Source organism: Pteropus medius, unplaced genomic scaffold (assembly GCF_902729225.1).
Source record: "Pteropus medius unplaced genomic scaffold, Ma_sr-lr_union100, whole genome shotgun sequence".
In the NCBI taxonomy this organism is placed as follows: domain Eukaryota; kingdom Metazoa; phylum Chordata; class Mammalia; order Chiroptera; family Pteropodidae; genus Pteropus; species Pteropus medius.
Genome location: NW_024349800.1, coordinates 21752734 through 21824822, shown reverse-complemented (window position 1 = coordinate 21824822; position 72089 = coordinate 21752734). Strand labels below are relative to the sequence as shown.

At 40.1% G+C, this 72089-nt stretch overlaps 1 pseudogene; it reads right to left on the bottom strand.

Annotated features, from left to right (window-relative positions):
• Nucleotides 1-21702: 21702 nt before the first annotated feature.
• Nucleotides 21703-67410, bottom strand: LOC120622144 (40S ribosomal protein S3a-like; annotated as a pseudogene).
• Between the last annotated feature and the right edge of the window lie 4679 nt (nt 67411-72089).

Sequence of the window (72089 nt, the reverse complement as noted above, 5' to 3'; positions counted from 1 at the left end):
TCAGACTTCTCCTCATGATGGTTTATCACCTGTGGAACTAATGGGGTTTATCAGAGTTCCACTCAAGGCATGACACAGAATGCTAAAGCATTCCCAGAATGTGATATGATTGTCAGAGAGTGCAGGGGACAGATTCATCCAAGTAGCTTTATTAGCTCACTCAGGATTACTCTCCTCTTAACAGCCACACAGCACTGTTTACTTACCTTAAACATGCAGGAATGAAAACTGCCAGGTCTTTTTTCATGTCAGTGGCGGGGAATAACTTTTCTGTCTTTCTATACAACTTGATGTTTTAGACCCCAGTAAGAGCATAATCCTTAATAAGTCTTAATCATTTCTTTTCTTTTTGAATCCTGATTGTTTCCACCATAAATATGATAAGAATCTATAATTGTAAAACAGACAAAATTTTCAGATTGCAACATTCTTCAAAATGAAAATGTAAAACAGTTGTATAATATTCCATCTTATGGTTATGCCATAATATACTACATATTATTCTGTTGGACAATCAGATTGTTTTCTGTATTTAACCATTTTGAAAATGCTGCAACAATGATATTTTTGCATATTTTAATTTTTCTTTTTGTATTATTTTCCATGATAAATTCCTAGTATAAATTATAGGAGTCAAATTACTAGGTCAGAGATAAGCAATGTTTTTATGGTTGTCGAAATGCAGTTCTTTCTGAAACCCAATGCTATTTCTATCAGAAATGTGACAAACTGTCTAGGTCTTCAACTTCATTAATGATGGCAGAGCTAAGGGTAGTTATTATTTATTGAATCAGCCATTGCATATTCAACTCAGTGTAATGCCATTCTGCCTTCATTTCTCCATTTGGTGCTACATATAGGAGAGCATTCGCGGGCTATGTGAAGGTAGGGGTCTTGCCCACTGCCATCGTCCCAGCTTCCAATGCACAGTGTAAAGGCTCAATAAATATGTGTTGAATAAATAAAATGCCTTGTGAATTCTGTAACATTTTTCTGAGATACATTCATTAACCTCATTAAAAAAATAAAGGATTAATGTGGAATGATTTGTCGTTGGTGAATACTTTGGACCCTCAGTGCTCACCAGTTTCTTTCTTAAGGATTTCTTACTACTGTTTAGTAATGTATTTTATTTTAAAATCACAATGCATTGTAAATGAAATGGTCTATTTACAGACCAACACATTTGCCTAAATTGGAAACAAAAAAGCGATTTCTAATATTGTGTACTGTAGATTTCCACATACTTTTATTTTAAGAACATGGCTGAAGATTTGTATATTTTTAGCAGTTTTGCATAATATTTTTCTGTAGGCATTATTCTCTCATCCATTTATTCCACAAATATTTATTGAGGTTCTACTATATGTACCAGATACTTGAGATATAATTTAGAGCAAGACAAACACATTCTTTATGGAATAGATAGTGTAGTGGGGAAGACAGACATCAAAAAGTAATTAAAGAATGCTAAGTTTAAGTACAGAGTGCTAGAGGAGACTACTATAGGCTGACATAGCTAGTCATTTAAGAGTTTCTGAAGGAAATGAAATAGACTGAGTCCAGAGTATCAGAACGAGTTTCCTAGTGGTAAGTGGAATGGTAGGGAAAAGGAGCAGTAAGGGGATAGCATGTGCAGAGTGCTGTGCCCTGACGCCAGGGAGAGCATATCGAGGAGGAGAACTCAGAGAGGAACTGAAAAACCAGAAGTCAGATGTGGGTAGGTCATAAAGAGTGATACAAGTTGAGGCAACATGAAGGATTTGGGTTTCTACTGGAAGGACAGTGGAAAGCCACTGAGACTTTTAAGCAGGAGAGTTTGACCTGATCAGATGGGCCACAAAAAGGGAGCATAATCATATGTTTTGATTTATACTTAACATGATTCCTTTTGTGTTGCAAAATGGGTAAATGAGTTGAATTGGTTCCGAGTTTATTCTTGCCTTCTTGATATGCATTTCCTTAAACTTATTCAAATTTGTCACCAATATAAGTATGCTCTAATCTGGGCTTTGCTCTTGGAAGTCCTGAGCTGGTGATTTCCACTTTCCTAATTCCAGAGATGGAAAACCAGTTTTGAAGTGGGCAGCTGTCCCTCTCTGTAAAGTCAGCCTCTGGACAGCATCTGTAAAACCAGCTAATCCTGGCTGTCCATTTTTTGGAAACAAACAGCTCTGTTTTAGGGCCTGGGTCCCTTGTTCTAAAAATTTAGGTAAATTTTGTTTGTTTGTAAATATATAAATTTCATTTATAATGCATCACGATTAAAGATAATAAAATTGTTACTAAATGACGGTAAGGTAATCATTCTACTATTGGGCCCTAGAAGGAGATTGCAGCTACAGAATACAGTAGCAGAGAGGTGTGTGCGAGATGCAAGGTATGGGAGCATCTCCATTTTCTAATTCTCCAGAGACTTCTTCCAGTTGTACAGGATGAAATCATATTTACTATCATGCTGGCTGGCCTGTCTACAGAGGTTACTCTAGAAGTTAAAATATTTTTCTTGAAATCCTCCTCCCTTTTTGGGGGATATATTCGTTCATATAATTGCTTTGAATGACATGGCCGGCTGAGAGTTCCTTGGTACTACCAGAAGCCAGGTGCTTAATTGTGAATTGAGTTATGCCTTGTTATGAATTAGAGGATCTACTTGGACCTTAGTATGTAGTTTTATGCTAACAGTGACTAAAACAATTGTTATTCCTCCCTACCCTACTATTAGTTGAGTGCCTGTAATGTGCCAGATGCTCTGCTAGATGCCTTGCATACATTTTTTCTAATCTTTACAATGACCCTACAAGGTAGGTATTCATATTGCTAGCATCTACTGTATCAGTAGGCTCCCAACAGGAAACAGATGGCTCACACAAATTAGGATAATTTGGAAAGAGTTTAATAATGAAACTATTTTCAAGTGTGGTTAGGGTGAGGGAAGTCCCAAGCATAATATGCCTGGGGCTAGTCACAGTAAAACTCCTGTGTTATAAGTCTAAGATAGAAGGGGGAGGGGAGGGAGTGGGTAGGGAGGATAGGGAATGATGTTTGAGGATGCTGTCAACAGGAATTGAGTCTATTTAAGGGATGAGGTTGGTCCACAGCAATCCTGCAGGAATGGAGCAAAGGGGATAAATATTTCAAGGTCATACTTTTCTCCAGTCTCCTATTTGGAAGTCAGAGGGCAAGGTAGCTTGTTCACATTTCCATATAGTACAGGGTGGAGAAAGGTAATGTTTGGGGTGCAAATGGAAAATATCTAGTATATCTACCAGAATCCTAGCTGCATTTAGTATTTAGCTCCCTGCTGTTCTTTCCTCCTTTAGTCCTCTCTTCATTGTTGGAGATGGTGACTTTAATATTCAGGTATTTGATTTATTAACATTGTGGCCTCTTAGTTGTTTTACCTCTTCATCTCCAAAATCTTTTCCTCCTCTCAGCTCCTTTGTCCAGACTCATAGTCATGTTCAAGACTTTATCATTGCCATTGTCCTTCTTTGAGACCTCCAGGCCAGGAGTACTTCCCCCAGTTCACTCTTCCTTCTTGTCCTCATGTCCACACTTCCTGCCTCTCCTAGTTAGGGTTCCCTGGTTCATGGTTAGGATCACTCCTGACTCCTTTGCCTCTCTCTGACTCTGGGGTCCTTTTGATAAGACATGGCTGTGGTTAATACAATCTAACTGTTTCCTACATGTCTGCACTCAAGTAGCCAGAACTTCTTGGAGAAAACATACAATTGGGCCAGCTGACATCATATTCAAATCAGGACCACAAATCTCAAATGAACTCTATCCACCTGTCATTCCTACTGCGTTTCCTAGTAGGGTAATTCTTTCTTACCAAGTTACTTAACACCTTCCTTCCTCAGATCATTTATAGTTTGTCCTCTTGGTTCGCTTACAGTTGAAAAGTTTTCCTTGTACTTTACTAGGAAAACAAAATCAATCTGCTAAGAACTCCCCACCACTTGCCACCACCCAAATCTTTCCCCCATCTGTATCTATACTTACACTCTGCAGCTTTCCTTTTGTTACAGTGAAGTATTCTGTCTTATTTAAATCCAGCCCATCCACTTGCATTTTAGATCCTATCTCCACCCTTTCTCATTTGTGCTGTAATTTTCTCCTTTGTCTCCTGTATCACCATTCCTCAAAACAGATTGTTTCCATGACCATCTAGCCATGCTCTTTTTTAACATTTCCTGTCTTAAAGCACACATGAGCTCACTTGTACCACATTCATTTCTTGCTTCTCCTCATAACAAATGTCTTGATATTATTGTCTGTAGTTTCTGTCTGTACTTCCTCACCTGACATTCTCTCCCAATCTACTCCCAATTCAGCTTTTCCACTGAAACCGCTTTTATCAAGGCCACCAGTGACCTCTGTATTTTGAAATCTCTTGGTCAGCATTTTGTCAGCAGCTTTCGATACAACCGACTACCTCCTTCTTGAAATGATTTTTCTCATCTTTTCCATGACATCTGCTTTCTGGTTTTGCTCCTACCTTCCTGGCAGCTCAGTCTTAGCCTCCTTTGCTGGCTATGCTGAAATTTTTATCTCTAGTTCAGATCACTCCCCTGAACTAGTATTCAACTGCTACCTAACCTCTCTATTAGATGACTGGTAGGCATCTGTAGAGACATTGCTGGGAGGTCTCTCAATCATTTCCTTTTCTTAAACATACACCTATACTGTACATTCCAGGCTCCCTTACCAGTAGGTGTGGCTGTGTGACAGATTTCTAGCTATGGCATGTGAGCGAAAGTGATGTACATCACTTCTAGGTTTGGCCCATTAAAACCTCCCACATGTGATTGTCTATACTCTTTATCTTTCAAATGGATACAGATGAGCACAGTGACTTTTAAAGCCAAATGTCGAAGATGGATGGGCCATAACATGGAAGGAACATGGGCCTCTGAATCACCACTTAGAGGAGAGCTGCCTACCAGTCAAGAATAACTGATTTGGATTTTAACTGAGCAAGAAATAAAATCTTATTGTATTAAGTCACTGGATTTTGGTGTTTGTAAGAGCAGCTAGAATTAAGATGAATATAACATCTTAACCTTAACCTACTCCAAACAGAAGTTTTGATTCCCTTGATCTCAAATCTGCTCCTACTTCATTCTTGCTCATCTCAGTAAATGGGGACACCGTCCATCAGCTGCTATGTACTAGATGAGTGCTTAGCAGGTATTAGGTGCTCATTGATATTTTTTGAATAAATGCAAATTATCCTTGATTTATTTCTTTTTCTCTGTGCCATTTAATTCAGTGGTAAGCCCTATAAGTTCTATTTCACAATACCCACCTACTTTTTCCCATCTCTTTTATAACCTTCTCAATTCAAACTTCTGTCATCTATCACTGGCATTATTGTAGAAGCCTCCTCACTAGACTCTGCTATATTTTTTCATCCTCCTATCCAGTCCTCTCATAGCAGCTAGATCTTTTAAAAATGTAAATCAGATCATGTTCTTCTCATTAAAGACCCACAGTGGTTTCCTATTATACATAGAATAAAATTCTAATCCTAACGCTGGTGTACAGGGCCACCTATGATCTGGGTGTGGCTTCCCTTTCTGAGTTCATATTCCACTCACTTCCTTGCTTATGAAGCTCTGGCCATACTGGCTGCCTTCCTGTCCATGAAGCATAGGCTGGTTTCCACTGTAAGGCTTTTTCCCTGGCTGTTCTCTCGGCCTGAAATGTTCTTCCCTCCTTTTCTTATGGCCAGCTCCTTCTTCTTGTTCAGGTCTCAGCTTAAATGTTCCCTCCTCCGAGAGGCCTTCTCTGGTCATCCAAGATAAAGAAGCCTCTAGTCACTTCCAGTCACAGCACCCTGTTTTGTTTTTGTTATTGCACTTAAAGCTACTCGATGTTTAGAATGTGTATTTTATTGTCTTCAGTTCTCCCCCACCAGGAACTTTGCTTACTTGTTCAACACTGTATTCCCATCACTAGAAACAGTGTCTGCCATTTAGTACATGCCTAATATGTAGCTCAAAATAATTAAGAAATTTACCTAAGCTTACACAAGTTCAAACACAATCTTGCCTCTTTGATTTATTCAAGGCTGGTACATGACTTGGTTAGCTTGTTGCCAAGATGAATGCTGTTGATTATTATTATTAATAAAAACTTTTAAATTTTACATAAGCAATGTTTTCATTCAGAAAATCTAGAAAATACAAATAAGCAAAAAAATAAATAATTAAAACATAACCGTAACACAGCATCCCCGAACTAATCATCATTGCTTATTTGGTGTGTGTTTTCTAATTATTTATACACATATCGAGCAAAAGTGGCATCATTTTCCCACAGTGGAATATTGAGCATGTCTTTCCATGTCATATTAGTTTTGTGCAACAAGCATCTTCTCAGGGGGAACTTTAGCCCAGCTTCAAGTTTAGTGACTGGTATTTCTTTGGAAAGTTTCTTTGGGTCTGCCAAGTGGACAAAGCCTCTGGTCATGGCATCACACCTTTTCAGGCACTGAGTGATGTCAATTTATCACTGCCATTGTCCTGGGGGTGGTGTTGAAAGTCGGTTAATGCTCCACTCTCTTTTGTTCTTAAAGCTAAAAAGTGAGATCTATTGCAGAATTCTGTGACCCAGCTGGTTCAGTGGTGACAGGCTAATGTCTCCCAGAGTGACTGTAGCAGCTTGCAGATTGGCAGTAATGAAACTGACCTCCATTATATGTAATAAAAATAGGAATCTTAATAAAAAGCTAAACAAGAGAGGAGCGTAGTAAGGGCTGCATCCTTTTTGCCTTAGGTCCCAGCAAATTGTCATGTGGTCACTGGAGTCTCAAAAGACAAGACATTCAGTTATGACTCAGTTACAGTTTAATTTTCAAATTCTATATATTAAAGGAACAATTATAATTAATACAGAAGATAAGACCGGAAGACTACATACAAAAAGGGAAGATAAAACTTGATACCCTGGAGGTAAAAAAAATATATTTTGGTTTTTAATGCTATATATTAGTAGACTGCAGAGGTGATTGGTTCAAAGATGTTTTTGACTCCGAATTTGGTCAAAGGATCATTAATGAATTTGGTTCATTAATAATTAGAGATTTAGGTGAGTCAGCTTCTTAGTTCATGTTGCTATGTATTCATACCCCACCAATAAATCTTACCAGCACATCTCTTCTGTAGTTCTGCAAGGGAATTTTCTACAAGACATGGTGTGGTAGGCTGAGTAATGGTCCTTCCAGAGATGTCCACATCCTAATTCTTGGAATTTATGAATATGTTACGTTATGTGGCAAAAGGGACTTTGCAGGTGTGATTAAATTAAGGATCTTGAGATGGGAAGATTAGGCTGAATTTTCAGGATGGGTCCAGTGTAATCACAAAGGTCCTTACGAGAGGGAGGCAGTCAGAGAGAGATTATATATGGATGGAGCAGAGGTCAGAGAGGAGAGAAGATGGTATGCTGTAGGCTTCTGGTTTTGAAGAGGAGGAAGGGGCACAGGCCAAGAAATATAGGTGGCCTTTAGAAGCTGGAACAGGCAAGGAAACATTCTTTTTTAATGCCTGGAGAAAGAATGCGGCCATGGGACACACTTTAGACCTCTAGAATGTAACCTAAATTTGTATTGTTTAAGCCACTAAATTCATGGTAGATTTTTATAGGAGTCATAGGAAACTAATACATGTGGTCCATTTATAATCAGAAGAAACTCTGGGCTAGGATGACATGATCAATTAGTAGGTGGTGCCTAGGGTTCTGGATTGAGAATGGTTCTGAGACTGAGTCTGGGTAGGCTCAGTGAAAAAATATTACCATGACCAATTGGCAATACTGCTTTAGGTTTAAGATGTGCATCTGTGCCTCAGACCTAAATCTTTTTGTGGTGACTGGGAATATAGCCTGCATAGCCTAACAACCAAATATTCCATACAGCTCTGAAAGATGAGCTTCACACTAAACACTAACTCAAATGGAGATGGCTAGGGTATGTGAGTTTTGATGAACAATACAGCCAAGTTTCTTGAAAGGGTAAAGTTATTGGATTTACTCAAATTTTCCAATATTTTAGAGTCTTTGGTTCTATCTATGTTTAGTGAGCCCCCTAACTTAAAACTTTGGGTTATTTGATGCCCTGTTATTCCATTTACTGTCAATGGAAAAGCAAACTAAGTAAAAGCTGTTTTGGGAGAAAGTATGAGAAATTTCCATTTTTTTTAAAAACATGGAAATTAGGAAATTTCACTTGTAAAAACAGCTGAATAACACCAAGTAAGTATATTCTCTCTCTAATCCTTCTATCATTTATTCTTCACTTTGACCCCCTTTCCCCTGCCTTTTATCTCCTTGGTTCAGGGACACGGATGCATAGCACCCATATTAAGGGGACCAGAATCTCCTGGGGACAGTCGTAGGAACCTGAGGATGAATCATGACTTTAGTGTAAGTATTGAGGACTGTCTTGGTTAGTTAGAACCAAGACTTGTTTATTATTAACAGATTGGCTGCTGTTATCTGTCCTCTTCTTTCCGTGGTACAACTACTATCTGTGAACTCACAGAGGACACCGTTGGCAGCTGCAGGACATAATTACCACATTCCAGAATATCTTTTAGGCATTTGGATCTATGGCTTCGTCTTTGGATTGCTCCCTTGCTAACTAATATGTTACTGGCTTGACACAATTGACAGCCGGCTGTGCCGGTGGCTAGAGGACTGCCTCTGGGGCTGTCTCAAAATGAGGTTAATGATGGGCTAGATGAGCTCTCTGGATTTCTTAGACATCGTCTACCTGGGAGCAGAATATGTGTGGGTCTCTGGTATGATGACAAGGGGGTCTCCCCACACAGTCAGATGTACCAAATGGGCCAATTATTTTTCTAGGTGGACCTGGGGATTGTTTTGCTAATTTTGAATGTAATTAAAACAAAGCAAAGTAAAACAAAACTAGATTACTCCTGTAAACCACAAAAGGCCCGAGAGGGAAAGGATTCAGGAGTGAACAAAGCTGCATCTTCTTCTGGGGAGAGGGCTCTCTTCAGCTTGCTCTCTCATCTGCCCACACATCATTAGGGCAAGACACAGGGTAATGGGGTTCAGGCTGAAACTGCAATCTCAAACTAAAAGGACACTTCGTAGTTGTTCAGATCAACTCACACACATTACAGATAAGGAAGCAAAGGCTCTGATGAGGACGATGCTTTCTCAGGGGTTCTTAACTTGTTAGTAGAGGAGTAAAAACCAGAATGCATTTCTCCCAGAGTCTAGCTGGGGAGGGAGAAATCCTGAGGATGTGTCGACTACTCATTGGTTTGGAAGATTCCCACCCAAATATTGAGCATCTTGTGGGCAGGAATTCTGCTTGTTCATGTCTGTATACCAAGTGCCTAGTACCTGGGCATTAAGAGATGCTCAGTGAATATTTGTTACATGAACTAATAAATAGATGATTAAATGAATACTCCATGCACAGTTCAGGAAGGTTGGAAAGTTGAAAGTTTCAACACTCAGGAACCTGAATGGCTTTTTGAACTATGAGATTGGCTTTATCTTTGTTGCCTGGTGTATTTTTTCTTAACCTTCACCTGTCTTGCAATTATATTAAAGACAGATCATGGAGCACAATGTCTAAAATTTTATAAGAGCTTCACTAGCCCAGTATGTTAGCCAGCAGCCACATGTGACTCTTAAGCACTTGAAATGTGGCTAGTTTGAATCGAGATGTGCTATAATTGTGGAATACACACTCAATTTCAAAGACAGAACAAAATAAGAATGTAAAATATCTCTAATATTTTTTAAAACATTGATTACATGTTGAAATGATAATGTTTGAGATATATTATTGGAATTAATTTCTCTATGTTTAAAAAACTTTTTCTAATGTGACTACTAGAACATTTCAAAATTATACGAGTGGCTAATGTTTGTGGTTTGCATTATACTTCTGTCGGACAGCATTGCTATGGAGCATTTATTTTTGTGTTTAGTGGACAAGTAAGGTCTAAGACTAGATTAAGCTGCAGTTATTTATTTGATAAAGTATCAACCAGTTAATGACTTTTAAGTAACTATCCAAAGGATAACCACTAAGAGTAGCATCTAGTGAAGATGCGCATTCTTAAGTCAGTCCTGTTGGCAAGTCTGTGTCAGTTGGAGACTGGGTCTCAGAGAGGTTAAGGGACGTGGACCAGAGTCAGAAGTCAGGACTGTGAGGTTCCATAATGTGTGCTCTGTACATCAGATTTTCAAACATGGTGTTCCAAGAAGATGGTATGGTATGTTCAGGACTGAGGTATGCCACAAACAATTTATTACTCAGGTTAGGTAAATTGTCAAAGCTTGTACTTCTTTCTTTTTACAAGTTAGAGCCGATTTACAAGTTAGAGCTCTCACTGACTTGCGTTTTGACAGGGAATTGGGCACCCCCATAACAGGCTGGCAAACATCATCTTGTCCTGTACTATTTTCTTCCTGGGTTACTATGTACTAAGCAAATTAAGCTTCTTTTAATCTTTAAACTCACCAAATTCTTTCCCCTCTCAGAGCTTTTGCAATTCTTTCCTCTCCTTGAACATAATTGGAAGGCAATGCCCTGAATTTTAGCATTGCGAGCTCCTTGTCATTCTTTTAACCTCTGCTTAAATGTTTCCTTCTCAGAGGTAGTTCAAAGTTGGTCCAACCTGTTTCTACTTTACATCCTTGTTTGTCTTTTCATGTTACTTATTCTAATTTGCAATTATTTTGTTCATGTATTTTTAATTAATTAATCTTAGCTTCGTAGGTAGAGGTGCAGGTTCACTTATTCACCTCTGAATCCCAGTCACCTAGCATTTGTCTTGGTAGATAAAAGAGGCTCCATTTCTATTTGTTGAATGGTGAATGAATGCAAAAATTGGTGTTACTAAGAACATAGCAGCTGAAATTATATTTCCTTTCCAGAAATGGTCACATTATAGGCAGTGGCCACCACTGGGGAGCAAATATATTGATGTGATTGCATTTCATGTGAGGCTAGTTTGTGGGAAGGAACACAGAAGGCAGTGGTGCAATTCGCTGTCAGTATGAGGTCACATGTGTGCAGGAATGGCTGGATTGGGCTGGGTGAAAATAGTTTGATGTACCAGAGTTCATTTCTATGCACAAAGTAAAAGAGTTGCTTAAAACCCCCAGGTCCACTACTTCTTTAAAGTTAAGAAGGTTCCCAGTGACCTGAATATTTTTTTCCTGAATTCAATACGTTAATAATATCATTATTTTGAAGAACACGACAGTATCAGTAGTCCTTTGCTTAATTACAACACAATTTACTCTCTATTTCCTCTTGCATGTGGTACAACACACTTTCAGAAATGAAAGGATAAGTTTTGTCTTGAGAATTATATCTAAGAATTTCTCAATTATTTGGAGATAAGGGGAGCCACCTGTAATTTTGTAAAATCAGACTGAGGAAGCAACAAAATAGGGCCGGGAATGTTTCTAGGTAATCTGGGGGTGGTACAGGGCACTCCTGTATAGACTTTTTTTTACAGGTGATAACTTTTTAGAGAAAATAGATGGGCCCTTTGAAGATGATGTTCCTGCCTGGGTTCAGAGAGATTCCAGGTTGGATTTGGTAACTACGGGTGACAGAGCAGTCTCAGCATATTTAGCTCTGTGTCACTTGGCTGGCTAGCATGTGCTTTTGCCTCCTGTTGCCATCACACACATAGACTTCACATGCCCTTTTCCTACTGCTCCTGGCTGGAAGGAGAGCTAAGGGCAGCTGCTTCCAGGAGTGGCAGCTGTGGAGCCAAGCTCTTATCACTACCCTTATTTCCACTGGGAAACAGCATCTGTTAGTCAAACCAGAGGTGAGATAGACCAGCCTCTGGGTTCCTTCTCAGGAGGTGCCAGCTCTTTTTTAACCTAGAGTGGTCAAAAATTAATATCCCATCATTCTAGCTTGCAAGGACATCTAATGTTAGGTCAATGTGAACTCAATAGAATTTCAAATCGCTTACACTTAGGAAGCTGTGAGTTTTGCACATGTGTATACAGGAAAAAAAAAAAAGAAAAAAGATGAGATGAAGCTGCATATCCCTGGGCCAGTTGTCAAAGAGAAAAAGTCTTGACGCCAGCGACAGGAGCTAAGCCCATCCTTTTCTGTTCTTTTAAAGTGAAGGTGGGTTTGAGCAGAGAAAATCCTATTGTGCTGAATGATTCTGTTGAGAGAGAGGTGGAATATAAATGAATGCTGGTGAGTTGGAGAATAAAGTTCTCCCTTATCCATGTATTATGGGCTTCATATGTGATGAGCATGCGTGTTTCAAGATTAACCCCAGCCTGCCAGGGCTTGTTTAATGGTATTATTATTAATAGCATCTTTGATCCCAGCATGTGTTTACCATACCTGTCTGGGGGGCATTTGTTCTGATTGGTGTTCTACTGAGCACGCGGAGAAATCTCAGGAGGGAGGCAGACAGACTTTCAGACCACAGAGATTTGGGATTTCCTTGGGGGCTGGGACACCTGGTGGGGTAACTTTGGGTGTGAAGGAGGAAAAGTCATAAGAGGAATGGATAATTCTTAAGATTATTCTGGGTCTAGGTTTAGTGTTGAGTTTTGAAAAAAGCAACTAATTTTGGAAATTGAATATAAAGGGAGACTAGATAAGAGTATAAATGTGGAGAGAAGAAAGAGGATAGTAGACATCCTCTTTCTAGAGGATGAGAAAGAGGTGAAAAAAGGTTTGGTAGGAAGAATGTTAGTAGAAGGGAAGGTTATGTGGTGGAAGGAGGAATGTGACTATATAGTTGCCAATGTTCTGTCTCCTCTCCCTCCCCTACTTCCTTTCCTAGTGGCTGATGTAGGAAGAAGGGGGACAGCGGGAAAAGTATCCAAGGCATCAAGGACCATTCTTTCCTCTTCATCGTCTCCTTTTTTCTCTCTTTTCTTCCTTTTTTGTCTCCTTTGTCTTATCCTTCCTTTTCTTCAAGTTCAGACATTTTGGGGAAGATGAGCCTGAGTGTTAGAACTGCTTGTTTGGTTTCTGGCAAGTCTTTTAATGCCCCTGCTTCTGAAATGTTTTGCATAGTGGAAATGAATCACTGGTGCATGTGAAATAATCTGACCTACAGACCGTGCACACCAGTGGAAGGTAAATGAGTGTACAAATTATATGTGTTGTTAAACAACATATATGGGTGAATATTCTGAAAAACAGAACTACAAGAAATTAAATGTGTTGTAAAATGTGTAATAGCAAAAGTTCAATGATAGTTTTCCTTCCTTCCTGGTCACCTCATGAGGATCTCACATCTAACATCTTGAAAGTGGACCAGTCTCGATATATGCAGGGAAAGGTGTGAGGTCTAATTCTTTTTCTGAGATGCAGGGCTCTAGGAGGATTTTTTTTTTCCCCTCAGAAAAGAGGCTAGATGTATTTATTTAGAGTAACATAAACAAAAACAAAAACAAAAATTACCCAGCATTGCTCTACTTCAGAAATAATAACCCCCAATATACTATTCTTTGAAGAACCATCTCTCCTTCCTTTTTTCCATGGAGGGTCTTGATATTTAGTTATAAAGGGCATAAAGGAGGATGGGTTAAATTGACCGACTGACCGACCGACCGACCAACCAACCAACCAACCAACCAACCAACCAAAATAAAGGAATATGGAGATTTTCAGTGCAATTTGAAATGCATCTAGTGTTAGGTGAATTGTGAAATGTTCTGCTAATACAGTCTTACTCTTTTCCTGGTTTTGCCTACCATCTAACCAGGCAGTGCAGAAGTTCCAGGTGGTGGAAGGTTGACAAGATCTCCCTGTACACTTGGACAACAGTAGGGTGTCCCTTTGCTTACTGGAGCAGATGGCTTTGTACAAGCTCTTTAAGACAGTTCGTGTCCTGGCTTCCAGCTCAGATCACTGAACTGGAAACAGGCCTGTCCGCAGAGACGCTCACCTTAGACGGAAGTCAGCTGTCTTTTTGCCTTTTACATCTCTTTTCTGATGTTTTGCCCTTGAAATGAGGCTTCTGAGTGGCCTGGAGTTGAAGCAGATGGACTGGTGGTTGCCTGGACTCTTTAAGCAGTAGCCTTCTGCTTTTCTTTTTAGTGAATAGCTTTATCTATAAAATGACTGTCAGTGTGTACTCTGGCTGTTTGCATGACAATGAGAAATAAAGATGGCAGAGGCTGTGAGGATGTCTGCCTGACAATCACACCAGTGTGTGTGATTTTAGCCAAGAAGTGCTAAAATATCTCAGACATTCAACATTTCAGACTGTGGGAACCATATTTACAAGCATCTTTTCATAACTAATAATGTTTTTTATGTGTGAGAGAGGTCTGTCATAAGGAAGTGATGCTCATTTTGAGCATGAAGATGCTTCACTAACATGAAAAAGCTGCTGGGATTCTTGCTTTTTCTCCTCCCTTGCTCCCTCCCTCCTTCCCACCTGCAGGCCCTGACTGCAAATCCCTTTGTAATTATCCTCATCACCGAAGCCTGGAAGGCTCACCTTCCACAACAGGGCATATTAGAGGAGCTAAATGTCTCTTGCCACGCAGGGAGATATATTCCTTTGTTTGAAAAGGAAGTTGCTCATCCAAAGATTATGTTCTCCTGTGATTGTGCCATGATCGGAAGGGAGAGAGATTTTCATGTTCCTTGTGACTGACTGTTGTGGAAAACATTTAATATCAGGGTTTAGGTTGGCAAGGTAGAAGTCGCAGAAGATTTTGAGGCGGTCTCCTTGCCATTGAAGGATAATATAGCCATTTTCTGGGATTAGAGAGGATGGAGTAGGAAGAGGGGCTGCATTGGGGATGCTGTCATATTGTGTGTGATTCTTCTGGTCTTTGGAAATCCTCCTCTGGACATATAATCTAGGCAAACCAGTCCCTGGAGAGAAAAATGGCATTGGTAAACTAGTGTGTTTCCAGCTCAGTGTCCCATGTAGACACTGCTGACCTAAAGTGATGTTTTTTAGGCCTAAATTAGGCCTAAATTCTAATAGAATTAGAATGGAAACACCTATTGGTTCTTTTTGATTAGGTGTTTGTGCTTTCGACTAGATGCTTTTTAAAATATAACAAAATGATTGATGAAATGACTACTTTGATGTAGATTAAACACAGTTTACACATAAATAATATAATGATAAAAAATCATTGGCGGATTATAACTAAATTATAACTACAGTGTAGTTTGGTTGTCAACTACTAAACCTACCTCACTGGACTTTTGGTAAGATGTTAGCCAGGAGTGGTCCGGGGCTGGATCTACCTTGGTAGGCAGTCCAGTGTCCATGGGCTTGCTCCTGGGCCCTGTGAGGGCCTGAGGGCTGACAATTAGGCCCAAGAATGCTAAATAACACCCTCAGCCAGGGCAGACAGAACTCATTGATCTTGACTGATATTTAGTCAAGTGTGGTCTCAGGTTAGGTCTATTTCTTAGGCAGTTCAGGATTTCTGGGTCCTGTGAGGGTCTTGAGTCAGACCTAGGAATGATAAATACATAGGAAGTGTGTCTTTTCTACCTGCCGCCAGCCATGGCATAACATAGCTAATTGATCATGGCCTATTTGGCCTTGAGCCCAAATGCTGCCACTGTTCCCAGGTAGCGTCAAGAATTGGCCTGGGAGATGCAGCCCATTGGTAATCCATGACGCACAATGTCCTGATGCTTGAATTGATGTCCTCATTTCAGGGCTTCTTAGAAATCCTATTTTCAATGCTTGAAGTAAAGGCTCTGGCTAGCCCAAACAGGATTGTGGCAATTTTTATTCCTTATTGCTATTCAACAAATTCACACGATAAAAACGAACATGGTAGAATAAAAAGAGAATGGTGTTGTCTATTGTGAGCTTGGGTGCTGCCTATTCCATTTACTAGTAGTATGACCTTCAGCAGTTACCTCACTGAACATTGGGTTTATGTGTTAAATGGAGATAACAAGGTTTAACTTGCAGGATTATTGTGAGGATAAGAGATAATATAAATAGTCTTGCATATTTTCTGTGTTTTAAACACTAGTCAATGTACTAACACAGGTAAATGAGACCCATGCAGTGTCTGGCACATAGTGGACAGTTACTAGATGCCACTTTCTCTTTATTCTGTTTATTTCCTTTGTAGGAGTTATCACAGATTGTAATTATCTTTTGTATGTGTGCTTATTTATTCCTGACGTCATCTCCACTAAAAGGTAAGCTCTCTTAAGTGGCTCATCGATTTCATTTACTGCTGTATCTTCAGAACATAGATAGCTCCATGCCCACAGTTGTTGATACATAGTTGTGACTCAGTAGATATTTGTTGAAACGCTGTGCTTCCATTATTTTTCTTAATAAAATAATAATCTGTAAGAGACATGTGATGCAGCGCTTCTCTACAATGCCCCCTCAAAGCCTTGCTAGGTGGCTGTGTGAAAGTGCTGTCAATTGTGCACTGTGGGGAAGGGAGGGGTTAATAGGCTTCTGGGGCTTTATATCAGGGATAAGAGTCTCTTCAGGGTTGGAGGCTGCCTGGGAACCTTTCTCTGACTTCCCAATGGGGCTGTTGTATGAGTCTCATATCAATAGTTTTGACTGCAAGTCTTACCCAGGCTTGGACTTGGCAGGGCTTTACTGTTGAACCACCTCAGGCAGACACTGTAATGCTATGTTGTCCAATAATGTGGTCACATGTAGCCACTGATCACTTAGAATGCGGCTTGTCCAATTTGAGATGTGCTGAAAATGCAAAATACACCCCAGATGTTGAAGACTATATGAAAAAAAGTAAAATATTTTGACAATTTTTAATATTGATTGTTGAAATGATGGTTATATTGGGTTAAGTAATAGCCGTTATTAAAATTAGTTTTACCTTTTCTTATTTTTTAAAATGTAGCCACTAGAAAATTCAAAATGACACATGTGGCTCATATTGGTGCTTGCATTATATTTCCTTTGGCCAGTGCTGCCAGAAGGGCATACATTTTGGGGGCAGGGCAGAGGAAGGAACAGTGGACCAGATGTCCAGAGAGCTAGCCTCAGTCCTGCTTCTGCACTGATTTAATATGCGACCTTGAATGAACCATCTAACCATTCTGCACCTTAGATCTTTATGGAAAAGACTGTCCAGAGGCTTTGATAGCTAAGAAAGTAAAAGCAGTGTTGGAGAACTATACAGTTACAGTATGTTAGTTGTCTTATTTTTATTCCTAAAGCCACTTTGGGCGATGTCTGGGCTGCAGGCAGCCACACCCTTCTGATTCTAAGAAGGATACACTGAGGGCACTTTCCATCTGCATGGGGATCACTCTGATAGAAGAACATAGAGTTCAACAAGCAAGGCAGGAAGTTCTGCCTTTTGTGGCTAATTGGATGATAATTAGGACTTTCTAGTCAAGCTGAAATTACCTTTAAAACTAGGATTCTTATGAAACAGACTGACAAACTGTATGATTCTCATCCTTAACACCTCTGTCCCACCTTTGCTAGACTCACTCAGAAAAATACTAGGTCAGTATTTGGATACAATGTAATATAATGACCTATGGACTTGGGAAATGCAAACCTTTCTGCGTATCAGAGACTCTGGGAAGCGTACTCTCCCACTGTCTCTGCTGGGGAGGAATCAGAACTCTGATGATGTTGTTTATCTAATTTAGACTGTGTCTATTTAATTTAGATTGTGTCTTTCTAATTTATATTATGACCCTCTCGATTGAAATTGCATCTCCCTTAATGTTCTCTATGGTGTCTGGTGTGTTTTCTGTACTCTGATAATATGAACAGTAAGAAACATCTGAGATTCTCGATGTGTTTTTTTGTTCATGTCTTCTTTTGAGGAAAATCTCTTTCTGAAATTTTGAACTTTTAAGTTATGTCTATATGTCTTCCAAACATTTTAGGAAAAAGTGGAAAATTCAAGGACCCACTATTTAAATATCTAGGTGATTGGTGGAATAATTTTATTTAAAAATCTGGCTATTTGATATTATATAGACATGGCTTTATGCTATGATTTTTCTTTCACTTACCTTTATAATTACAAAGTTGCTACATTGAGTGTGTCTGTCTTCTGGTAGATAAAACTCAGGTGCCTAGAGTTGCATTCATTTCCATTCTCTGTGAGTGTACAGAAAGACCTTCAGGTTGTATTTCGATGCATTATTTAATTTCTCCTTTTTCATTCCAGTAGTGGGATGTAAAAGAACAGGTGTGGGCTCTGGAGTCTTACCAGTATTAGAATCTGTGTTCTGCTGTATAACTTAATGACCTTGAGCAAATTATCTAATCTCTTTGGGCTCAGTTTCCTTACCCTACTTTAGGGTAAATTTTATCTAGCTTGCATAGTTGTTTGAGGATTAAATTAGATTGCCGCCATATGATGCTTAGAACTTAAAGATAGACTTTTCATAAAAAGCTAAGTTAAAAGGGTACATTTGACTTTTTGCAAATTCATAGATAATGCTAGATTGTATCTGCTAAGGACTCCCCCCAAGGATAAATATTTTGCAGTTAATTTTTAATATCTCTACAAAATATTTACTTATACATTTATAATTTTCCATGCCTACTTTGCACATGGGGGAAACTGAGCTACCTGAAGATAGAGAACCCAGTTTCTCTCTGTTTAGGCTGTCATGTCCTTATATGTGAAAATGCTGACCTTTCCTTGCCAGTGAAGAATCCACTCAATGCCGTTTATTATAATATCTCTCAATAGAAACAGGAGGCCCAGTGCTCAGATCAACCCTTCAACAATGAATAACACCAGTATGTGCCAGGCATTGAGAAGGGTTCAAAGAAGACTAAGAGAGAGTCACTTTCCTCAAAGAATTTGACATCTAATGGGCAAGTCAGAGCACATAAATGCAGATGAAAATAGCAGCAAGGCCAAAGCACATCTACATATATATGTTGGATCCCTGCTATGTGCAAAGGCATATGTTATGCATGTGATTGGCAGAGCAATAAAGGATACAGGATTCAGAGAAGAGAGGGTTTGCTGAGTCCCAAAGGAGTTAAAGAAGTTTTCTTTGGGATAATCTACTGCTGTGGTTCTGAATTCTTACTGGGCCCACCTCTTGAGTTTTGTATTCAGCAGGTCTGGAGTGGGACCTGAGATTCTGCATTTCTAACTATCTCCTAGGTATGCTGATGCTTCTGGTCTTTGTGCCATACTTGAGTTTTGAGGTTAAGGGATGAGCAGGATCCAGCTCTGGGAGGAAAATTGAGGAGGGCACACCAAGTGGGATGTCTCCAATTTTGCCCGTGTTTTCCTGGCCTTTTCCTCCCAAATGTCCTTTACCTGGGGTGCCCCTTCCTTACAGTTGGCCAGTGTCATGTGGTTTCGCCAAATGGTGAAGCAATATGTTGTATCTGCTCTTTAGTCAGAAACAGAAAATTCCCACCTTTGCTATAATGGCCTTGTAACCCTGCCTTCTCTTGCTCAAAATATTTGCATTCAAACACTAGCTCTGTCTCTCTATTCTTATCCTATCCTGTTTACCCCTGCCCCTTGCAACTCTTAGTTTTGCAGCAATAAAGTTGCTACACTTCCCATTTGAAATAACTTTTGAAAAAGCTTAAAAACAAATAATCCCACAAATTACAATTACTGGTATCTGCTTACGCAAAAGCCAGTATCCTGTTGCTTTGTTGACAGCAGGCCCTAGCCAACTGTTGGGTAAGCAGGGGCTGGTAGAGTTAAAAAGAGGACCTGGTTGAGTTACCTCACCATGGGAGGAGAGAGGCATGCACAATCAGATATTTAACACTCCTCAGCAATTATGGGAGTTTTTATTCTTTCCCTAGCAGGGAACATAGCCCTTTACTGCAGTGTTTCAAGTTTGCCTCCAATGCTATCTGATAGAAGTGCTTTTATCCCCTGAAGATACAGTACAAAATACAAATCATCATTGGTTTTATCTCAGCTGGAGCTGCTGCTTCTCCAAATACGTTTACTCTGTGCAACTGTCCATCAGACCCATTTTTCATCCTTCATCCTGCTCCTTTACGATGGCTGGGTTTAAGGCCTTTCTTCTGTTCTTTGTTCCTTTAGCTCAGCGAAGTAAACAGCAGGATTGATCTTACACTGCATTTTGGTATTGTTCCAAGTGCTCATCAATAGACATGGCTGGGAATGCACTGACTGGAAAGGAAGGGCAGATGGAAATGCACTTCTTGTTCTTTGTGCCTTTTAGTGTGCAGCGGAATGTCCCTAATCTGAGAGCTGCTACACTGGCTGCCGATCGACATGCAAATTCGTCATCAAATCATGAGTCCCATATTAGTTCTAAGGTATCAGAGAGGAAAAGAGAGAGAGAAAAAAGAAAAGATACTAAAAAGAGGCTTTTCTTCACTACCTCTTATTGCCCAGGTCATTACAGTGTCTTGGGAAAGAGCAAGAGGGATAAGTAAGCTGTTATATTGTGTTTCTTTTTATATTGCATCCGTTTAACAGGTACTCGAAGTGAAATACTCTGTGAGGCAATTTAAGCTAGTGATAACTTAAAACCAATGGCGGTGGCCTTAAAATGAGAAAAAGCATTACAAAGGATAGTGGGCTTTTTTCATGTTTTGTTTTTCTTTTGCTTTGTCATTTTCAGTTATTTGGAAAAAATCCTAAATGGGCTATTTTCTGTTTTTTTTTTTTTTTTTTTTGTTTTTTGTTTTTTTTTTCCTTTAAAGAGAACCAACAATATTTTGACTTGAAACATTTTTTTGAAAGGCGCGTGGCTAGGTTGAATTGAAGGCTGAAAGATGCTGATTTTATGGCCCATATACTATCCTGTTATAAAAGGAATATGAGAAAAGTTGGCCGGATGGACCTTTGAACTTGCTTTATTGAAGTTCCATGTATTATTATAATGTTTTAAGATATTTTTGAGAGATAACAGGTTGGAAGGAGAGTTTATGGAAATAATTATCTTATTTTGAATACTCCTTATCAGATAGTTGGCACAGAGATAGTCTGACTTTACACTGATTACCATGTGGACACATCTCTTCTTTGTAAGAGATCCTCAAAATTTTAGCACGGTTAGGCAATGTATATCCTACTTACCTCAGCTTTAGGAAGGTGTAGTTTCTCTTTCATTTACATTAATATTTATATCACGGGAGTTACTTCTGTGAAGCTTTTCTTCAACACCTACCTGCCCCTCCCCAACAGTGTCCCACCTAATCCTGCCTTCCCCATGACACTGGCTATTCCCTCCTTTGTTCTGGAAATGTACATGTTTTGTCATATACATGTTGTCTATTTTGGTCGTCCTGGTTTACATTGATCAGTTTGCAGATTACATTTTTAATAGAGTTGTAAAAATGTTACTACTAACAAGAATCTAGATTTCTCTTGTTTAGAACTACATAGATGCTCAATTGTCTACTGTAACAGCAATACTCCTCTTTCTCTCTGATCGAATGTGGAATATATATTGCTAGCAGGCACTTGTGCAAATTTTAATAGTACAGTGTTAGTGAACAGGTGTATGTTTAAATATAATGAAGTTAACCAATAAGACATTAAAATGGAAAAAAAAATCTCTGTAATACTTAACATACCACAAAAGTTTTAAAGTATGGAACAAAGTATAAAGGGTAGAATGTAAAATCAAAATCAAATAAATCAAATTACAGATATGCAGGAAATGTAAGTGATTTGAGGTTTTTTTTCCCCTCCATCACAAATCGGGTTTATTTGTCACCATGAAAATTCTGAATTTTAAGCATATTCTTGGACTGGGGGTTTGTATTCATAACTCGTCCAACTTTAGCACCTGTCTCTTCCCCAGTAGCTTTTCCAGAACTGCTACCTTTACCATCGAGCTCCATGAGTTTTCCCAGTTCAAACTTGGGTTTCTTCAACGTTTTTACTTTTATAATAAAGATATCATGGAGCAGATAAATAAATTGGCAAGTCTTTTCTATGTCTTTTCCAGTGCTATCTGGAATCAATTTGTCTGCACTTCTTGGGTCATGATTTCCATCATCTTCTGGATTTGGTGACCTGTTGATGCTGAGCATAAGAGGTCTTCCAAATCTGATTGTTGCATTTTTTAGTAAAAGCAACAGAGAACATATGAAGCAAATACCCATGGATAGTCTTGACATCAACATGAGCTTTAATCATGGTCTGCCATTTTTTGAATATGGAGCACATTTTGTCATGGGTAAGATCCACGCCATGGAAATTACTCAGGCAGTTTTTGCCCTGAACATCCTCAGTAATTAGCTTAAATTTTCTAAATGCAACTTCATCGTTCTACAGATCAGCTAAGCTCACTGCAAAAACACGACTCTTGAGACCATCAGATGTGATTTGGGTTCCTTGAGTTCTCGTGACTAGTGTTTTCCCAATATTTCTTATATTGAACATAGCTGGTGTTTTCACAGCATACCAATGTTTCTTAGAAAATGGGTCAACCACTTCTTGGCTCTCTTTTTGCTGCCATTCGTAAGGAGCTTGTTCTTGCCGACCACAGTGGTGCTGCTCAGATAGCCAAAAGGCAAGGTTTTAAAAAAAGATAAGTTAATTTCTTTTGTATCTTCAATGAATCCATGGAGCTGACTAAAAGGAAAATGGCAAAGTCATGATAAAGATCCTATTATAATAACCTTGATAAGGCAGTGATTTAGATCCATTGGCAGTGGGCGGAAAGAATGCATTTGGATTGCTCTCTGATGGACAAGGAAAATGTTTCTTTGGTGCTCTTGGAAAAGAAGGTATCCTTGATTCATCTTTTACTGGTTAAACAACATTAAATAGAGGTTGAAGATTAAAAACTGGCGTTTGAGACCCTTATTAACAGTGACATAGTGGGTAGATGGCAGATGCGATCTGCAGTAAGGAGAGGTTGCCTAACCAAAGCAAGATCACACTGGTGCATTTTAACTACTTGTTGGCTGACCTCTAAGAAATATGCAAATAAATTTGCTTATGTAAATGAGTTCACATTCAGTTTAAACACCAGTTTACATTAAAACGATTTTAAACCATATATCAACCAGTTATTTTTAAATTTATGTTTTTGAGTTATATGTGACTTTCCTCCCCTGACTTTCTCAAATATTGCAGCTCTCTGAGAGGTAATTTTATGTGAGTTTCTGAAGAGGAGATCCCTTTTTATTTAACTTTGTTTTCCTGGTCCATGATACAGAGTAAGTGCTCATAAATGTTTATTGAATGAATGTTTGAATGTATAAATAAATAGATGAATTAAGATCTCTTAGCTTAGATGACCTTGGACAAAGGTATTTATTATAGAGTTAGAAAAGAGATGAAGAATTCTGCACTCTGCATCTACCTTGTCCTGAAAATTCCAGGCATCTGTGTTGTCCCCAAAACACTGGGGGTGGTGGGATTATTTTGGGATTCATGGTTCACCCTTAGTCTGCTTTCTCTGGGAATTGCCTGTTCTCTTAGTCTTTATTGAAAGGAACTGGGAATTAGGATATCCAGAGCCCAAGTTGGATGATAGCAGAACAGAACACAATGGCATTCCTATGGGAGTAGCTGAATCAGGTTAATAGTGAAGAGTAGAATAAAGACCCAAGTATATCTTCTGGTGGGGTCCCAAGAACCACCCTGAATCTAGAACTACTCATTGTGTCCAGATCTTCTCTTACCTCCTACTTCTACTCCATTTCTTGCCCTCAGATTTCAGGAGATCTCTTATTTTTCTAATATTTGCTCTTGTGCCCCTATCCCTATATGTTTACTTGAACTAATTTAAATATTTCTTGCAATAAAACTTCATTCAGCTTTCTGTATAAAGCATCTGGGCATTATAAATAATTAAATCTGAAAACCCTCTGTTTCTTAGGTTCTTCCATAGAGGGGCTATGTTGAAGGAAAAGAAATTCGTATTACCCTAAGTTGTTCTCTGCTGCTGACCTCATCTAAGGTAAAAATGTTTTTTTGTGAAACTACAGCTTAGAAAATAACTTCTCTTCTATATTAGGGAGCAAGATGGTAGGAACATATCAGCTAAGAAACTCAAGAAACATTAAATTTTAGAGCTGAAAAGTAACAGAGAGGTTTCTGCTTTATTAGAGTCTCTAAAAACTTACATCCTGGCTCCTGGAATGGTAACTTCTCTTTTCAGTGCTGCCAAATGACTTGATTCCTTTGGTCCAGAAAGTACTGTCAGTGACCATATAGCACGAGCAACATCAAGTCATGTGTGGAAACTGGAAGTACAAGGCCATGTCCAAGGGAGATAATAGCCAGATGATTAATGCCAAGTCCAGGCAAATCTTTCTTCTGTTGACAGCTCTACTTCCACAAACCTGGCCAAGGGCATGCTCATTTGGGCAAGTTATTTTGCTGGGTTCAGTGGCCCCATATTACTTACTGTCTCTTCTGTATTACTTAGGGTACAGAGTAAGCTGCTGTATTAAAGAGATGCCTAAGTATAGTGGATCAACTATGATAGAAATTTATTTCTCTCTAACACAATAATCAGGGATCCAGGACTTGGTAGGGTACCTTCACCATATGTGGTTTTCATCTCTGGGTCCAAAGCCTTTGCCATTTCCATCCAATGAGAAAGATGGGGAGAGGTTGGAAAACCAAGAGGTCATGACTGTTTTTCATAAGGGCACACCCTGAAGTAGGGATAAATCACTTCTGCTCACCTATCATTAGTAGGACATAGTCAACATGGCCATACCCAGTGCAAAAATGTCTGGGAATGTCTTGGACAGCCATGGATGCAGGTAAAACTCCAGATTTTTACGATTAAATAAATCTAGGAAAAATGGATGTTGACAGATAATTAGCAGTGTCTGTCACATTCCTCAAACCCACTCTTGCCCCATAACTTACATACTCCAAATCCATTCTGCAGAGAAATGTAAACCCTTTCTTAGAAGGGCATAAGAGAACTGAACTAGAGATATGACTAATCAGTAGACATCTATAAAAATCAGTAGAAAGACAGTTCAGAGTACAGCCATATTGGTTGTGAGTGGTCTCTCTCTTTCTCTACCCTTTTGTGTGTATCAGTCAACCAGTCATAGACCTAGGTGAGCATCCCGGGATACCACTAGCTGATATGTGAATTTTCTCTAACTTCCTAGAAGTTATCATCCCACCTCTGCTGAATGCCTAATCTAAGGTTTATTCTGTGCTTTCAGCTATAGAGATTTATATTGTAAGAATAATTTAGAAAACAAGGGTAGAAAAATCCCATTTTACTAAATTATCTGCCACTCTTGTCACACTTAATAACAGCAGAGAGAACAAGAAAATAGAAATTGTTTATATTTATGTATCCAAAGATTTGAGTGTAAAATATAGTTGTTGGTTTACACATAAGATTATCATACATGGCGCCATATTGGATGTAAAGGATCTAAAACTATCTGGAAATTTGGGATGGTACAATCCCTCTACTGTTGATAAAATTACCTTAGAAAAATCTTTAGAAAAATCTTTATTTAAAATTTATAATTTTAAAAGGACCAGTTGTTGTCTCATGGTGTTGGCTTTTATTCTTTCAAATTTCTAGGTATCACAGCACGTGTTATTTTCTATCTTAAATTACAGTTGGTCTTTTTTTTTCTTTAAATATATGTCTTTCTCTCTTTGATTTGACTAATCTCCTTGAGGGAGAGTATCTACTTATGATTCTTCTCTGTGCCCCTCGGCAAAAAAACACTAACCTTTCAATACAGCAGGTACACAATAAATACTTATTGGATGGATGAATGAAGTAAGTAGTCAGAGATTTAGTTTCAATTCAGGCGGATGCTCAAACTTTGCCTCCTCTGAGAGGCCTTCTCTGACCATCCTATCTAGAATAACATGTGGATCCCCTCACCTGGGGCTAATTTTCTTCCTAGTACTTACTGCTGTACCCTACATGACTTGATCTGTGAGTTTAATTCTTATTATCTGTCTTCTGCTATTGAGATTATACTCTATGAGGGTCAGGAGTTTCTATCTTTTTTTCACTGCTGTATTCTCAGCCTTTAGAATAGTGACCGGCTCAATAAATACTATTGAAAACATTAATGAATGATTATAATGATATAAGGACAATTTCACTCATCAAAATAACTTTGGAGGATTTCATGTATCTATTAAAAAAAAAGACTTTGATTAGTCTTTCATGTATCTATTAAAAAAAAAAAAGACTTTGATTAGGCTTGGGGTGGGGCTTGAGACACCAAAGATTCTTTTCAAATAGTTGAACTGCCTTCTCAAGAGGATAGTGCTGTTTGTTGAATGGTTCAGTACTTGCTGATAACAGAATGAGTTGGGTAACACAAGTTCAGGGATATAAGCTGGGGCATAGTTGAATTTTTCTGTGTAGTAAAGGAGATGAGGAACTTGAAGCTCTTAAAAGTAATCTGGAAGGAGAAAAGACTAACTGGGAGGCTGACTGTTAGGTCAGAGAAGAAGAAAGAGAGAAACCCTGTTATGATATAACTGAGGAGGAATGTAGGGAAAAGAAAATGCCTAGTATAGACTTTAAGGGAATGCTATGTGCAACCCTATATAGCACCCTGAAGTCTCCCTGATCTTCAGAAAAAAAATGCAGACATCCCTAATGCTTAGAATTACTGTATTTTTGTTGGAAACTGTTCAGGGGCTGAGTTCAACTTCTGGATATATACAGATCTGACTCTGGATATGTACCCCTGACTCTGGGAATGGGGAGATGTCTGACAGTCGTCTGGATTACTTGAAACATATCCTAAAGGGAGACATTCAGTCATGTAGGGGTTCTGCTTCCCCTATTATACTGAATTCCTTAGAGTCGAGTCATGCATCTCCAACTTTCTTTGAAAATCCCACAAAGGAGTAAGGAATCTAGATAACGATCACTTAATGAATGTTAACTATCAGTCAGCTACTGCTGCATAACAACCAACAACCAAATCTCAGTGGCATTTACAGTAAGCATTTACCTCTCACATGTCTGTGGATTGATTTGAGAGGCACTGATTTAGGCTGAACTTGAATGGGTGACTCTGGTTTCAGTTGTAGGTCTGGCTGAGTTGGATTTCTCTGTGTCATAGGCTCTGGTCTGCTTGATATGGACTTATTTGAGGTTTCAGGCTGAAGGGATAGCATCTACTTGAAGGGAAGCTCTTTTAACTGTGATGGCAGAGTCACAAGCAAACAAGCAGAGTATAAGATGTCTATTAAAGCTTATACTGAGAACTAGCAAACTCTCAATTTTGCCCACATTTCATTGACTGCAGTATCACAAGCTAAGCTCCAAGTCATGTCATGGCCTCTGTTTGGTGCACAATGAACATTAAAGGTTGTGGATATAGGATCAGCAATTCAGGCTACCACATTAATAGACCTACTGACCAATCTTACATGATGCTGAGCAGCCGGGCCAGACAGTGAGTCCATTCCTAGCAGATATTGGTGTGGCTATGATTTGAGGGCCTTTCAGTGAATTCTTTTATTTTTCCTCTTTGCAAAAGGGGCCATTAAAGTTAAAAACCTATTTTTGTAATAGAATGCACACGACAGTACACATATTGACCTATGTTTTTAGTCAATATCAAGATTTATTGTCCCCAGAGTTAAATAAATCGTGATATTGACCCCATCATAAGCCAATATCTGCCTAATGCATTTTTTTAAAAGTATTTTGTATTCATTTATATTAATAGGACACAAGCAATCACTCACAGTGTTACTTTCTTTTCCCTTTCTTGCTCTTTCTCCTTTGTTATATTTTCATCTGTCCTGGTGATTAGCTCAGGGTTAACATAAAAGTTGCTGAGGTGGTACACAGTATGTAGTGTAGGAAAGATGGCCAACAGTGGACACTGCCCCACTATAGAAAGAGGAAGATTTGTTTCCATAGAGAATTATGCCCTCTCTGATTCCAGATGGTAGAAATGAATTGTTTTCTTTAGCAGTTGTTTTTCCCTGGGTCCCTCTTCTCTCTGATGTTCCTATATATAATTCCTTTGGGTCAGTGGGGAAAAAGGAGGTGAAAGGGATGAGGCAGAAAGGGATACTAAGTCAAGAGTTCTTCAGTTGTCCTTGAATTAGTTTCTCTGGCTTTCTTTCTGTGCTGCTTTATTCTTGATTTCTTTGTCTTTTTCTTTCATTCCATTTTGTAGCTGGCATTTACATTTTCTGGAGGAGTAGAAAAAAATATTTCTTTAATACTGAATTCCATTTATCTCCATAAATTGGTTAGGGTATATGATCTAAAGGACTCAGCTGTTTTTAAAATAGGTTTATTCCTTTCCTTGAAGATTATTTCCACACAGTATAGACGAGTTAGAAGGAGACTCATTTTGTAGACCTCAGTGAGAGTTCCACATTTGCAGGGCATCATTTCAGATGTGGTGTTTTTGAACAAAGAAATTAAATTTATATGTATCACCTAAATTATTTTGAATTCATGGTTCAGCAAAGAGTTCAGATCCTGATCAAATATGTAGTTTGCATGAGAGCTAACACCCTTCTCAATAATAACATGGCAGTTCTATTTACACTGTTGACTAGATTGGGAGTGTATGTGTGCTGCTTTGTGAGAATTTACCCTGGTTGTTTGCAGTCGGGCCTATGCTAAATGTGCAATTTTACCACAATTAAAAAATTTCCAGAGAGGTAATTGAGAGAAGAGGTTTTCAAACAGTTCTCACCCCTTGTAAATAACAGGTTCCCCTCACCCCAAGCATCTTTCAGAGGAAATGAATTGTGCAGTCTTCCGCTTTTTTGCCAGCTATCAAAATGCTGTCATTGTGCAGGGTTCCATGTGGCCCTGCCTTCTCCACGAACATTTCCCAGCTCTTCCTGCTCTGCTCCTCCCTCCTCATCTAGACCTCTACAAAGTGTATGGTCTGTATCACCTAATCAGTGCCTGACTTAATTTGGGTTGGTTTTATTTTCCTGCTTTTGGTGTTCACTTTATCTCCATACCAGATTATAAACTACAGAAGAGTTATTCACTTTTTTAAAAATGGGAGCTAGGAAAATGATGATGATGATGATGATGATTGCAGCAAACATTTATTTTTACTCACTTGTACCAGAGACTGTTCTAAATCCTTTAGATAGATTAATTCATTTAATCTTTACAACAACCCTAACAGTTATTTTCAATTATTATCCCTATATTACATAGGAGGAAATTATTTAGGCACAGAGAAGTTAAGCAACTTGCTAAGGCAAAGGGTAGACCAACATTCAAAACCAGGTTATTGGACTCTGAAGCCCATGCTCTTAATGACAGTGTCAATCTCTTTGATGATTATTAGAATAGGCCCTGGATTTCTTGCTTGAACCTAGAGGAGAGTAAGATGGGATGTGCACTTCTTGTCCATTTGAGGGATGGGATGAGGTACAGGATAAAGATGGACTGGCAGAAAAGAGCAAGACCTAAAGGTTTGTTATAAGATTCCTTCCGGTGCTGTCCTTACCTGACTTAACCTACAGTGGTCAGAGATGATGGCTTAGGAATTTTAGAAGCTATAAAATAGGGGAGTTATGAACAGATTTTCATTCTAGAAAGGTGCTACAGTATGAACCCCTGTGCAAGAATGCTGCATTCCAGTTTCTGCTGTGGCACTTCCTGTCTCACAAGGCAAAATGCTTTGTCAAAGGACATAGCCTTTCCCAGCCTGACCACTGCCCATGTGGCATCAGCTCTGTGTCCATTTGGTGGAGACTTACCCTAATCTGCACCATCTTGAACCCTCTCAGGGCTGTAAGTGGCCACTCTCCTTATAGAATAATGAGATGCTCTGGGTACCACTTAGTGCACACGAGGCAGCTTTCAACCTAGATCACATTTCCACATAGATTTGTGCCGCAACTCCTTCATTTTTTTTCTTTCACAAAATTAAGGTAATACCATTTGGTCATGCATATTTCTGTCAATGGGCCTGAATACTCATCACCTATTTGGTGTTCTAGGGGCTAAAAACTCAGAAGATATCAATTTCATTGGTTAACCTATGAAGATAAAGAGGTGGGGCAGGGAATAGGAGAAAAGAGGTAGAAACATATGTGAGCCACAGTGAGCCCTTGGCTCCAGATTTTGAAAAGTGCTCCTTTCTCCTCCTCTCACCAACACTCCCCTGCCCTCCCCTCCTCTCCCTTCAGCTCCGCTCTCCTCCTCCTTACTCTAGTGGTCCTGCCCATCAAGTTGGGGCAGTTGGGTGTCTGATATCCATAGATAAATCAGCTGGTTCACGTTCACAGCTGGCAAGCAGATGTTTCCCTATTAGTTTCATAATGAACAGGCTAGACACATTGGCTTAGGGACATTCTCAACATCTCTCACCCCAAATGGCAAATTATTCATTGTTCAAAGCACACCAAATCTAGACTATCACCTTAGTCTTCTATGATTCTAAGCTATAATTATTAAAGTAGATGGTTGGTGGTGTAGAAATGTGCTCTGTTGTTCAGTTGGTCTTTGGTTTAAGTTTAATTTTAGGTGAAATGGATTGTAATGTGTTTGGTTCTGTTTCTTGGTGGTGAGAATGTGAGAAGGGGCTGGGCAAAGGCAGTCCCTCAGGCAATGTTTTAAAATAGAACAAATTCATATCCCCTTGTTTGAATGGCTCCACCTACTTTTCTGTTCACATTTAGTTTAAATTTCTAGGGTTTTGGTTGGGGCTTTTGACCATCGCCCCTCCACCCCAACTTCTTTAGGAGTGGAATTCTTTTCTTATCACTCACTTCTAGTGATCTCATTCCACCTCCAAAAGAATAATAAATATTACGAATTGAGGTACATGTTGGTTCTATAATTTAGTTTTTAAGGTTAACTCCAGCACGAAATTCAGTCTTCCTGCGGTGCTCCTTTGTAGCTATTTAACCATAAAATGTCTTTTATAGTGACAATCGAGAGAGAAAAAGCAGATTGCCTGGAGGTAGGTGGGAAGATCAGTAATTGAGTATGTACCAGCGATGTCACAACACTCCCTGCAGTTACACTGGATGGGGACACATAGGCAAGTTTCACTGTTTTACTAAATAAACTTTAAAGGGTAGAGGCAGGTGGGTGGCCCGAGACATTTTAGATGAAACTGTGTGGCTGTGATCAACACAGCAGAGATGGAGAGATCGAATCTTGCTTGAAATACTGCTATTATTTCTCTCTTTCAGAGGCTGTTTTTATGTAAAACTGTTAATAAATGTGAGCTTTTGAGCTCTCCTGTGTGATGAGGCTTGTGTGCTAGGTAAGGTGGGAGACACATAACAAATATTAGAATGAACTACATGAAATTGCTGCTACTGGACCATTTTTACTACAAAAATATCAATTTCGTATAATTCATCCTAGGAAAAAAACACCTCCACTTATTCAGTAGACATTTATTCAATTAAACAAGATATGCAAATTGCCTAGTACAAAGTCTGCACATAGCACAGCCTAGCACTGCCTGGTACATAGTTATCACTCAGTAAATGGTAGCTATTTTGATCAATGTGTTGCTACCATAGGCAGTGATTGTAGGTTGGAAGTATGCAATAACCTTTCAATCAACTTTAATCAAGGGCCTAAATGTGATCCTTCTCTTTAGATTGACAGGTCAAGTGATCTAAGAACTCATTTCCACTTACCACCCTCCCTCAGATCGTCTAGTTACTTGTAGGAGAGAACCAAGTCCCGAGCTGTCTTGGCAGCGTGGATGGTCTCTGCTCCACTGCATTTCGGTAGAAGAGGCAGTACTGCATGTCTAACATCTGGGATAAACTCCACTGTTTTTTCAGGGCTGCTTGTAATTCAGCCTTTTGAGGAATATTAACCTTGTCCCTAATTTGTGAAATCTTCATGTTACTCTGAGTTTTAATCCATAAATGTTTTCATGTAAGCTGCACCATTGAGCGTGATGAACCAGATTTGACGGAGATGACAAATCGCAGTTTTGAATGATTATGTCTGGTATAACAGCTGGAAAAAGAAAGCCAGAAACATGAGAGTGGCCAATGAAAAGCTTTCTTTGGCACGAAGAAGCATATTGTCATAGCGTTCCCCCCAAATTGAATTGCCTTAAAAAAAAAAGACCTGTAGGAATATTTGAAGAAACACAAATATTTTTTGAAAAGTTAAAATAAGCGCTTTTTGTGAGAGAATGTTTTCAGTACCGTCAGTTTTCCACCTTCAGAGTTTTTCAGAAAGTAGTTCATTCACTGAGGGGGTAAAAAAACTTCCAGGGTTCTAAGAAGCAATTTCCAAAAACACTCCATAGACTTTTCATAGGCATTTTTCTGTTCGAAATCAAACTCAGAAGCAAGGGGATTTATGAACTACCTGATATACTAAATGATAAATCACAACACTCTGTGTCAATATCCTCTCTGTTTTTAACCACCTCCAGCAAAGACAATAAGAGCTACTCAAGGAATGCCCTCTGGACTCGTGAGATGGTGGTAGTTATAATGGTAGCGATAAGAGTGCTCACATTCATTTCACCCATCAGCGTGGTCAAGGGTGGCTTCTTTAAGAGGGTGGCATTTGAGCAGAGCCTGGAGAAAGGGTCTTTGAACCTGAGAAGGAAATGAGCTATTGTGTATTTGAGGGAGAAAAAAGGCCAGAGTGGCTAGAGCTTGAGGAACAAGGGGAGAGTGGAAGTGTTAGGAAGTGAAGTGAAGAAGCGGACAAGGGGGCTGGGTTTTCTAGAGTCTCTTACTTAACGCCTTATCCTGGCCCCTGGCCCCTGCCACTAACTGCATGCCCTTTATGCCAAAAAAAAAAAAAAAAAAAAGGAGATATGACAGCAGCTACTTTGTGTAGTTTTATTTTTCCCCAGCTTTATTGAAGTATGATTGACAAATGAAAATTGTATATATTTAGGTTGTATAACATGATTTTTAAAGGTATACAGTGTGTTGATTTACTATACATACACATTGTGAAATGATTACCACAATCAAACTAATTAATACATCCATCACCCCACATAGTAAACATTTCTGTGTGTGTGTGTGTGTGTGTGTGTGTGTGTGTGGTGAGAGTACTTATGAACTATTCTCTTAAATTTCAAATATACAATGTAGCATTATTAACTATAACCATCATGCTGTATATACATCAGATACAGAACGTACTCATCTTCTGACTGGAAATTTATACCTTTTGACCAATCTCTCCCCATGTTCCCCATTCCTCAACCCTTGGCAACTACTGTTCTACCTTCTGGTTCTATGAGTTTGAGTTTTTTAGAGTCCACATTTAAATGAGATCATATAGTATTTATCTTTCTGTATTTGTATCTGGCTTATTTCACTTAGCGTAATGCCTTCCAGTGGCATCCATGTTGAAGCAAATGGCAGGATTTTATTCTTTCTCATGGCCAAATACTATTCCATTTAACTCACACACACACAAACCATGTTTTCTTCATCTGTTCATTTGTCAGTGGACACTGCATATTTGCTTTAGATTAAGTAATTAAATATGTGCAAAGTGTTTAGACGTGTGCCCCTTATATATAGTAAGTGCTCAATAAATTATAGTAGTATTATTGTTAGTTATATAATTGGAAGGTAATGGAGGATTTTAGCAGAAGTGATGTGGTCTGATTTACACTTCAGAAAATATCACTTAGTTGCCAGGCGAAGGCTGTAGGGAGACGAGAGGGGAGGCAGGAGACCACTTAGAGGGCTGTTGTGATATCCAGCTGAGTGACAGTGATGAAATAGATATCTCAGATTGAGATATTTATTGTGGGTATAACCAATAGGCCTTGCTAGTAGATTGGGCGCAGGGTGTGAGGGAAACAAGATTCAAGATATTGCTTCTCTTTTAGCCTAGCGAGTGGGTGGATGTTGGTGGAATTTACTAGCTAGGGAACACTTTGAGCAAGAAGTAGTGAAATTACCCTATTTTATACCAAAGTAACTGGACGGTTTTGCCAATGACAGTTAATTCAGTGAAAAGAAAGCAAACGTGTTTGGAGCATGTGCTCTGTTCCTGATGCTCTGAATTGGGCTGGGCATCTCATTCTCTTCTCACAAGAGCCTATGATTGTTACCATCCTCATTTATTCAGCAGAGGAAATTGAGTCTGAGTGAAGATAATTGATGGGCTTAAGGTCACCTAGCAAATAAGTGGCAGAACCAGGAAAAGAATGCAAAGCCTATCCACCATGCCACAAGACCTCTTAAACCATCCAACCTTGTGTGTGATGGGAGGTGGGTAAGTGGCAAGGGGCAGTGGATATTCCTGTAGCAGTAAATAAATAAACCATTGGCAGGATTTCTCACTTTTTAAGCCACAGTTATAACCTTGGTTAGATAGAGCAAGCTATCTAATGATGTCGGATGCGTTTTCAGTGCCCTCAAGGCTTTTCTTTCAATATTTTATAGGATTGCATGGGTATCTTTGAGCATTTTTTTAAAAAGCTGATACAAAACCATCTGAACACTCAAACACTTTTCAGAAGGTCAGGCAATTTCTCTTTTGAAGAAAGTGTTAGGGCTCTCTATTTTGGGGGTGATTTGAGGGCAAAGAACTACATGGAGATGGAGGGATACCTGCGATGACCTCTCAAGATTCTTCTCTCAGTTCTGATGTATGTGACAAATGCATTTTTAAAATAAAAGAATTAATTTATTGTAATTTGGGGCTCATTCATATTGAATTCAAAGCACAGAGTTACAGCGTAAAGTCCTAATTTAAACAGATTTGCAGATGTGTTTTAATTACCTTGGAGATTATATTGGTACCAGTAAGTGTGGTCACTGGTTCTCCAGCTTAGGTCTTTGAAGAAACACTCTCCCTGAGTCACATTTTAATGTTATGCTCGTAGCATGTAGTGATGGTATATAATCTGAACTGCTTAGGTGATAAATGTCTGTAATACAGCTCAAACTAGTTAGAGCACAAAGGTAACTGAATTGGATCAGGTAACTGGAAAGTCCGGGGATAACTCTTTGAGGTGTGGCTAGACCCATGTGCTTGACAACACCATCAAGAATCTGTCCTTTTCCATCTTACTTTCTCCAGGTTGACTTCAGTCTTAAAAATGAGTCTCCCAGTGCAGTGGCAAACACCAGCAGCAACTCTAGGCTTTTATTCTATCAATTTAGTGAAAAGAGAAGGCCCCTGTTTCAATAGTTTTCCAGTAAGTTGCATCAGAGGGTGGGCACATTTTTCTAACTAATCCACTCAGAGAGGTGCTTTGCTTTAATTCTTATGAAGGTACCTCTGGCATTGAAGAGATTGGAAAGGGTAAGAATGGAAACAGATCATTAAGGAGGCTCTTGCTGTCACCCAGGTAAGACAGTATTAGACCATGGATAGTGGTGATGGAGAGAAGTGGATAGATTTAGGATATATCAAGTGAATTAAGAGCATTTATATAGCAAACAGAATGAGTGCCTACTCTGAGCCAGTTCTATATGCTAAAGTAAGAGATACAACAGTGAATAAGGCATGCGCCCACTCTAGAATTCCTCATAGTCTGTGGGTTAGAAAGATGTGTAAACAGGTAAGTCCCATACCATGAGGTGTAAATGCTTTCATAGAGATGTGTACGCAGTGCTATCATAGTCCAGAGAAAAGAGTGATTAAGTCTCCCAGGAGATTTAAGGCAGGTGGTGGTATTTAAGTAGGAATATGCCAGGTGAAGAAAAATGTAAAAGGAACTTCAGTGGAAACAGCATGTGCAAAAGCATGAAGGCATAAAATGTGGTGCAGCAAGTGGGGTAGGTGGGGTCAGATTGGGAAGGACCTTGGATGCCTCCCTAAGAAGTAGGTTTCCATGTAGGAATATTGAATCGAAGGACACTAATCCAAGGGTACACATATATCAGATAGAACATGTTTAAGCATTCCTTCCTGTAGTTGAGTTCGAAACTTTAATGTACGTAACAATAACTGTGTAGCATCTGTAGGGATTTTTCCATAAGAAATTTTGCTATTTGTGATTTTTCTCACATTATTAGATTCTGAACTCTCGACTTAAGATGTAACTCCATTGTATTGAGTGGATGCTATAAGAATTAGTGCTGAAGGTTGCCTAGTACATTCTCAAAGTGCCATAGAAAATTCAGTGTATCAGTTATAATTATTTGACTTGCAAGCAAAATAAAACTCAGCTCAAGTTGGGCTAAACAATGAAGGGGGTTAATTGGTGCCCATAACTGAGGTCGAGTTTCAGAATGTAGTTCAATCAAGGCTCTGACTGTCTTTCTCTAAAGTTTTCTCAGCTCTCTCCTTTGTGTGTGGGTTGGACTTGATTCTCAGTTCATTCTTAGGCTGGTTCCCCTCTGACCGCAAAAGAACAGACAGCTACCTGCTTTCTAATTCTTGATGCTCTTGGAAAGGAAAGTCCCCTCCCAGGAGCATCAAACAAAAATCCTGAGCTTCAACCTAATTGGGTCTTCCCTGAACCCTAGGATGTTTGTTTTAGGCCTGAGTTGACACTGTCAGGAGAAATGAGATTTCTGTGACAGCCAGAAACAGATTCCTGGAGGCTGGGGGTCTGGGCAGTCTATCCAAACCTCACTGGGAGTGTGGAATAGATGTTGTGGAGATAATTAAAGGGTCCATTGCAGTTGTACAAAAAAACACCAAACCCTGATTTATTTAGGTAATAGTGGAAAATCCCATGGCACATGTTATGTAGGGAGGGAAAGTTACAATTTTGGTATATAGTTGTGTATGTGGAATGGTGTTGAAGGAACATGTTCACTAAGCATTTTCCTGTGAATTGAGTAGAGGATGGGATAAAGATAGCTTTTAAACTAGTTATGAAGAAAAAGTTTCCCAAACTAATAAGTTAGATTATAGAAAAGTTTGCTTATGAGGGCAAATTCTTTGCAAATGGCCTTGAAAGATGCTTTTATGTATATGTGACATGCACACTAACCACCATCAACTGTGCATCAAGTCACGGTCTTCTAGTTCTACTTGAAATGTAGTTAACCTAGTTCTTAATGCAGTCTTACCCCACAAATAGTAATTGCATTTCTCTTCAGATATTCTGTTAAGCAGATTTTGTTCCATTCAAGCTCCTCTCCTTAGTGGCTTGAATCAGTAAGCTTTCTCTATAAAACTTGGGCTACACTCCACTTCCCATTTACCAGATGCTGAGGAATGTACTGTGGTGATTTTGTAGTCATTCAGACTTTGGTTCAGTTTCCTGCCGTGCTACTGGCCAGCTGTGTGACCTGGGGTGATTTATTTGGCCCTAGCGAAGCTTGTCTTCCTCATTCAGGAGGTGGCAGTAATTATTACCTACAATAGCAGTGGTCATAAGGACGAAATGTGGCAGCATTTGTAAAATGCCTGGCACAAAATGGCGCTCAAAGTTAGCTAACAATATTGAAAACTCATTTGTGAGCAGTCCTCAGGCCAGATTCTCTTCCCTTCATTGTTCCAAGCACAATTTATCCATACTGCTGTGAGCCGCGAAATAAACAAAGAACCTGCTCTTAATTTTGCAGCTTTATAGCTGGTATTTGAGTAAAAGATGAGTGTTTTAAATAAAATGGTGTTTGAGTGGGTCACTGGTGGTGGAGTTCCCATCTGTGAATTCAGGTATCCATGCATTCTTTTCTCTAGCAATGGAGAATCAGTTCCTTAAAATCGTAGCCAACAGATGGACATGTTTTGTCCCTCTTCCTCTCCCTTAAATGTCATTCGCCTTTGTTCTTTTCGTTTTCCAAAGGAAATGTGACACTTGGAGCTGTTGTAGGTCTAATGCCCAGATGCTTGGATCCTGGGTTTCCCAGCCTACTGTAGGGGCAGAGCTCCCCATATTCGAGCCCTACCCCTCCATACCAAAGCCTGCCTGAGCCAAAAGCAGTGGGTGGTCTCACTGTTCTCCCAATGTTTTAGGAACTACCCCACCTAGGCACATGGAGAGAGGCAGAGATGCTATTAAACTCTCCACTTCCTGGGGTGTATGTGCCTGAGCTGTTGCCAGAAACTTAATGTTGTTTTAACGCATTTTTGTGCGTGTGTGAGAATCCATTTTCCAGCACTGCTGATGGAGGGCACTCACCCCCCTTTTTATGACTGAAAGCCAGCTGAAGATTCAAATACAAGGTTCATTCTGGAAAACACAATGGTGCTTTCTCCTTCCCTCCCGTCGTCATCCTTCACTTGGTCATCAGCTCTTTAATCTTTTGCCTGAGAAAAAAAAATTCTAATATACTGTAACTAGGATGTTTTTCAAAACTAGGAACACTTCAAAACAAGTTTAAATATAAATGAAATTGGTTTCCAAATGTCTTGTTAAAAAAATGCAGATGTTTTATATTTATTATATCGTTTTTGTTTTATCACCTTGCAAAATTTTACAGTATGGAATTTTATTTAATGCAGTGGCATTTGAACAGCAATATTAGACAGCTGTATTTGTTTCATATTTGGGAACTTTTTTCCCCCTCTTTGGCAGGATATTAAAACTGAAACTAATGTAACCTGGTGTTTTGGGATATGTGGATGAGGCATTTTGCTTATTGGTAATTGAAAACAACATCTCCCCTCCAAATGCACCTCTCAAAAAAATAAGCTTTATTCTTTAGATAAGTGATTATACATTTCAGAATGCCAGGAAATTCAAATGAAGCCACTTTAAGGAAAACTCGGCTCCTTAAGTGCAGAAACTTTGTTGTCTTTTGCTGCATGATATCAGGCAGGGGCTAATAAATTGTACTTTTGATGCTTTTGCTAGTTTAGGATTTAGTAAAGACATATGGCATAGGTACAGATTACAATGCAACTAATAAACAATTATTCTCAGAGAAAAAATAAGCCAAATAACCCTACTCCTTTGTCCCATTCCCCATTTGTACCTCTTAGCTTCTTCACCTCCTTTTAATTTGCTTTTTCAAGATGCTCCACTGGTGTCTTTAATGAGGGAGGGTATCCTGGGTGTTCTTAGCTGAAAAAATGCCAGCCTTTTCCCTTTTCTTTCTTTGTAAAATTTTCCTGCTACAGGCACAGACAGGTTTCTAGTTCTCTCCTAACTAAACCACAGACTCTTTGCTGATTTTCACACCCTCCAGGTCACGATGAAATCCCCTATTAATTAAACTGAAATTATATCTGAAATAAATCACTTGGTGAAAGAAACCCACTGTGGCATTTTTCTAAAGATGTTTGCAATCATTAATGAAACATTTGGTGACTGGTGACATTTTCGATAACTCTTAAAATGCCAGGAGATGATATGTAAATAATCTCCGTGGACTCTAGTGCAGGAGTACCCAACCCCTGGGCTGTGGACCAGTACCAGTCTGTGGCCTGTTAGGAACTGGGCTGCACAGCAGAAGGTGAGAGGCGGGCTAGCCAGCAAAGCTTCATCTGTATTTGCAGCTGCTCTCCAACACCAGCATCACTGCCTCAGGTCCACCTCAGATCATCAGTTATTAGATTCTCATAGGAGCACCGGTCCCTGGTGCCAAAAAGGTTGGGGATTGCTGGTCTAGAGCAGAAATTCAGAGGATCTAGTGAGGGCTGAATAATAATTTTGGTTTTCTAAAGATCTTGTTGCTTTTGGGAGAGGGGATAAGGAGAATAGGAAGATAAAAGATGTTCTTTGAGAGAAATTTATGGAGGTCAGGGGTGAGCAAACTATGGCCCACCAAATCTAGCTGAAGCCTGTTTTTGTAAATAAAGTTGTATTGGAATACAGCTATACTACTGTTTATATATTGTCTGTGGCTCCTTTTGTGCTAAGTGGCAGAATTGAGTAGTTTCCACAGAGACTACTCTTTGGTCCTTGATGCCTAAAATATTTACTATTTGACACTTTATATATAAAATTTGCCAACTCTTGATATAGGTGATAACCTTATAGGAGTTTGGTTGAGTGGCAATCATTTTGTATTAGCCAGAAAACTAGACCTACTCACAGTGGAATAATTCGAGGATTAGGAATAACGTATAGTCATGTGCATCATTGCTTCTGTTCTTTTATCCATGGCAGACATTACAAAATTACAAATCAACCTTGGCACATTCTCTTTCTGCACGCAGATCTGGTTTCAGAATCTTTCTCAAAACAGTTTCCATAGTCATTAACAGGTTAGACAGCAGTTCTAAGCCTGGTGGGAGGTTGTGTGATTTTGTAGAGTTATTGCAAGAGTTTAGGAATCTACAAAGACATCAAGCACTGTAAAGATTGGAAAAAAAAAAAAGGCTTCCTGTGTCTTCCTTCATTCAATAAATGTGTCTTGAGACTCAGCTTACTGTGGGCTAGGCTCTGTTCTAGGCACTGGGGATTCAGTGGGGGGAAATAAAACAGATCAAGTCCCTGCTCCTCAAGGAGCAAAAGATAAAAAATAGAAACAAAAGTATAGACTGTAATGGCAGGTAGTGCTGACAGCCACAAAAAGCGCCAGACAGGGTGAAGGGATAGAATGTGTGGGAATGTTATTTTAAGTAGCAGGATCAAGGAAGATTTTCCTGGGGAGGTGATGTTTGAGCAGAGAGGGAGGTGGAGTGAGGGAGAAAGTTTGGCAGATACTGAGAGAAGGACATTTCCAGTAGAGCAAGCAGAGGCGGGAAGTAGGCAGGTGCTGGGGGTATGTATAGGGATGTCTGGGTGGAGCATGCAGCTGCTGCAGCGGGAAAGTAAGGCAGGTGGCAGGAATTTAACTTTTGTAGCCACGGGGCAGAGCGAGGTGGCTGAAACTCCTTTCCCATATCTTGCCCCTCTGATCCCTCAGCAACCCCCTGGGAAAGGCAGGGCCACCCTGCTTACCTTACAGAGGGGAGACTGCACCAAGCCTCTCTTAGCAGAGTTACTTCTCCTGGGTTACTACAGCTGAGACTATGTCCCAAGGTCCTGACTTCCAAATTGTGCCTTTTTTTTTTTTTTAAACTAGGTGTTTAAAAGGATTTCTGTTTCTTATTGAAGAGTCTGTCCTAAGGCACAATGCAATGAAATTGCTCTACTTCCACTTGAATGCAGAGGCTGGACTTAGTGACTTGCTTCAGAAGAGTAGAGTATAGAAAGGGAAGTGTGGTAAGTGTGTAGTAGAGGAACCTGAGAGATACCACCTTAACCCAGTGATCAAGGTGAACCTCTCCAGCAATGTCGTATGGATGTCTATGTATCAAATAGTTCTTGTTATAATGTGATGAGAAGGGTTCTTCGCCGCTAATCATGAGAAAAACATCAGACACATCTAAATTGAAGGACATTCTATAAAATACCCGACTAGTACTAAAAACTGTCAAAGTCATGAAAAGCCCAGAAAGACTTAAAAAACTGGCATAGATGAGAGGAGACTAAGTTGACTAAATGAAGTGAGTTATCCGAGATTAGATCTTGGAACAGAAAAAATAACATGACCAGAAAAACTAGTAAAATCTAAATCGAGTCTGAAGTTTAATAGTAAAAAAATAACAAACGAATCATGTATTATTTAATAAATTTTGTTTCTTCTGTTCAGTAGTGTGGGGAAAAAAGCTCTACCAGCTATGGGTGCTTTGGGGGTGACCCTAGAACCACAGTAACCTTGTAGTTACTTAAGAGGCTGCTGCAGGCATATATTCATCTCTGTCACTGTGGTCTGTTCCTTGGCAGAGTGCTCCCTACCGGTGGGCAAGGTGCTAAGGCACCTCGAAGGCACTTTCCAAACCCCGGATGGATGGGACTTACTGTCTGTAGTGTGATGCACCATAGAACTTCTCTCCTCCCCCCAGAAGTCTTCTACTTCCAGAAAAATCTGAGAGAGCAGGTTAAAAGGGTTTAATTAATGCATGGGGCCTGAGGGAGTTAAACATCCTTAAGACTTTTTAGCACAAGTGGTTGACAGAAGCAGCCCTTAATTACTCCATCCAGCTCACTAGTCTGCAGTGCCTCAGACAGTGGGCCCTTGTTTCTGAGGGGGCCAGTAGGGATGTGAGGGGGCAGGAGTCGAGGAGGAGAGGGGCCTCCCAAGCTTGAGCCCCAGTGCCCATGTTTTAGAAACAAACCTTCCCTATTTCACTTCACCATGAAGATTGACACTCGTTGTCGGTCTTTGGAAACCTTAGTGAGAAACAGGCTTCTTTTGGGGGGTGGGGTGGCAGAGGGAGGCGTTGTTGTCTTTTAAAACCACCATCACCTTGTGTGTGGTTCTGTTGAGTGAATGGCTTACTTTTCAAAGGAACTGGAAGCAATTAGCCTACAGAGAGGTGGCTTTCTCACAAGGGGAAACCTAGGGACCATTCCCAATCGCTGTTCTCCCATCTATCTCCATTTCCTGAAAGGAAGGACCTAAGACGGCAGTTCAACTGGTAGGGGCCGCGTCCCCAGGAGGCCAGTCCTAGCTTATAGTTTCTGCTTGTGCAGCTCTGTGGCCCCAATTCTTAGCTTTCTTATGAGCCACTCTGGGGAGAATTAGCCATGCCCTCCCCAGAAGTCCCCTGGAGCTGGACGGTGCCAGGGAGATGTGAAGTCCTGTTGTTCAGCCTCTCTGTCTCCCCCGCATTGGGATGGGCAGCTCCAGTGAGTAGTGATGGAGAGGCCATGAGCACATCTTGCCTGAGCATCTGGCCTGGGCTATGAAGAGTGATAATAAGAGGTGGTCTTAGGTCAGCCTGCATCTGCCTCTAGTGCAGTCTGCCATTCTTTGGCTTCCCTCGCACAGAGCAGCAGGTGGACTTGAATCATTATTCTCTGCTCATTCATTCATTCATTCATTCAGGGAGTTACTTAACCTCTTTGAGCTTTATTTGTAAAATGAGGATGAGAAAACCTAGATCATAATTTCTGTGAAATTTTCAGTTGTATAAAGCAGGGTTTCTCCACACTATTGACATTTTGGGTGGAATAATTCTTTGTTGTGTGGACTATGCAGTGCACTGTAGCATGTTTACCAGCATCCCTGTCTTCTACCCACTAGATGCCATTAGCTCCCCTGTCCTCAGTGTAACAACCAAAAATGTTTCCACATATTGCCAAGTGTCCCCGGAGTAAGGGGAAGGTGACAAATTGTTCCTTGTTGAAAATCACTGGCTTGAAGAAGAGAATGTAGATTGTATGCTTTGTGTCACTTAGAAAGAGGCTGGTTGACACTATCTCCTACCTTCCCCTAAATGCCGTGGAGCTTAGCAAAGAGATGCATGGCGGAGTTCCTGCTTTCTAGACAATTTAGAGTGAAAGTGGAAAGAAAGGACAAAGTCAGATGAAAAAATACTTAATAATGCAAGTTATAGTTGGGATATTGATCCCTTCAAACCATGGCATTGACTTTCAAGATTGCTACGTAGAAGGAGCAGTGAGTATTTAGAAACATCCCAGTGATGAGAGAGACACTTTGTGTTCTGCTGTGGTGATGACCTGGCTGTCCATCAGCTCTGGACACCACTGTCTTCCCAGGCTTAAGGGACAGGTTCAGCCACCCATTCAAGGGCAGACCCAACAACTTCTAACTAGATAATTTGTAACAGCGAAAAAAAGAGAGACCATTTTCATCAGATAAAAGTATCTCCTGATAAAGGAGTGAAACGTTAAAAATCATATTCACTCTTGGGTTTGCATATTTTTGTAGGTTTTTACTTGCAGGTTTGACAATTAAGTTATTTTTATCTAATCGTCCCTAGCTCTTTTCTCTTTTCTTCAGATTACTGGTAGGGAGGAGAATGCTGATATTTGCCTATAGTGACTAATGTGGTTTTCCTCTAAAAATGTTTCCATGAATACCAAGATGGAATCGAAGAATGTGGCAAAGGAAAGAAAATGTAGAATTGTGGACTTTAGAGTTACCATGGACTTAGCAATCATTTTTAACTCCCTGCATTTAAGGATAAGGAAACCAAGGCCCAGAGAGGTACAGTAACTTGCCCGAGGTCACCAAGCCCATTAGGACATAGGGAATTCTTCAACCCAGGATTCCTGACTCAGGCAGCCTGTCTCTCATGCCTCAGTCTTCCTTTTCTGATCTGCTCCCAGTATTTCAAAGGAGAACTTAGGCTCTTGATTTTTTTTTTTTTTGGCTTTGCTCTTTTCTTTTAATCACTGAAACAAAAACCAAAATATATTAGACAATTTCCTTATGACCTTAAGATAAATGTTCTTTTGTGTTTGATTTTCTTATTGTGGTAAAATATGGATAATATAAAATTTGCTGTTTTAACCATTTTTACTTGTGCAGTTCAATGGCATTAAGTACACTGACATTGTTGTGCAGCCATCATCACCATCCATCTTAAGAACATTTTCATCACCCCAAACTGAAATTCTGTACCCACGAAACAAGGAAGAAACCTATTCTTCCTCCTGCCAGTACCTAATAGCTACTGTTCTCCTTTCTCTCTCTATGATATTGGCTATTCTAGATATATCACATAAGTGGAATCATACAATATTTATCCTTTTTGTGTTTGATTTTAAGAAGTTTGGTGTGCTGATCTGTTTTAAGTTTTCATCTACAACCCCGTGGTTGTAAACGAGTCTTCCGATATTTCCTACCCACCGTTGATTGTTTTCTCTGACACATTGTCTCTCTCCCATGACTGTTCTATGGGGTGAAAAACCAATCAGAGATCAGCAAAGGAGTTTTGATGTCTCTGATTGGGAGGAGACTAGAACTCTCCTATACTTTCCTGCTCCCTGCAAACACAGGAGGGCTGTGCTTACCTGAACTACAGGGGATGGACGAGCTGATCCCTTCAGTTTCCAGTCTAAGTAAATCCCTTCCTTCCGAAAGAAAAATATGAATTGAAACGAATGATGAGTTTACATGCTGCTTAGTGTTCTTAATTTTTTTTTTAATGTGGTTTTTCTTTTATTTCATACATGATGTTGGAGGTCTTTCTATGGCAGAAGTATCTTAAATATTAAAAGCAAATAAATAGAGGATTGTCTTTTGAGCGCCTGGCAGATTTATTTAGGTTCGAGGAATCTAAGCAGTTGAAATTTTTAGTTTTCCTAGATTCTGTAAATGCAAGTGTCAAACAGCTGCCAAAGTCATCAAGACAACTAAGGATTTAACCAGTTAGATTTGTCACATTCATTCAGGGTTAGCCTGACTCTAACTTTGACCATTCTGACAGGTTAATCTTCACACTCAGAGACCTGAATGGTAGTCATTTCTTCCCCTTGTGGCCTTCATATGATCTCTCTGGGCAGGTTTTGCATAGACTGCTCTTCCTAAACCATGGGAGCTGGGGGAGGGGGTGGCTTGAAGCGGGTGGAGAAGCAGTCCTTTTGCTGGTGCTCACTGGTGACCTTTTGCCTTTTGGCACGTGCGTGTCCTGGCCCTAGACAGGAGAGTTTTCAAGTCACAGGTGGCCATCCTGTGGGAACATTTGGCTGCATGCATTATGCTCTGTGTATTGGAAATGGACCACTTTGCCAGCTGGAAAAGACAACAGGCACATTCCTTCAGCCAAGGCTCCTTCATGGGCCATAAATGCTCTAAACCCTCACGTCTCCAAGTGTAGTTACAACATTCCCATTGCTTTCTGGGAGACCCAGACAAGAGCTCTGCCACTTGCCAAGATGTAGGCCTTTTAGCTGGCAACATCATGTTTTAAATATCATACATAGGCATTGAGAGTCAGTATCAGTGGGCTTCAGTCCTGGTTGCACACTGGAATCATGAAGAGAGCTTTAAAAACTACCGCCTGGGTGATTCTGATCTAATTGATCTGGAGTTGGGGAATTCAGAGGAGGTGATTATGTGTTGCCAGATTTGAAAACCACTGTTTGAAATCCTTGAACCTTGAGCAAACCATGCCTGCCCCCGATCTGTGATCATGATTATAATGATGACAATGTTGCTGTTGATCAGAGCTAATATTTCTTGAAACTTCCTATGTGCCAGATCGTGTTATGAGCACTATTACATACCTCATCTCAGATTACCTTTGCTGTAACCTTATGAAGCAGATGCTATTTTGCCCTTATTTGGGGATGTGGAAGCTGAGTTGTTAAATCGCCCTCTCAAGATCACCCAGCTAGTGTGTGGCAGAGCCCCAGGAAGATCTCAAGCTGTAGCCACTTGCTGATGAAGGGTGATTGGATTGTTAGGCTGGGTGCCTCCCTCCGAAGGCCTTCCAAGGTGGAGGAGCTCCTAGTCTACTCAGATTCGGCTGTTGTGCTGTTGTCTCATTGTGGAACTGATGTGGACATTACCAGGCACAGAGAGTGGGAACATCAGAAGGTAGGACACAGCCCCTGACAAAGGTCTAGGGCTCCCCTGAGGCCTCCGCCATGTCCATGTGGGTAGCCACTGCCAGATGGAAATACCTGCAATGACTTCTGTACTTAAATGAAGTGCTGTTAGGAGGAAGCATGAAGGAGTGATTGAAAGCGAGGACTAGAAAAGCTGAGGTCTTTTCCTGACACTGCATTTACAGCAGAATGTGGAAGCACAGCCAGTTGTCTTTAACTCTTACTTGGTCTCTTGTGGCTGCTTCTAAGGGTGTCAGGCTGGGCCTTGCAAACCAGTTTTCTTTGGGGATCCCTGCACATCTCAAGCTGATTTGCAAGCCATTGGGCTGTCCAAAATGCCAAGCATTTTTCCTATGGAAATGTGCTCTGTGTGGTTCTGATTAACGTCCTGTCTTATGCTGTCTTCCTGGACAGCTGTCATTTCCTGCTGCTTCCTGTAGTTTTTTGCCTTGGTCCAGGTCTACCTCCTCCTGTTTACCTGGTGCTGTTCTCCAGGGTGCCCACCACATCTTCCTGCTCTGCCTCGTGACTCTCTGGGTCCTGCTGGCTTTCATCTTCCAAATCCCACCTCTGAACCACCTTTTTCTGTAGTCTGTAAGCAATACGGTACTGTTTGCCACTTCTTCCCTCCAAACCTTAACAGTGCCAGAAGGAACAAAGACTCACTAATGACACAGTCGATTCTTTACCATCTTCAAGCCAATTGTCATCTGGTGTTTTTGTTTTGTTTTGTTTTGTTTTGTTTTGTTTTTGGGTGTGTGTGTGTGTGTGTGTGTGTAGTGGGTTACCATTTATTAATTTATTCAGTAATGTGTTTATTTGGGGTCCAAAAGTGGGTGGAGAGATTTTCCGTCTTCTTATACTGCCTCAGGAACTGTGCCACTGCTTGCTTAACACTAATTAGGATGAAGCCAATGATCTTTAAGTCAGGGATCTTTATGTTCATGGTATAGAAATTGGATGTTTAGTTCGTAAAAAAAAATCAGTGTTATATTATAGCCAACTCTTCATCTTGTGGCTTGTGGATTTTTCCAAGTCATTCTCTTCTTTTATCCGTTTCATTTATCAAACTGCTTGGTGCTCATAAGGCAGATGATGGGAGAAAGTGCAGCCTAGATTAATCAAATCAGATGTTTGGCAAGGATTCCTGTGAAAGACCGATGTCAGGCAGGAAGTTCAGCTCTAGAAATACTGGATTTGAGGTCAGACGGGGATCTCGTTTATGTATGCCACCCTCATTGCCCTCTGCCCTCCCCAAGTGCTCTTTGCCCTTACCCAGTAACTTAATTTGCGTTTGAAAAAGAGCAGCGGTTGCAACAGCACCTTGAATTCTAGTGTTAATCCAGCCTAGAGAGAGGGATGGAGAAATCAGGTGGGTTTCTGCTGGGACCTGGCAGTGGGTGGAACCCAGCAGGAGGGGCAGGGACCAGATCTCCTTCTTTGGCTGAAGGTGTTTCTCAGGAGGTCAGAAGCAAGGATTTTGGTGAGAGAGGGAGGCAAGGAAAGGGTGAAAGGAAAGGAGGCAGAAGAAAGGAGACAGAAGAAAGGAGGCAGAAGAAAGGAGGCTTTCACAAAGGAAAGTTGCTGATTCTGTCTGTGATCAATCATGCCTAACAAAGAGACCCGTGACACAGGGCCTTGTTCCTCCCAGAACATCGCTATTCTGCCATCCAAAGCCTATCAGAAGACACCGACATTAATTTAAATGAATGTCCCTGTTCTTGTTGGCAGCTTTTCCCAACATGGATGGAACTGACAGACTGATGGCAGTGATTTTTTTGTCCCCCAAATTTCCTTGATGTGGTCCTGGGTGATAGGAACCTCCTTCACAAGAAGCCACACATTTTCCTAGATGCGTCCCCAAAAATGTCAGCCTTAACTATAAAGCTGAAAAAGACATTTCACATACATAAAATATGTAATTAAAATGATGAATTTTTGTAAGATAGAATATTAGCCTTGTGACATTTTAATCTGAATGTGAGAGAGAGGGAGAAAGAAACCGCAATCTGAAGCGCTCAATTAAATTTAGAATTTTCCCCCCTCCATTGTTATGAATAAATAGAAAAGATTCTGTAGCAGTCAGTGGAATTATTAATTGCAACTAGTGTAGAAGGTGCATGCACCATATCATGAAATGGAATATCATTGTTAGTGACTATATTTCTTGGTAATTAAGGCCCAGACTAATGATGCAAGTTTTCTCCAGCATGATTTTCATCTGATTATGAGGCTGCTTCATTAAGAGCACTCAGCCTAACGAGCTGTAGCTGTAATAAAGTAATTTTCTGTCTTGTGCTCTGATTGATAAAGAGTTTCTATAGCTAAAAGGAATTGAAAATATAATTATAATTAGAAATGGTTGAATAAAGTTATTACAGGATTGCTGAAGGGTAGTGCAATTGACACCGTAATGTTTTTTTGGAAGTGAGCATCTTAAAATTAGACTTTATAAAGCAACAAAACTCCTTTGCTAATAACTGGGCCGAATGTTGCTGCTTCCATAAAATGAACATTTAGATTAAAGGAAAATGAGACTTTCCCACATTGTTCTCGACAAGAAAAACATATGCAAGAAGAATGCCGTCGCCTTTCTTCCCAGCATTCTTCCCTCGTGAAGTAAAGCTTATGAACATACTTTTTACTCCATTTATAATAATTTTCCTTCTGCCATATGTTGGAAAAAGATCTTTTTGATTAAACTGATGTCTTTTTAAGCATACAGTATAATTTTGGAGTTTCTCCTTGCCAATGTGCAAGGAGTTATGCTGCCTTTTTATATATATATTTATATTTATGAAGCAGCGGGTTTCATATAATTTTTCAAATTGTGTAGAGGGTTTTTTTTCCCTGTGTTTGTCACGCATTGGTTGATATCAAAATATAACTGGGGAGGATACAAGATTCTACCCCCCTCCCTTGGGAAATGCTAATCAACTTTTTATCCTAGAAACCTTATTTCTTTTTATGATGTTCACATTTATAAAGCATGAAAACTCTGTTAGAGCGGTCCTTGGTGTGTATGTCATTGGATATGTCTGCGATATTGACATATAAATCTATGGCAGTGGTTTTATTTAGAATTAGCTGATATACTTTGTGCTCCAAATTACTTTCACATATTTAATTTAGTCTCTTTTGTCCCATTTTAGCTCCCTGCACTGCATGAAAAACATGCATATACTTTAAAGCTATATGGTTATGTAAATCTATTTTATGCAAACTCACACAGATATTATTGGGTCTGGACTGAACTGAGGAGTGGATCTTCCTAGATCCACACTTTTGACTGATTATTTCAAAGCTACCATTTTATACTGATTCTGACAATTGGAAAGACTTTTTAGAATTTCTGAGACTCATTTCTAACATATTATCAGGTAATAAAAGGATGTTATTGGGATACCATTAGTAAGATTAGAGAGGAAAAAAAAGAGCAGAATTTTATTGGTTGTTCATTGAAAATGTTAGCTGTGATTAGTTACATAATCCTACATTAACCTGTAAATTAAAATTCCTTGGTGCAATTTGATGGCTGATTTAATTTTGTCTTTCTTTGTTTGCCGCAGGCTAATTCCATTATGAATTCTTTATACAGCCTTTTCCCTCAATGATTAGCAGCTTCTACTCAAGTTCTGATTACTATTGTACACTTAGCACTACATAAAGCCGGGGATTAATATTCCCCTGAAGAATTGTTGCTATGGATCTGCTCTGTTCCTTCTAAGAGATGTTTCTGCAGCTTCAATTGTCCATAAATTATGATCTCTAGTGAATTATCAGTGGGAGTGAGCGGAGTTTAACAAGCTGAAGAGTGCACTCTAGTTCGGAGAGAAAAAGGCAAGGGAGAAAAAGAAAAGAGAGATTCTCAATTATTAATTGTGAGGTCAGATCATTCAGAAGTGATATTTTCCCCCATCTCTATCCTTGTAGACATGTACAAATCAGAATGAAGTTGTGGGTTAAAACAGAAGCTTTAAAAATCTTTCAATATTTAGTGATCATAACATGCCGCAGGGTTGAAATTACCTGTGAACAGAGAGAGAAAATGCTGGCTCTGCCACCCAGTAACATAGCAGGGTTTTGGGCGTGTTTTATTTTGAGAAGTGGTGTTGTCTTAATTTGTGAAGTGTGATTTTTTTCTTTATTGGTTTAGGAATATGTATTTGGGTACCATTGTTCTAAAACATTGCTGGGAATAACAGAAGACTTAAATAGAACTGACTTAAGGATTTTTCAAGATGAGGAAGGATTTTCTTAGGGAGCTGATATTTCCAGGTAAAGGTAATATGTAGCTTGGGAAGGGTTTCTCAATTTTGCTTTGCTGGGTGGGACTAAAATTCAAGGTCGGATAATATCTGGGCATGTTTCGCTTTAGGATTAAGATCAGAAGGGACCGTGTTCAGGGTTTATTGTGAACGTTAGTTTGGAGAAACCTGGATGTCCATCCCTCCCACTATACAGCAGTCTGCTGGATGGATTCTTGCTCTTGTTGGGGACTCTGTGGTACTGCACCGCGTGGCAGAGGCGCTTCCTGGCTCAGACACTGGGAGCAAGTTTAGCTGGAGAAACCCTTTGGAATCAGGCTGAGACCACCATGCTTGATGAATTGCTAGCTTTTACCAACACATGGTCCAGTCCAAGGGAAATAAACACTTGAGTAATATATCGTGTAAGATGACTCTCTTTTCTTTCTTCTCCTTGTCCTCTTATTTAATTTTCTTCCTCCTTTTTACTTTTCTCTTTTTTTTCTTTCACCTCTATTCCCCATCCTTTCTCTTTTTCTTTTCTTCCTTCATCCCCAAAAGGCTAAAATACTGAAAATACGCTGGCATTTTAAAGTCGAAGCAAAAAGGTGAATTTTATTGCTACTTGGAAGGCAGCTAAGGGCAGAGTCCTGAGGGAAGTGAGATAAAATAACGGAGTCTGAGAAATGCACTTAACAGAACAGATACAGTGGAAAGAACCTTTTCCAGGAATTATCACTTCCCGGTTTTCCAACTGCAAAGCAACAAATCATATACCAAGTCAAGGCGATTCAGTTATTAGAGAAGTGGTTCTTGTGAATTATTCTTAAATTGGAGTCTCAAATTATGCTGAGCAGTTCCTGGAAGTGGGGGTAGTGTCCATTTGATCAGAGCCTGGTTTCCACAGCGTGATTCACAGCAGTTTGTGAAGATGCACACATGTACACGGACATCCATGCAAATCCCTGTGCACCTCATTTGAGGCTCAGTGCAGGACACGAATCTTAGAGAGGGTGACAATATAATTCATTGTCCAAATGTAATACTTCCAAGAGTGAAAAGGATGTTAATAATGAAGCGAGGACAACAGGCGTAAGTGAAATGGTCCCTGGCAAATAGGACATATGGTCATCTTTGTTCGAGGGGAGGGTTATAGTCAAGTCTCTGAAGGCAAGTTCTCCTCTCAGAGGCTTGTGCTCATGTTTGCCTTTCCTTTTGCTGCCTGGTACTCAGCCTTCTTTCATATTGTGGAGTTTGATTCTTCGGTCTTGTTATAAGTCAGAGGCTGTTTCCCACTCTGTGTTTTCTGACTCTTTTGCTCTAGGGTACAGATATGCAACCCAGATTTGCCCAGCAGACACACCCACAGGGACTTTGTCTTAGGAGGTAGTAATGCAAACAAGTGGGGTCTCTGCAGAGCTTCCTAGTTTCCAGGTGCAGCAGGGACTGTGGTCCTGTGGTGAGATCCAGAGCCCAGAGTTGCTGGGGGAATTAACTGTGAGACCATATGTGGAACAGTTAGAGATCAGTCAAAATTCACTCCTCCATTCCATGAACGGGCGCTTGGCCTTCAATTCCAGGCACAGGGTTTGAGCAGTAAGCCACGAGTGTTCAGAGTGTGGAGGAGGCTTGCTGGTGGCCTTCTCTGTTACCTGAAAATCCACCTCCGGCCCCCATGGGCATGCTCACTTTACTTGCCATGGGGCAGGAACAAGGAGGCAGGGGCTAGCAGGACCACCATCCTTAGAAGGTACATGCTCTCTGGGAGCTCTGAATGCTGTTTCTCAACAAGGCAGCCAATGGCATTTTAGAGAGAAGAATTCTATTTCGTGAATCATCATTCCTGGCCCCACCCACTTATTGCTAGTAGTGTTTTCCCAATTATTGTGTCTACCCCATCCCCGCTCTTCACCCATTTCCAGACACCCCTAGAGAAGTACAATCCCAGATAAGATCCATTGAGTTACTGTATTCTTCCAGTCACATTCAGTGGTCTCCCTGAGAAGAATTTTGACCAGCACATCTTTCACCATTTCATGACATTTTTAGAGATGTTCTGTGTCCTAGTGACATTGTAGTGCCTCTTACAAATGGGTCCTGCAGAACTTTCTACTCACCCATCCTGCTATTTATAACGAGTCTGCTTGGAATGGGCTCAGGGTAGAGTACCAAGAAGGTTCATGGGGGACAGATTTTACCTACCTTGAAGCCAAATTTGAAGGAAAAATAAAACACCCAATACAAATTTGAAGGAAAAATAAAACACCCAATACTTACAGTCTTATGCCGTAGCATTTTCACTTATTGAAGGTGAATGCTATTTTGGGAGTGATACCTCTTCCTAGAACCTTCTCTCTCAGAGGCTGGAGTTCAGCCCCCAGGCAGGAATTCGGTCCAGGGTTGGCCCCCCTGGCAATCCCTGCTGTTCCAGGACAGTTCTGGTTACAGGAGGAGGCTTATTTTGTGTTAAATAACACCGGGAATCCTGATTTATAGGATGTTCAACCACAGCGTTACCTACACCTGTAGGATTAGGCAGTTATTTTCCCAAGGCATGTGGCAAATAGTACATATTTGATGGTAGAATGATAGACTATTAGAGATAAAAGTAACTAGTTTAGATTCTTTTCTTTTTCTAAGTAAGAAAAGGAAGTCAGGAGTGTTGAATTGACTTTTACCAGATCACCATCGTAACAGCAACTCACGCTATGTGCCAGATGCTGTTCTAACATTATCCATCTAAACATTAGCTCGTTTTTGAGCCTCGTGGTAGTTCTATCAGGTAGTTAATATCCTCATCACTGTTTTACAGATGAGGAGACTGAGGCACAAAGAGGTCAAGAAATTTGCCTTTACAAATCATATAATTGGCTAGTGGCAGAGCCAGGATTTGGATTGTGGATGTTCAGCTCCAGAGCCTAGGTGGTCTGTATACCTCGGGAGGTGGGAGTGGCATTTGAACCTGAGTTTGTTTGATCTTAGGTGTAGTGAACTTCCCCTGTCTCCATCCTTCCCTCCTTCCCTCCCTCTTTCTCTTTCATTCTTTATTTCCCCACCATAGGCAGATGCGACCTACCTATTACAGTGGCTTCTCTCCACTGAGACCGCTCTTCGATGTCTGCTGTCCCTGCCTCGTTCAGATCCTCACTTTCACATTTCCGTGCCCACTGCTTCTCAGTCTTTACTGCCGCCTTCCTTGCCAAATACACATAATGACTGTTCTTTTGCTGTTCCTTGTTTCTGGTGCAGCAGGACAATGAGGGGCACACAGATCAATGTTTCTGAGAGCATGGCTGTGGCGAGCCTTGAAAAGAGGGAACCCTGGTAACACACCCAGAGGTAGAGACAATTTCCTTGCTCCATTGATGTCTCTCCCAGGGAAGAGATTCTCAGTAGAGGTGCCAACTCTGGATTTAGAGGAATCATTGGCAGTCTAAATGGGGTGTGTGTGTGTGTGTGTGTTTTGAGTGTGTGTTAGCAGTTGCCACGCAGTGAGGATACAGAGGTCTCAAGCTAAGTGATTCCCTGAATAGCAAGCACGGGCATAAGTTAAACATTTTCCTGCCCTCGTGTTGTCAGTGCGAGGGAATGAATGCAAACCCTCAATGAAAGGGGCCCAAATTCTATGGATGCCTTCTCTTGCCTTTTATTTCCTCTCCATTCTGCCCACAGCCCAAGTTTGCTTTTGAGTCAAGGAAGCTGAATAATTTTCCTTCCTCTTAGCAGAAAGACTAGCTGTCAAATTCCGTGCAAGTTGACTCCACTGATTTGCATGAGAGGAAATATAATCTGATAAAGATGTAAATGCACACAATTGTTTTCTTGTCTGTAGGCTTTCTTTTTCTTATTTGGAAAGGGTCTGATTTAAATATGCCCATTTGAAGGAACTTATAGGGGCTCACACATTGCCAAGTGATTACATTTTTAAAGACTTCCTTTGGTTAATTCCAACTTCTCGTTTATATTGATTGACCCATCTAGTCATGCTTATGATAAGAACTTTTGAGCATTTGTATTTAAAATATTATGAGCGATAAGATACAAAGATAAGTAAGAAATGTGCCCTGCCTTCTAGGAACTTACAGTGAGATGCATCTTAAAATGCATTTTGAAGTCATATGGAATTAGGAATAAATTTTCCATATAAACAAGGTTCTAACACATTGCAATTATATAATGCTTTATCATTTATGAAATACGGTCATAATCCTAGGCAAGACAAGAAAAGCCTATTTAACTCTTTATTTGGTTGAAACAATGCAATTAGCAACCAGTTCTGTTAAAACCCAGAATTTTCACCATGGGGATCTGGAGCTTTTCCTTTGCCTAGTTCACTTCGGAGTGAATTACCAAGGTGTCAGGACATGATCCTGAGTGTTGGGTGAGGTATGCCAGTGGGTCTCAACTTTTCTGTACTCCTCACTTTTGCACATTGTAGTTAATAGCCTTAAACTATTTTTTTTGTTGGCCAGATTTAGGCTTTCTTCCAACAGCCAATAGGATATTTCCAAATTTCGATGTTGCCTGACAGCCTTTAATAGTTTGTGCAGTTTTTTAATCTTTAGTTGTACAAGCTGTTTACCTATGCAGTTACTTAAATATTTTATCTAATTTTCCCCTGACTGTTGAAAACAAAACCAAAATGAATCCAAAACAGGAGAATGGAAATGTTAATTTGGTGACTCAAAGTGTAGTTTCCATCAAGTGAATATAAAAGAGATGGGTTGAATCATTTTTGGTATGTTGTAATTGGGAACTCTAGCATCTTTCATCCTATTAAGTCAGGCAAATGAGTGTTCAGTTGTGAAGGAAAGAAGAAAATGATGAAACAGTATGATGGAAAAAGATTATTAAAGATTGGGAATGAAAGGCAAAGTATAATTACAATTTCTGTAACCTTATTTTAGCTTTCTGAGAACAGAACCTCCACACAAGTTTATGGTTTAGTTTGCATACCTTTGACTTTCAAACATATTTCAAGGTCAGTGTGGGTGGAATTAGGGGAAACTAGTACTTCATGGTGTGCCAGGGACTTAATTCTTTAGTTGAAAGGGTAAGTAACAGAGCAAAGCAAAGGGAAAAGAGAAAGGAGAGGTCCAAGTCAGCAGCAGTAGCTTAGAGGGAACAGTCCTGGAGAGTGTGAAAGGCTGGCGGAAAGGGGAAGGAGAGTCTGTTCCTGAGAGTGACACTCCCACACGCAGCAGACATTAGAAAGTCATACAGAATGTTTTAAATCTTGTAAGCAATGGAAGGACAAAGTGTTCTTCTCAGGAAGAGATGAGATCATGTTCGATGGTGGGTCAGAGAAGGCTTCAGGATGTGTATGACATTTGAGCAGAGCCTAGAAGAATGCATAAAATTTTTTTCCTGTCCAGGCATTTGGGGAAATGATATGATGAGAACAAAATGGGATGGGATGAATGATGAGAGCAAAAATACAGAGCAGGAAATGTAAGCATATGTTTGGGAAACAGTGAACTGGAGGACAATTATAGATTGGTTTAAGGTCCATAGAGAAGAGTAGAGAATGATTAAGCTGGAAGACTAGGTTGTGGCCAGATCATGGAGATTCTAAAATTCCAAGCTAAACTCTGATTTAGATTTAATTTGTTCACCACTTAATCTAGTGGTGGGAAATCTTGGATTTAGGAGGAAGGAAAAGCAGTTATAAAGCTCTTATAATATTTCAGGTGAGAGTTCCAAAGCAGAGAAGTACAAATGGGAATAGGAGGCAGTGATGGATTCAAGCATTAGAATTGGTGTAATTTGGCATGATTGGATTGTCAAGGAAAGAAGTGGAGTAAAGAATGATTGAATGAATGGAAGATTGGTAGTGTTACAATAGAAATAGGAGAAAGATAGTGGGAGAAAGGATCAAGATAAATTTTAATGATGTTGCATTTGAGGTGCCCATGGAATATATTGATGGAATCCTTTGGAGTGTTTGGCAGAATTGAAGACATTGAATTTTGAAGTGATTTCTTAGAGTAATGGCAAAAGTTGTAGGGATGAATGAGATTTCCAATGAGAGCATCGAGGGCAGAAGCCTAAGGCCTGTGGTTCAGAATGGTGGGAATTTATGCTTTTAGGGTTTGGAGGAGGAAGTGAACCGATGAGGAAAGACACAGGAGAATTAAGTACAGTGTAAAAGATGACAAGGAAAGAGAGCTTCAAGAAGAAAGTGGCAAGCGATAGGATCAAGTGCTGGGAAGTGGTTGAGAATGTGGCTATTAGAGTTCACCAGAGACTCTTAAGTGAGCAGGTCCATTTAGAGAGATGCCGTGATAGCTCCTGTCTTATTAACTTGAATGTGTCCACACGCAGGAGGCAATGCCACTGCTGGGACTTAGAAGGTTGTGGATGAGAATGGGCTATAAGTGGAGTTTAGAAGAGCCAATGGAGGAGATTCATCAGTAGTGAGGTTCAGCTAGAGTGAAGCAGCAATGAAAGTGAATCCAATCTGTGTGCTTTGAGAATTTTATCAGATGAAATAGATGGTGAGTGTTCCCAGGAGCTAGAGTGGCAAGGCAGTTTCAGCAGGAGATCAAGGAGTTAAGGGACTCTAGGATGCTTGCAAGGAAGGAGGCTGAAATGCCTGGCATGCGATCTGGCCCGGGCAGTAGGATGAGTGGTAGGTAGGTAGATGTGAGGACCTGGTCTCAGAAAGTAGGGAGAGGGTGAATGGTTGGCTGGCATGATAAGTAATTTATTTAGTAGAAGTGGACATGCGGGGAAGCAAGGACTATTAGGAGAAGGGAATTTCAGAGTTTTGGCCTTTTTAGCTGTGGTAGTTTCCAGTATTGTGATATCTGAGGGTATGGCTGAGAAGGTATTGAAATAGAATGGGGATGAAGTTTTTGAAGTTCCATAGGTCTGGGTGGTGGTAAATCAGTGCTGAAATCTATCACTATGGACTCTGAACTCACCAGAGATAAAGGCAGGGGGCAGAAAGGAAGGGAAGGGACCACTGTTTGCTGAGGGCCTATTATATGCCAGACAGTATGCAAAAGTTTTTTTTATATCTGTTATGGCATTTAATCCTCACAGCAGCCCTGTGATGGTAGCCCTCTAAATTTTATGGATGAGAAGCCGAAGCCTCTCAGGGTGGCCCAAGGTCTCCCACATAGCACGTGCTGGAGGTAGGCTGTGAATCTGAGTCTTATCCGAGACCTGTGCTTCTTCATGAGAAGAACCATAAGCCAAAAGTTGAGGTTAGCAAAGCAGGATCTCCTGGTGTCAGTAGACAGTGATGATCATAGTAGAGATAGTTTGGTGTAAATAGGAAGTGTGGATTTCAAGAGAAGAGATCCTGTTTAGTGTGTCCTTTGGAGAGGTCTGGAAATGGAAATGCAGAGCCAGTGATGCATTGATGTCTCATGCGGTGATATTGCGGGTGTGAGAAGGGATGGGCTTTGAGGGACTATCAGGGGAAATGAAGATCCAATTAGAGGACTGTGGATATATTGTAATGGTTTAGGCTTATCCCAAGAGGAGCTTTGCCTCTGCATTGCCTTTGAGCCAGTACAAATATGACACTTGTTTTCATCCTCTCCATTTCTATTCTCATGTCTGCCAGGATCAATACTTAAGGATGGGCACTTCTCTAAGAATTGTGATAGAGCTTGGTGAATATTTCAGGAGCAATTCAAACAGATTCTTTAGAATCCTGAAACATTTACTTAAAATAAGAAACGTGAAGCAATAGCTGTCGCTCCTCTCAACGGAGGGAATGGTTTTGAGTTTTGTAGAAAATTGACTAAATTCTTGCCTAGCACAATGCTCTTGAACATGGCCCACACAGTAAAATCATACAGACAGTTTTAAAAAGGAAAAAACAATTGTGGAAAGGAAAAAAAAATCATACAGACAGTTTTAAAAAGGAAAAAACAATTGTGGTAAGCCAGTTACAAGGTAATCATTGGCCTAGTGGTTTCCGAAGATAACTGTCCTTCATTGTTATTTGTACTGTTTTGTTTTCCAAGTTCCCTGACTAAAATTTATTTGCTATCTAAGCTGAGCATACTTAATTATGAACTCTTAAAATGGCTGATGGGACATTATGAAGACTTTTAATGGGCCTTGGCACTATGGAGTTATTTCCTGGGCGTGAGTAAGAAGTAGTTCACATCAGCAAGTGATTAGCAGGCTGCTTGATGTCATGTTTTTTGGTTTCTAGAGGGCTATTTCTATGAGGCTGACATCTATAGGGAACAGTCGAGGCCAGCTTCAAATATTATAAGAGTTCAGCCATTATTCAAATTGAACTTGATCTGAGTTAATTTTGTTCTTGGTGAATTTTCCCTTCTGTAACAAACTTACAAACAGAGTGGGTTCTACTTAAAAAAAATTTTTTTTCCCCGCTTTTCTTCCTAGGGAGAAATTTCTTTGATTTTATAGTGGCACGCTAAAATCTATTCATTTTAGGATTTATTCAGGTGAATTTTCTATCATGCTTCCTTGTTACATGAAAATGTCCCAGATATTTTAGAGTTAAATAAAACCGTTTTTGTCTTTGAGTAGATGTCTCCTTTTTTTCTGGTGGTTAGCTGGGAGATGGTCTATCAAGAAGAGTTATTTGCCCCTGTCCTCATCAACTAGTTGGTGTGGGGTGAAAAGAGCTACTCATCTATTCAAAAAATATTTATTAAGTGCCCAATAGGTCAGGTTCAGTTCTGGAGCATGGAATCATAGTAGATGACAAGACAGAAGTCCTTGACCATGGATTTCTGGTGGAAGAGAAAGACAATAAGTAAATAACCAATTAACTATGTAAATTATAATATAACGTCAGGGAGTAGTAAGCAGTAAAAAAAGAAGCAGGGAAAGGTGATAGAGTAGGAGAAGGGAAGTCATTTTTGTAGTGCGGTCAAGAGATAATGTTGGAGCTGAGATTGTAGTCAATGGGCTGGGGAAATTTGGCGTTGGATGCTTTACATTTGCTTTTTAATGTACACAGTGCTTTAACATGTCATTCCGTTCTCACACAACAGCCCTGTTGAAGATGTTGATATCCTTACTTTCAGATGAAGCAACTGAGTGCAGGCGATTAAATGACTAGGTAGAGTGCCCAGGGCTGCGTCTTGACTCAGACTACCTTAGTCCAAGTGAATTGTCTCGCTCTCATGCCACAGATCAGAGCTGCCAGTTAATACACACCAGTGCACCTAAGAGAGATGCTGGTGTGGGTGTGAATTTACACAGAAAAGTTGCTAAATGCTAAGGGGGATGCTGGAAAGGATGGGTCCTCAGAGGTGTTGACCTGGGGAAAAGGTGGGTGCCGTTGGGCACCCACTGGTCCAGCCAACTCAGAATGAGCTAAAACCTCAGTGGACCAGTGTCTGACATTGACCTTGGGGTGTCCCCAGAAACCTTTATTCGAAGGCACTTTTTTAAAAAATCTGAAAACCGCCTTCATCTACCAACCCCTCCCTACCAAGTCACGCCTCAGGTGTTTAAGAAATGCTATGAAGTAACTGACAGTAAGCAAAATGCACAGCGTGCTTTTTTGTTCTTTCCTTTCCATTTCAGAGAATTCAGGCTTTCGGCAGCTCCCTCTGGTAACAAAACATCTAAACATGTTCAAAACACTGTTGTTATCTTTCACTTTACCCTTGAGCAATGCAAAGAAAATACTGTGAACTGGCAGACATCATTTTGCTAACGCTTTCTCATACATCATAGCTGTGCTTCTAGAAAACCTTCTTTTTCCTCATTGTAAGGATATTTTCTGCTTGACATTTGGAGTCTGTTTCCAGGAAGTACATGGTTTGACTTCCTTTTTAAAATTTCATCCCAACCCTATCCATTACATCTTTAAATAAGCACTGTTGAGCAGACGCATCACCTGAACTTGTTTCTGGCTTTATGGAAGGGATTTTACTTGGAATGCAAAGAGGCTGGAGACCTGAGTCTTGTTTTTGGCTTTGTAGAGAATCTAGGATGTGAAGGCAAATATGTGGTACATGTGCCATCATTGTCCCTTCCCTAACCTGTGGCAGACATCAATAATTTGACTTGGTATATTTTTTATGTTACATTTGGATACAGCCCCAGTGCCCTTCTCAATTCATGGCAGTGACTGCCGACGACTGGAGTTGACCCATGGATACAACTTCCTTGTCATCTCTCACTAATCAGAGTGATTTCCTGCCTTTACTGTGCACACCGTCAACTTTACAATAATTTAAAATTCTTTTATTTCACTCCATATTAGCATGATAAATATAACAGAAACATAACAGAATACAGTAGACCTTCTTATCTGTGGGGAATATGTTCCAAGACCCGCTGTGGATGCCTGAAACCGCAGAGAGTACTGAACCCTAGATATACTGCATTTTTTTTTCCTACATGTACATACCTATGATGAAGTTTAATTTACAAATTAGCCACAGGAAGAGATTAACAACAGAAACTAATAACAAGTTAGAATAATTGTAACAATATACTATAATAAAAGTTATGTGAATGTGGTCTCTCTCGAAGTATCTTATTGTACTATACTCACCCTTCTTGTGATGATGTGAGATGATGCAATGCCTTCGTGATGATATATGTGTTTTCAGTTTGAGGTGTGACAGCAAAACTAGCATGAATTTTCTTTCCCCTTCTTTACGATTTCACAGATAGAAGATTCATTTTTACCACAACTCTCAGCAACCTCAGCATGTGCTATTTTTTCTTTCCTTATTAAGTTGAGAACTTTCACTTTTCTACTAAAGGAAGCACTTTACCATTTCTCCTTGGCATATCTGAATTGCCAGCATCACTACTTTTGTGCTTTGGGATAGTTATTAAATAAAATAAGGGTGACTTGAATACAAGTACTGTGACAGCTGATATGATAACCCAGATGGCTACTAAGTGACTAATGGGCAGCGGGTGTATACAGTATGGAGATGCTGGACAAAGGGATGATTCATGTCCAGGGCAGGAGGGAGTAGGACTGCATGAGATTTCATCGAGCTACTCAGGACTGTGGCTTGTTTGTTTATGGAAATTTCTATTAATATTTTCAGATCGAGGTTGAAACTCGGGAAGTGATGAGGGGATTACTGTATCCGTGGTTATCAGCATGAGAAGAAGGTGTATTGGAATCTTTGGGAGGGAATCTAGACGTACATTTTTTAAAAGTTCCCTAGGTTTTGCTAACATTTCCACTTCTGGGTTGGGAAACATTAGAGCACACATTTCTAGTTTTTGGCCTAGGCTTTCACCGTACAATGGAGAGTGGGTACCCTTGTCGGGAAGAGATTTCTGGAAAGCATCCTCAGTTGGCTACAAGCTCTAAGAGGGCCAACCCAACTTGACATGACCACTCATCTTTATCCCAGGGATTGTAGCAGAGGCTGTATTTCCTGAGAACAGCGAGGCTTGCTGGCTCTGCCTTTCCTAGGATTCATTTCAGGCCCGGGAAGAAGATGATCTCCCTGGTGGAAGGGCCAGTGCCCCGTCAGCATGAAGCTGGCCAGGCATGCTGGTCAAGGCAGGGGGCAAGTTCTCTCACAAAGACCCCAATTGTAGCTTCCAGGAAAGAACTTCTCAGAATGTTTAAAAGCAAGTTGTGAAAATATTTTTTTTGGAGGCACCTCATTAGTTTTTACAATAAATGCTCATAACTGGAAGTAATAATTTGGCAATTATAAGTCAAACTTCAAGTAGGAGCAGGAGACCTATTTCTAGAGAAACAAATGGGGCTGCCTCCCATTGAGGTAAATCATACTTTGAACTTTCCTCGAGTTTATTTTCCCCAAGGACCTTTGGGAACTGAGCAAATATCAGTTCATCAATAATACCTGTGTTTATAGATCATCTATGCCAAAGGACTCAAAGTTTTTTAGAGGTGACCTCTGTGTCCATGTTTGTCCAGATCATCTCAGAGGGGCCTTTCATCTCTGTCTAACACTCAGTGGTGTGCAGGGTGAGTGCTGTAGGGCAGGGGTGTGTGGGAAGCACTGTGACTCCTGGTGCTTACAGGAGACCAAATGCCCTGGGATTCTGCCTGGCATGTGTTAATATAGCATTCGTGCCAGTCTGCTGTTCTCTGGAATATTTTATACACTTGTTTATCCATTCAATTATTCAACATGGTTAATTATTGTCTTCTATGTGCTGAGCCCTAGGCTTAGTGCTGGGAAACAAAGATGAGTGAAATATTGTCCTGCCCTCACATGACTCAAAGTCTAGTGGGGAAAACAGAGCCATACATAGATGTTTTGAAGCAATGGAGCAGGGCATGATAAAGAAATATCCTGAATGTTTCGATGCATAAGCAAAATTCTCTAATCCTGATTAGGGAGTAGAGAGAGGTATCAGGGAGAAGCTTCCTTAAGAAGGTGACAAATAACCTTCATCTTAATGGAAACCCCATAGTATGCCATTTATTTTTTCTTTCTATTGTTTCATTTTCTAGGTGGAGCCTGGCATGTTCCAAAGTTAGACAAGCAGAAAGAGCCTTTGGTGATATAACCCAAGACAAAACAAGGGACAGAGATTCTTTGGGCATGAAAATGCACAGGAAGTGTGTCACCAGATGGTCAGTCATGGGCAGGGGAAGAATTATTGGCTTGTAAATGTTCCACTCTGAGGTTAGAACTAACTAACTAACTTCCTTCTTTCCTTCCTTCCTTCTTCCTTCCTTCAGCTTCCTTCCTTCCTTCCTTCCTTCCTTCCTTCCTTCCTTCCTTCCTCCCTCCTCCTCCCTCCTCCTCCTCCTCCTCCCTCCTCCTCCTCCCCCCCCACCCCAATAATTGTGGCTACTCTGGAAGCTGTTTGTCAAACCTGCCATTCTGTGAGCAACACCTTCTGACCTCTCAGCTTTTTATCCTCCTCTAGACCCCTACTTTATTTGTCCCTATACCACTTTTTTCTTTTCTACCCTCTCCTTCTATCCTAATTACTTCCTCTACCAGCACAGATTCCGCAATCCAACATTAAAAACTCACTTTTGTAAAGACCTTGTCCCTGGTTTCTCTCTCTCTCTCCATGATACTCATCTGGGAAACCCCCAACCATGTTTCATACCATCTATCTGTCTACTCCATACCTGCACCCAAGCAAGTGGACAAGCAGGAGAATAATACCTGGCCACGCCTTAGATTCATGAGGACACATCTCAAATGGTTACTCAACACTGCCCTGACATCTGCCACACTTCCTTAGTAGTGTGTGCACACTCATACTTGCCAAGTGATTATTTCATTACTTCATTCGAGATGCACTTGGTGAGCATTAACTTTGTGGCACAGTTACAGGAGCTGGAGACAGAGCAGTGAATACAACTGAAAGATACCTTCTCTCCTGGAGTTTCCATTTAAGGTAGCAGACAAATGACACACAAGTAAATATCAGATAATATTTACTAAGAGCTATGCAGAGGATTTTGGGTGAATTGACAGAAGGCCTCGCTGACTATTTTGTATGGATTGATTTGAAGCAACTTCATTGAGAAGACATTTAAGCAAATATCTGAATACCGCAGAGGAGCCAGCCTGTAGAGATCAGAGGAGAATTCCAACCAGAGAGAGCAGCTGGAGCAAAGGGCCTGAGATATGATTGGACTCAGAAAGACAAGTGTGGCAAGAACCTAATTGGCAAAGGATAGAGTAGTATGAAATTAGAGTAGATGCACATGGATGTAGAATTGCGGAAATTCCATTTAATGGCTCTGATTTCCTGAAGGAGAGCTCAATCTCCCTTAAGACTCAGGGTGTATGGTAAGTGTTGTATAGGTGGTAAGGAGAGTGGGGAATTTTGGCGCAGTCACTGAGGTAAATGGGGGGACCAAGGACGAAGGTAGGTACTGGAGGAAGGAGCTTTGGCCCCTGTGCATCTGGGATCAGTGGCTTTAATCATTCTTGTTGTGCTGTATGTGGGGGTAGAAGAGATTGATTCTTGCATTGAACTGAAGATAATATTTTTTAAGAATAGATTTGGAAGAAAGGATAAAGATGCAGAAGCAGTGAGACCATAGGTGGGTAGGTAGTTTGAAGATCAAGCACAGAGTTCAGGCTGTCAGAGGCGAGGCTAAGAGGGATATAAAGCCCGAGGCCAAATGGGGAGATCAGGAATCTTCTATGAGATTGAAAAGCAGTTATAGAATTAATTTTCAATAGTTTTAATTAATTTTTTTTTTACCTAGCAATAGCAACCTGAATTCTAGAATTTAGCTTGGCACATGGCAGGCCCGGAGATATTAAGGAGATCTGTTCGAATGGGTTTACCGTCTTCAGACAGAAATATTCATTGGGAAGGACAGAAGGAGGGATCTTGGAGAGAAGAGAGAGGGAAAGGTGAAAGGAAAAAGGTCAGAAGAAAGGAGGCTTTCACAGAGGGAAGCTGCTGATTCTGTCTGTGGTCAATTACGCCGACAAGCCCTCAACACAGCCTCGCCCTTCCAAAACATCGCCTCTACCAGCTGGAGCCCCATTGGGATGCCGCTGGTGATTTATAGGAAGGTCCCCCGTTCACCTTGGCAGTTTACTCCACTGTCCCTGGAGTTCTTCGCTGGTGGCACACTTCCTTTTAAATTGTTCTTTGTGTGCAAGCAGTGTTCACATCTCAACAAAACAATCATTGGAGGAGAAATACTTTTTTATCTTTCATTTAAAAATAAAAGTTTTCCAATAATTTAGCCTTGCTTGGGTTTGAGAGGTATGAAAACATTCAAGAATCATCCCCAGTGGCCAAATCTGAATTCTCAAGGAAATCTTATGATTTCATTGAGGTCTTTCTTAGACTTTCTTGGAACAATTCTGAAGTTTCCATTGCTTTTATTATTTTTTAAAATTTTACTCCATTCGAATAAAATTATCAGTGTAATACATGTTTCCTATGTTTTCAGAGTATTTCTAATCAGGCATTTAATAAATACTTATTGATTTGATTAGTTGCCTGGCCTTTCACTGTTCCACCCAGGGGCAGCCAGGACAGTGGCCTTTAGGCCAGTTCCATAGGATATTAATTAGTGAAAAGCAAAAGTATGTTAAGTGGTCAAAAGGTTGGAGACAGTCTGGATAAAACAATGTTAAGCTGGCTTTCTGAGAGGTTTTAATATGTTAAGAAGCACTGAGAATTTCCTAGAGGGAGGATTTCCAAGTGTGCTGTGTGTCAACCTCCTTTCAAAAACAGGGTCCTCTTTTGTTGGAGAATCTTCTGGGACTGATATTCCACAGAACACATTTTAGAATATGCAGCATTAAGATTACCAATAGAGAATAGTGAGACAGAAAAGGAATGAAACTCAGAATAATGGACTTTATACACAAGAGGCCAAAATACCAAATTTTCCTTTAGTTTTACTTTGATAATTTCATCGTTCCTATGTTTTGTCTACCTGCTACCGTTGATGTCAGATTAATCTTCATAAAATACAGCTTTTCTCAGATTGTTCTTCTATTGAAATGACTGTGTTATCTAAAGGTGTAGCAGATGGTGTTTTTCAAAAATCTATCTAATCTAATCTATCTATCTATCTATCTATCTATCTATCTATCTATCTATCTATCAATCAATCAATCATCTTTCTTCTGTTCTTTTCTTACAAGTGATTACTACTTCTCCCATACGCTCTTCTTACATGTGACAGTAGTACTCTAACTAAGAAGTTAAGTCTCCACTTTTAAAGTGGGAGGGGGCTATAATTGCTTCAACCAAAAAATAGTATGAAAATGATACGTGTGACTTCCATTGTGAGGTCATAAAAAGGATACAACTTCTGTTTGTCTCATTCATTTCCCTCCCTCCCTTCTTCCTTCTCTCCCTCCCCTCCTCCTTTCTTCCCTCTCTCTCTTCCCTCATTTCCTCTCTCCCCTCCCCCTCTATCTCCATCTCTATTTCCATCTCCATTTCTTTTAATGGTTTCCCTTGGAACTCAGCCCTATGCTGTGAGGCAGTCTGAACTAGCCCATCTGGAGGGACCCTTGTGGAGAGGAACTGAGACCTAACCGACAATCAGCATTGGCTTCTGAAATGTGAGTGAATGTGACTTCATATGATTCCACATCTCAGCTTTCAAGGCTTTTAGGTGAGCCCCAGACATGAGGAGCCAAGACAAGTTGTCTGCACTGTGCTTTGTCTGAATTCCTGACCCACAGAAACTGTGAGCATAATTGACTGTGTTACAGCAATCAATTTTAAAGTAATTTGTAACATAGCCACAGTTATTAGAACAAAAGGTTAAAACTCCAGATTATTAATCTGACATTAAAGACCCCTCTCCCCCGTGGTCCCAAGCTATGCTTCCATTCTCTTCTTCAACTCTTCCTTAATGAATTCACTGCTGAAAATCCAGCTACTTAATTTTTTTGTTCATGTAACAGAAAATTAATGAATACTTATTGATTGATTAGTCATATTTTCCTTCCTGTACATCTTTGCCTATTAGATAAGAAGATCCTTGACTAGTTCTTTCAACCATTTTTTCCCCCTGAGGTCTTAACACAGTGCTGAGAACATAGAGTTACTTAATAAATATTGGAAAAATAAATCAATGAATAAATGAATGACATCCTTCTCTTAGGAAGAGATACCTTTTCTACACTTTTCCACATATTCAAGTTTTGTTCATGCTAAAAAACTAAGCAACTGTTATTGTTTGCTGAAGCTTTCCTTATTTGTCCCTGAATTAAGCAATTCATTCCTACCTTGAGTGCCTATACAATACATTGCTTATACTACTTAACATAACCCTCAGTATTTACCAATTGCAAAGATTTATCTCTCCATGGGTTTATATATAATTTCTCCAACTAGTTCTTAAGGTCCTTTAGTACAGGACCATGCTCTATTCGCCTTTTCCTTCTTCCTCTTCCTTTTTCTTCTTTAATTCTCCTTAGGACTGTAGTATATTGTGTATGTTCCAAATCCCTTTATTGATTATTATGAGCCAAGGACAAAACAGCAACTCCCAAAACAAAAGCCAAACACCAATCTGATTTAATCTTAGCTTGCATTATCTTTGTAGTGTGTTTGGATCCAGAGTGATCTCACTGAACTCTGTATCATTCATACCCCATCGTGAGCACTGTGCACTGTTCTAGGACGATGATGTATAATGAGGAAATTAGTGCACTAAAGTAATAGCGGTTTGGAGGAGGTGCCTCTGGGCCCTCCATGGTAGTGGAGAGATTGGTAGGTCAGGAGAGAATGGAACCTAGATTCTCAATTCTTCAAGAGCAGTTCTACCTTATCAGAGGTCTACTATATACAGTTTCATTTGGATAATGCTGAGTGGGTAAAACAAGGTTATAAGAAGCATGGCAAAGGTAACACAATTTAGAAATCATAAGGAACTTTTGGTGTTGGAGGTGCTAGGGCCAATGAAATTCTCCGAACAAGGTTGAGTAGGTAGCCTGTTAGGAAGGGTGATTCAATAACAAGAGGTTGGAGGTTGAATTTAGTAAATTTGTTCCAACTTTTAATTTTGGAGCTGTTTTAGTCTAAGTTTCGTTAGGGAAAAGGCAAGCATTCTAGGTATTTTAAACTGAGGAAATTAAATACAGGGAATTAGTTATAAGTTTGCGGAGAAGGCTGGAGGAGCAAAAAGGAAAGGGAGAGAGAGCCTGGAAGAGGCAAAAGGAAGAGGAGTGATATCCAAATATAAGAACCCGCCAGTGTCCTGGGGTGACGCCTATAAAGCTCCATCTTCTGCAGCGCTGTGGGGGGACACTTGGTAGTTCAGTCTGGATGTGTTGAAGAGAAGCTGCATTAACCAGGCCTGCAACTCCTGAAGGGTGTTACCTCAGCCCAGGCTGCTGCACTGCAGAAGCACCCATCTTTGTTGCTACAACAGCAGTCACCTGCAGCTGATGGCAGTGGCCGCACTGTCAGAGACAGAATTGGGAGTCTTTTTTTTTTCTTCCACCCTTCGGCCTCTGCCAGTGTCTCCGATTGACAGAACCTAACAGAAAGGTGGTAGACAAGGGAACCTGGAAAATGAGATTCACAGACTTCTAGCTCACAATAGAGCAGAGTATTTAAAGGCAGGTGTGGGGTTGAGAGACTGAAGGTCAATAATTGGCATATGGGCCCACAGACCATGTGTGCAAACACTTGTCTCTCACTTGAACAACTGTAGTAGCACCAACTGGTCTTCTTATATCCTTCCTGGAATTTTCTACCATCTACTCTCTATGCTATAGCTGGAAGGGTACTGTTAAAAGTCAAGAACCATATGATTTCACTCTTATGTGGAATATAAAACAGAGCAACAAACAAGGCAGAACTCATAGACACAGACAACAGTGTGGAGGTTACCAGAGGGAAAGGGGTAGGAGGAGGTAGAAAAAGGTAAAAAGGGTCAAATATCTGGTAGCAGAAGAAAATATGACTTTGGATGGTGAATACACAATGCACTATACAGATGTTGTATTATAGAATTATACACTTGAAACCTATATAATTTTATTAACCAGTGTCACACCAATAAATTTAATAAAATTAAAAACATCCCTCTCCCCAAATCTAATTGTGTCACTTCTTTGCTTAAAACCTTCAATAGATTCCCATTTGCATTATAGTATGCTTATCCTTTGCATACATGGTCTAGAAGGTCCTATGCGATCTGCCCTTTGTTCATCTTTGTAGCTTTCTCTGACACCAGGCTTCTTCTTGGTCTTTGCGATGCAGCTACAATGGTCTTCTTTCAGTTTTTTTAATGTTCTGTTCTCCTTTTCTGCCGCCGGTCCTTTGTACATGCTTTTCCTTTATCTGGTCTGTTACCCCGACTCCTTAACCACAAGATAAATCATTCTTTCTTCAAAATTCAATTCAATCAGCCTTCCTTCATAGAAGCTTTCTTTGGCCTCCCCGACTGAATCAGTTTCATCATTTTTAATGTAAATGTTTCTAGTTATCAGTTATTTACATTTATCTTTTTATTTCTCCCTTCACTTATCCATTTAATTCCTGTCTCCCTCTCTAGGCTATAAACTTTAGGAATACAGGTATGTCTTTTTCTTTGCTCAGCAGTGTTCACATAATACCTAGCATAGTGTCTGGAATGTAAAAGATGCTTAATAAATGAGTAAATGTACAAACACATAGGCATATGATTTGATAATTCATTCTAACTGAGTGGAAGTTAAAACCACCTTGGGAACTAGTGTCAGTTGTCTGTTTTTTTTTTTTTTTATTGTGTTCTTGAAATACTGAATTCACTGCTGGGCTTACCATAGGCATCATTTATATATTAGAAAAAATGACAATCATTTTTCTCTGTTTGAGAGGACTCTAAGGAAAGTCTCTCTCTGTATAAAAAATATAACATCTTTCTGAAGATATTTTGCCTTTTCCTTAAACTCCCTGGGATCCCCAGCTTTCTCCAGTGGCTCCACTCTTCAATCATGAACTCTCCCATGAGAGAAGCCCTCTAAGAATGCTGTTTTTGTTTACTTGATGATTTTGAACCTAGTCTATTCTGGGAATAAAAGCCCAAGCTGAAATCGTTGGACTTTGCCTATTGGGAATTTAAACCACTTGACTCTAAGACTGTGGTGACAGGAACACGGGGAAAAATAGGTCAGAATCTAAATCGCAAGAATTCCTTAGGACTCACTGGAAAGCAACCTAAGGAAGGAAGGAAAAACACCCCCAAACCAAACAGTTCTCTACAAAGGGCCATATTGGGGTCAGTGCCCTCCTCACTTTTTTCTTAGCTGTAGTTTTTCCACTCTTAGCAGTTGCCCCTGAATCCGGCAAGGAATCATGGCACCGTCGGTGCCCAAGTCAGTTTGTAGGGAAGCCTTATTGGTAGTGTAGGTGCTGTCTGGATTTTCAGTTGCTATTATGCCCTCTCTTAGATTGGAGGTTTTTAGATGGTGAGATGGGCAATAAAAGAGAAGTATGGTGTTGCTTATGAGGGATGGTGGTGGTTTATTTCTTGTCCATTAACCCATAGGTAAAGTGTCCTAATCAAGAACTTTAGCTGACTAGGGCACCTAGTCTCTGCCAGATGGAGGAAATATAAACTCGAGGGGTATGTTTTTTGCAGTGTTTACAGTGCATAGAAGTTTCCTTAAATATATAATCAGAGGTAATTAGACTATGTGGTGTAAGAAGGGGTATAAACACTATTGACATGCTAGTCTCGGAATAGGCACATCTGAGTTGATTTGCCTTTGACAGTTCCTGATTTTCGATATTTTTGATATTTTGGGAAGCAGATGTGATGAGAGTAAAGAAGTTTAAGCTTGAGAATAACATCCCTTGGTTCCAAAACACTGCTTGTTTGCATTCTCTTAACTTTTTAACCTACAGAGAGACATATTGGCACATGGAGAGATGTTGTCAGTCTAGGACTTAGTAAATCAGATGATTCAAGATTTGTTCTGTCTGCCAGCAGACTAATAAGCCTGAATTAAAGGTACTGAAGTTCTCTGCCACAAGGGTTGACATCTTTGGTTGAGTATTTTACATTCACTTCTCTTAGTCTTGGGACATTTGATATCAGAGGTTTTTTTGGTGCCTGCCAGTTGACTAATAAGTTGTCTCTTAGTATTGTGTGAAAATATAAAACACAATAATAATATATGCACAGTATGATTATTAACCATTTCAAATAAGAACAAATGGTGTTTCCTATATTTGAGACCCATTTGATAATTCCATATATTTTCTCCCTTGCTTTCATATGTAATAGGTATGTCCTGGGGCTGTGCCAGGCTGAAGATGGAATCTGGTTACCAAACACTAGCACAGCATTTTTCTGAGGCTTCATGCCCCACGTAAATGCTTTCAGACCTCACTATTTGTGCTGCCACATAACAAATTATCTAAGAGCTTAGTGGCTAAAAATGGCAAACATCTATTACCTCAGAAAATGCAGTTTCTTTAGGTTAGGAATTTGAGGCTTAGCTGGATGATTCAGGTGTCTTGAGATAATAATCAAGTATCATTTGGGATTGTAGTCATCTGAGAGCTTGACGGGGGCTAGAGGATCAGCTTCCAAAATGGTTCATTCACCTGGCTGTTGGTAGGAGGCCTCAGTTTCTTGTCACATGAGCCTTTCCATATGACTGCTGGAGTGTCCTCCTGACAGGGCAGCTGGATTTCCCTAGAGTCAGTGCTCCAAGAAAGAGCAAGGAAGGAACCACATTGCCTTTTATAGTCTCTCAGCCTATAGTTGTCACGCTACTTCACTTCTACCACATACTATTTCTCAAGTCACCAAATTCAGTTTACACTCAAGGGAATAGAAATTAGGCTCCATCTTGTGAAGAAAAGACTATCAAAGAATTTGTTGATGTGTTTAAAGCCACTATATTGCTAATTGTACTTACTATACACTGAAATGTTTTATTTCTTGTTTGTCCTGTAAGATCTCATCATGTTCCACTGGTATTGATGCCTCTGTCCAGGAGCTGCAGCTAATCTTATGTGCCTCTCCTTCTCTGGCTGAGGAGACCCACCACCAGGCACACCTTGCAGGAATCTACTTGGGCTAAGCCTACATTTTTTTTTTTATTTTAATAAAGACAGCCATTTGAGGCTTTGAGGGTAATCCAATTTCTAGCGATGGAGGATATCAGCTAACTTTGTGATTAGCTTCTTTTGTTTTGGCAAAAGTCTTCAAAATGAAGTTAGTTATCTAAGAGTATAGCCAGTGCCCCCTCCTGCACTGTGCTGGGAAGAGGTGGAACCTCCTTTCCAAGGACTCTGTGATCCTTTCCTCCCAGGTGGCCTTTGTCAGGGCTACATGAGTCCATTAAAATTTGTGTTTTAATGGGAATAGGTCAGAGACTCTTGGAGAGAGTGGATGTCTTAAGGAATCTGGACCCTTGATGCAGACTTAGCA